This window comes from Ursus americanus, chromosome 21 (assembly GCF_024610735.1).
Source record: "Ursus americanus isolate L20-20 chromosome 21, mUrsAme1.1.p, whole genome shotgun sequence".
In the NCBI taxonomy this organism is placed as follows: domain Eukaryota; kingdom Metazoa; phylum Chordata; class Mammalia; order Carnivora; family Ursidae; genus Ursus; species Ursus americanus.
In genome coordinates this window covers 44,834,551-44,886,385 of record NC_142147.1, presented here as the reverse complement: position 1 = coordinate 44,886,385, position 51,835 = coordinate 44,834,551, and the positions used below count along the sequence as shown (strand labels likewise).

General features: G+C 55.7%; 1 protein-coding gene and 1 pseudogene across 5 annotated transcripts; one reads left to right on the top strand and one right to left on the bottom strand.

Moving 5' to 3' along the window:
* The first annotated feature begins 229 nt into the window (after nucleotides 1-229).
* Nucleotides 230-49,989, top strand: AKT2 (AKT serine/threonine kinase 2). Of its 5 annotated transcripts, none has more exons than XM_045785306.2 (14): nucleotides 230-416; nucleotides 19,086-19,215; nucleotides 27,058-27,186; nucleotides 28,886-28,997; nucleotides 38,409-38,562; nucleotides 39,002-39,133; nucleotides 40,976-41,041; nucleotides 42,077-42,145; nucleotides 42,985-43,107; nucleotides 44,739-44,867; nucleotides 45,029-45,243; nucleotides 45,731-45,818; nucleotides 45,935-46,037; nucleotides 47,383-49,989. In XM_045785306.2, the coding sequence occupies exons 2-14, from the start codon at nucleotides 19,170-19,172 to the stop codon at nucleotides 47,592-47,594; spliced, it is 1,578 nt and encodes a 525-aa protein (XP_045641262.1). In that variant the 5' UTR covers nucleotides 230-416; nucleotides 19,086-19,169; the 3' UTR covers nucleotides 47,595-49,989. The 5 variants fall into 5 exon arrangements, with proteins under 5 accessions (XP_045641262.1, XP_045641293.1, XP_045641271.1 ...); XM_045785337.2 differs by having other exon boundaries at nucleotides 231-416; nucleotides 47,150-47,525; XM_045785315.2 differs by lacking the exon at nucleotides 230-416 and adding an exon at nucleotides 18,272-18,412.
* LOC148108266 (uncharacterized) lies at nucleotides 10,220-12,795 on the bottom strand (annotated as a pseudogene).
* Nucleotides 49,990-51,835: the final 1,846 nt, after the last annotated feature.

The window sequence follows — 51,835 nt, the reverse complement described above, 5'->3', positions numbered from 1 at the left end:
GCAATCCTGTCTCTTCTTTCCGTCCGGCGCCTGCGCATGACACCTTGTTAGCCCACCTCGACCCAAACTTTCCCAAAGTACGCAGGCGTTCGGCTCTGAGTCGGCCTCCTGCCCTGCTTTGCGCTTGCGCTCTAGCGCTCTACGAGTTCATCTCTCGTTCTTTTACGTCAGTTCCTGTTTGTGGTGGGAGAAGGCGGTATTTCCGGCCAGAGGGTGGGAGGGGGCGGTAAGCGGGGGCTGGGGGGAGGGGGCGGGGGGGCCGCGCCGCGCGAGCCGTTGGGCCTGGCTCGGAGAAGGCGTTGCCGCTGCCGCTGCAGTTGCCGCCGCCAGGAAACACAAGGAGCTGGACCAAGCGCAGCGTGGCGATGGGCGGGAATAGAGCCCCGCCGGAGAGGCTGGGCGGCCGCCGGTGACAGGTGAGTGCGCCAGCGCGTGTCCCCGAGCGCCTCCCCCCGCGATGGTCGCGTCCGGACCCCCCGCAGTGCGGCGCTGGGCCGTACCACCAGTGCCCGCCGGGCGGGGACCGCCGTCCTCGAGCCCCCCCCTTCCGGGACTGAGTGGGGGCGGCTGCGCGGGGGCGGTCGTACTACCCCTGAGGGGCCGGGGGCGGGGGCGGGGGCGGCTGGCCGTACCACTGAGGCGGCGCGGGGGGGGGCACACCAAAGTGCGGGGACCGAACCACTGAGAATCTGGGGGCTGAACCAGTGGGATGGGAAGGGAGCGCCTGCCGGGTGTGAGAGAGCTAAGCCATCGTGGTGGGGGGGCGCCTTACCAAGTGTAGGGGGCTGTACCTATTCGGGGCTGTGGGAGCAGTTCCTCTAAAGTGTTTAGGGAGGTGGGGGGCTGCTGCGGAGGGAGCTGTACCAAGTGCGGCCGGGGTAGCGCCTTGTGGGTTATACCACTGAGGTGTTGGGGGGGCATCCTGAGAGCGTGGAGGAGCGCTGTATCAAAGGAGGAGGGTTGTGATGTTTAGAATCTTTGAGGGACGCGCGGGGGTGGGGGGGCAGACCCCAGTGGGTGTTCAGGGGAGTACTTTGGGAGGGTTGTGATGCGGAGTGTTGAGGAAGGGCTTTGCCTCCCGAGTTTGGTGGGTGGGGCTTGGGGGTTTGCACTGAGCCTGAGGAGGGAGGGTCACTATTGAACTTCTTAATGACTTTGGGGGAACTGGATGGTCGCTGGGATTGCTGGCTGTCCCACCACTTTTTCATATCATTAAACCTTATTTTAAGGTGTGTGGGACGCTTTGGCACATTCTTTGTTTCTATGGCAGGAGATGTCTTAGAAGCCTCTGTCTGAAGTTTTCTGAGCTTTCAGCTCCATATTAGGGAGGAGAGGAGGTATTGAACTTAGATTTGAGGAGCTGTGCCCCCTGGATCTGCTTGTTAAGACTTAAGAGGAAGGAGAGTTTGGAGGGACACCTCTCTGCCAAGGCAAGGTGGCTGGGGACGTCTTAATCTTTGAGACTCTGAAGACCCCCTTTCTCTCATTTGGGGGCTGCTTGGGCTCAGCAAGAGGCCTGGGCTAGAGTAGTCAGGTTGCTCCTCCATGGTCTGCCTTTCAACCTTGTCCTCTCTTCCCCTCTCAGAGAAGCACTGGGGAGTTCAGCCCTGGCCAGACCTTGCTTGGCGGTGGGTGCAGAGGAGCCAGGCACCAGTACAGATCATGGCAGTCTCCATCCTGGTCATGAGGCTGTTTGTGACTCCCTGGTTAGCTGTCCAGCCTCCTATCGTGTTTTCGCTCCCCACCAGGCGATAACAGTTGGTCTCACCATTAGGTGACAATGAGGCTGAGTGTTGTTTTCCCAGCTGTTCCTCTCTGCACAGGTCAAGGGGACTTGGGTGGGGTGCCCTAGCCCAGCCTGAACCAGGGAGGAAGGTTTCTCTGAAGAACTTAGGGTAGCCAAATCCCCCACAGATCTAGTTTCTCACTGTGGTCACTCGGTGGGTGCTTGGAGCCACTGCCCCTGCTCCCTAGGCCAGCTCGTGACCTTGGCTTGCCCGGTAGCCTTTGCCCTGGGTCTGGAGTTCCCGGAGGGCTGGCTGCAGTCCCTGATTGACCCAGCTAACGTGGGCTGGTGATGTGGTCACAGGGGGCAGATAGTTGCTTCTGATCCACATCCTTGGCTTTCAAGTTGACTGGCTTCTCTAGTTATGGTTCCTAGAGAACAGTCCTCGAGGTCCTTGAGTCTCTTCGAGACTGTGGGGCTCTAGAATTTTTCTCCACTAGGGGTTTGTTTCTCTGGTCTCCTTCTGCCAGCTTTTAGAGGGTTTGCCTGATGGGGTTAACAGCAGCAATAAAAATCGCAATCATGAGATTGATGGCTGACGTTTTTTGAGTGTGTTCTGTGTTGCCACGCACTTTTCAGAATGCTTCATACAGATTAACTTGCTGAGTACATCCTAGAGCTGTAGGTACTGTTGCACGATCTCCGTGTTAGAAGGGAAACTGAAGCACAGAGAGGCAAGTCATTTCCAGAGCCAGTGAACAGCCGACGTTTATTGGCCGTCCACAGTATGTCAGGCATGTGGCAACCCTTTTACACACGTGAGCTCTTTTAAATCTCAGAAATGCATCTACCTAATAGGTATGGTTATACCCATTTTGTAGACTTCTGTGAGCTAGGTAGGAGTGTGGTACGCATTTTACAGATGAGGAGACTGAAACACCTGCTGTGAAGTGAAAGGATCGGCCTAATGTGTCACACCCAAAAGTAGTAAAACCAATACATGAACACCCCCCCACCCCGGCCTGGTGTGGCCTCAGTGAACCTCTTGTCGACAAGTAACTAGAACCGTGGGTTAGTTGCTCCCAGGAGTGGATATGGTATCTCTCCTTTTTGCAGAATGAGACCTCGGGACTCAGGGGAAGAATTGCTTTGCCCTAGGACTGTCAGACCCTAGGGGGCAGGCTGAGCTGTGCACCTGGGTGGGCTTGCCTCTAGTGTTGTGCGCTCTTTGTTCCCCAGGTCCCAAGCTGTAGTGGGTCTCTGGCACCTCAAAGGCCCTGCCCTGGACCCTGCCAGCTGCACCCTTGGGCATTTCCTTCCCCTCACCCTCTGAGCTCAGGGCTGTCGGCAGCCAGTCTGATAGATCTGGGCTTGCTGGTGTAATTTGGTCCCTTCTCAGAGTTGAGCCATGGTGTCTTTTAACCCAGTGCAGAGTGTGTGCTGGGAGCCCGGAGAAAACAGCAGGGGAGACATGCAGGGGGTGACGGGAGCTGTGTTAGAGGTCCCTGCCCAAGGATGGCGTGGTGGTCCGCATGCAAGTTCTGGAGCTATCGTGTTCTGGCTGTGTGACCTTGGACCTTAGTGTTCACCTGTTGTGCAGTGGGCACTGAACGGCACCCACCTCAGACTGTTGTGAGGACGAAACGAGTACACCCACGAGGAGCTCCTAGGATGGTGGCTGGCACTGTGCAGATGCTCAGTGGGCAGTCCTGAGCACATCCGTCCTTCCCCACACCCTCCCATCAGTCCTCTCAGGTGTCTTAGTGTCCAGCTCCCCAGCTGGCCCAGCCAGAATCCGGGTATCCGGTGTCCTGCTTTCTGACCTCTGTAAAGAGCTGCACCAAAATGATTCAGAGCATGGGGTTCGAATCCAGCTCCAGCACTCCCTGGCTGTGTGCCCTTGAGCAGGTTCCTCAGCCTTTCTGAGCTTTCATTGTCTGAGTCAGGGGATGGTCATTCCCTCTCATACGTTGTCTGAAGGTTAAATGGGTTAATTTGTGGAAAGCATTTATAGCCTCCCTGGTGTAACAGCCTCCAGTAACAGCCTCCAGTAAACGTTTCCTGTTCTCGCTCTTTCAGAGGAGTGCCTGACACGCGGTGAGCCCTCAGGATATATTAGCGATTGTAATTGTATTATCTTGGAGGCCCTTCCAGGGCTACAGAGCCTCCGCAGGTACCACCAGGAGGAGGGCCCGGCTGAAATTAGCATCTCCATTTTCCAGATGAGGAAACAGAGGTTTTGGAGGGTTGGGGCGGGGGTGGGGACATAATCAAATAAAGGGTGGCAAGTGCAGCACTCAGGCCTCCTCATCCTCCCACACAGCTGCTGCCCAGAGCTCCTCTGAGGTCAAAATTCTAGCTCTTTTTCAGATGTCAGGCTCTGCTAAACCCCCCTGTTATATGTGCTTTTATTGAATCTCCACCCCAGCCCCCAGAAGTGGCAGGAAGGACCTTGACCCAGGTGAGAACAGCCCTTTTGAAGGCTTCGAGGCAGAAGGGTGGGCGCAAGCTGGGTGAGGAGCAGAAGTGCTCGTGGGAGTCAGGGGCCCAGCTGTGCAGAGCCACCTGGGCGGGGAGAAGTGTGCATTGGATCCTGAAGGCATTGCAGAGCCAGAGGCTTTCGTTTATCCACCAGCCTTTACTGAGCGTCTGCTGCGTGCCTGGCATGGCTTCAGGTGCTAGGATGCCGCGGTGCACTGGACAGAGGCGCTCCCTCCATGGCACCTGGGGAATAAACAAGGGACAGGTTAAAGGGAGGTGCTGGGCAGTCAGTGAACATCAGGTGTGGCTGGGAGCTTCTGTAGTTGGGCTGTCAGGAAGACCTCTGCTGATCCCTGATCGGATGGACCCGGTGAGGAGAAGGACTGGCCTTGGGGCGCGGTGGGGGAACCACGGTGCCAGAGTTGGAAGCTTGGTGAGGTGCGGGGACCTGCGGCACGGAGGAGGCGTGTGTGGTGGGTCAGGGTGAGTGAGGGCAGGCGGGGCTCAGAGCCTTGCAGAGTGCTCTGAGGAACAGCTCGGTCAGATTTCGAGCTTCAGAAGGTGCCTTTTGCCAGAAGAGGTTCTCAGGCTTCTGCCTGGGGTGGGGGGTAGATTTTTGAGCCGGTCAGGGAGTTTCACATGCCTCCCACTTCCCCCTCGAGTAGAATCACTGCCTTAGAAACAGCGAAGGCGTGATGGTCGCCTCCCTCCTCTGTGGTTTTCACACCGCATTCCCCAGGGCCCAGGGCTGTTCCGTTTAGGGACAGATGGGGGAGGCTCAGCGAGGTAATTTGTGGCCCACCCCTCCCCAACCCAAACAGCTGGGCTAATATCAAATAACAGCGCAGAACAACAGTAAATACCTGATAAAAGCTGTGCTTGGCTGATTTGACCTTCCACGCAGCTTGTGTGCCTGAGGACCGACCACATTCCCGGTTGCTGCTTTAGAACTTGGAAGACCCAGGCCTTATGGGTGTACCTTCTAGTGGAGACAGGTGCCCAGCAAACAAATCTGGGAGAGGATATCAGTGTGTGATCAGTGTTAGGAAGGCAGAATGAATGGGGGTCAGGGGAAAGAGAGTGTGGGGATATTACTGTGTTTTAGCTGGGGTGACCCGGGAGGGCTTCCTGGAGGAGGTGACATGTAGGTCGGGATTGGAGTGCTGTAAAGGAGCCCTGGGAGGACTTGAGTGAAGACCCCTTAGATCGAGGAGGACTCGGCTCTGAATGCAGTTCGCAGAGGCCTGGAGAGCCTTGGTAACTACTGCTGGGTACCCAACCCTACTGGGCTCTGAATGTGGGCAGTGTGGCTCCAGAGTCTTCTGAGACCAGGTAAGCATAGGTGAGGAAGCTTCATACTGAAGGCTTAGTGCAGTAAGCAGAGGCCGGGATGTTGATTTTCCCAGGCTTGCTCTGGGCTATCTTCCCGGAAGGAATGGAGACCCTCAGAGCAAACCTCTTGGGGGTCTCCGGAAATCCTTTGGGATGGGGGGATGGAAAGGAGTGTCTTTTGAAGTTGATCTCCAGGCCTCTGGAGGACCCAGGGGCACCCCTCCCTGGGCCTCTCTTCAACTTTCCAAGAGCTCTCAGTGGAAGGCTCTCAACCACCAGGCCTCTGGGCTGCACGGTGGGGTGGTTCCGTGGCAGGCTCTTCTGGACAACCAGCCAAGCAGCAAGAGGCCCAGCTAGGGGAGACAGCCCTGGGAGCAAGACCAGGAGGGAGGGAACGAGGGAGCGGGGGTGGGAGGGGCAGGGGTGGGGGGTGGGAGCTCGGGCCTGGCCCCCTTGGGGGCAGGACCCACCGCCAACTCAGCACCCGCAGCGCGGCCTGGCTGTACTGGGTGCGTGAAGCAGGGGACGGTAAGCCGGGCTTGGCTAAGGGAAGACTGCATGTAGAGTCCGTGCAGGAAGTTCCTCGAGCCCTGCCGTTCTGCCCAGGAAGCTCGTCCGCAGATGTTGTTTCTAAGGGTGAGGCCAGAAATCCAAGCCTGCCTTGGTTTGCCACCTTGTGGACCCTTTCCGAATGGACCCCAGGGGATGGGGGGGAGGAAGCTGCCACTCCCTTGCCCCCTCCCTGCCTGATTTCAAAGTCTTCATCATCTCGTGGGTCATTGCACTGTGGTTGGGGCTGAGCTGGGTGTGCTCCCAGCTCCTAGCCTCTCCCTTGGTTGCTTTGGAGCCCTGGGGGCCTTATTTCATATCTTCGAGGTACATTTTGCTTGGCTGAAATGGGAACAGTCCTGCCAAGTGGGGAGGATTCAGGGATCCCATGTGTTTGAGAGTGCCTGACACGGGGCCTCCTGTGAAAGTGCTCGGTGGATCCATGCTGCTGCTGCTGGAGATGGTGAGCCTGGGTCAGGTTGGGCATCTGCGAGGGCACAGGGGCTCTGGACGCAGCCAGCCTGGGCTTGTTGCTTGGTGAGCCGCTGTGTGTTTGGAGCCTTGGGAGGAGGTGACAGGCCAATCAGCTGAGGTTCCTGCTGGGGAGGGCTCCCGACAGGAGTATCAATCATACCCATCACTGAGCCCCCGCTCAGCCAGACACGGCTTGGAGCAGCCTGTGCGTGTGAGCTTGGACACAGCGGCCTGTGAGGTGGGTAACAAGCACCACCATGGGTGGTTGGGAAACTGAGGCACAGAAAGCTACGTAGAATGCTCTGTTGTTATTCAGAGCTAACAGGGCGGCCTTTCTGTGCCGGGCCCTGTGGCGCCTTATGTGTCTGCTCTCACCAATCCTCACCGTGACCTGGGAGGTCAGCAAAACTCTTCCTCCCATTTCATAGGTGAGCAAGCAAAGGCCCAAGCAGGTTACTGGATTTGCCCAAAGTCACGGTGTTGGTAACAGACAGGAAATTTGAAGCCAGCTCTATCTGGGGTTGAGTCTGCGTTTTTGAGACTGGCTCTTCTGCCTCCGATCAGTGCCATGGCCACTGTTTCTGAGGTAATTACTGTTGTTGTTTTAAAAGTTTTTAAGTGATCTCTACACCCAGCGTGGGGCATGAACCCACAACGCCGAGATCAAGAGTCGCACACTCCACCGGCTGAGCCAACTGGGCACCCCACAATACTGTTGTCCTAATGATCTTTTTGGCTTTCTCTTCTCCTAGATAGAGCTGGCCCGAAGTAGGCCCCAGTTCCGGAAATGACTGGATTAGCTCCATTCGATCCCTGCTTGGGAGATGGGGTGCAGCAGCCTCTCTCCACCCCCTAAAGCCCACGGAGCCCTGGCCTTGGCCAGCCCCTTCCTTCCCTAGAGGCCAGGGGGCAGGGGTGAGGGTTGGGAGATACTCCTGTATCCCCTACCTCGGGATCTGATTCCTGCATGGCCTCTGGAGCCCGCCCTTGGCTATTTGTGGTCATTTGGGTATTCCATTTTTTCACCGGTTAATTTATTGAGGGCCTACTGTGTGCTGCGTACAGTTTTGGCCGCGTACAGAGAGGCTGTACAGCCTCTCTCCACCCCCTAAAGCCCACGGAGCCCGCCCTTGGCTATTTGTGGTCATTTGTGTATTCCATTTTTTCACCGGTTAATTTATTGAGGGCCTACTGTGTGCCGCGTACAGTTTTGGAGGCAGAGAAGTCCAAGAGTGCTTGGTGCCGCAGAGGAAGGGAACAGAGATCTGGCTGGTCTTGGCAGGAGGGGGACTAGGGGAAGGGTCCTGAGGTGAGTCAGGCCTTGACCTGAAAGCCCAGAGGAACGGGCCAGGGAGGGGTGCAGCATAGGTAAAGGCCCTGAGGTGGCAGTGTGGTGACCCTGAGCACATACGCTGCAGCCAGGGGGGTGGGGTCAGCGCACAGGAGGGTGGCAGGGCCCAGGGCTGGCAGGCAAGTCTGTGCTGCTCAAACTGGTGTCCCTAGACCAAGGGTGGGGTGGCAGGCGGGTAGGGGAGGTGGTGAGTGTTGAGCATGTGTTTTGGGGTAGCGTCTGTGACTTGTCTACTTTTTTTAGCTGTGTGTTTTCATTTAGATGATATTTTCAACAAGTTAATATGGGCATGTCATGAATCATCTGGATGATTCCTTTTAACCAGCTAGTGACAGTATGAACGTAGCTGCCACTTCCATAGCTCTAACTCAGGCTCAGGCTGGCCCTTGACTTTGGTGTTTGCCTTTGTGTGATTGCTGCCTGTTTTCCCAAGTGCTGGCCTCATCCCCAGTTGTGCTTGAAGTACGTCTCATTGGGTCCCCGTGATGATCCTGGATTGCCAAAAAAAAAAAAACCAAAACCAAAAAACCCAAAAAGCAAAACATCTTTTAAAATAATATAAACACACACTCAGGTTGGCGTTAAGATCGCGTTTTATAGGTGAGGACACTGAGGTTCAGGGAAGCGACCTGTACATCCTGGAAGGTAGCAGTCCGGATTTGAGTTGACCAGCGCTCTGGGTGTGGATTTGGGCCTCTGAGCCCTGTTTCAGCTCCCTGGGCTGAGTGGGTCAGGGGTTGGGAGTGATGGTATCACATGGGAGCTTCTCCGCGGCAGGCTGGGATGATCCAGCCCCTCGGGCCTGTGAGCACACCCCGGCCCTCACCTCCCTTCACCCCTCTTCCTGCTTTCAGTCCCCTGGTGCTTCACCAGAGAGGTTCTGTGGAGCTGCACCTCCAATATGCTGGCCCCTAGCCCTGTGTGGCTATTTGAGTTTTAGTTAAACTTAAATACAAGTAAAAATTTAGTTTTTTATCTGCACTATTCTCTGTAGCTACATTTCTATTATTACAGAAAGTTCTGTTGGCTAGATCAGCCGTCCCCTGCACTCACCTGCTGTGTGATCTTGGGCATGTGATTTCATCTCTCTGGGTCTCAGTTTCCTCTTCTGAAGAATGGGAACAGTAATGGCATCTACCTCCCGGGATTGCTGTGAGGATTCATAGGAGTCCAGACCTGGCACATCGTGAACACTTGGTAAACAGTAGCCGTGGGTAGGACCCTACCTGCTTGCTCCTGGGTGCCCCAGGGATAAGATGGGGACTCACACCACCAGACCCTGCCTCAAAACTGCTGGTCAGGGAGCCAGGCAGATGGTGACGTGGAGCAGCGCCTGTGAGGGTGGAAGCAAGCCCTCAGCCAGACTGGAGGGGCCCTGCTTGTGTGTGTGCGCGCGTGCATTTCTGTACATTGGGCAGCCCAGGGCTGCAGGGCATCAGGGATGGTAAGGGCAGGCTGGCCCGGCTGTGAGACGGGGCTCAGTCTCTTGGGAGTGAGGGCGGAAGGAGGTGGAAGAGGATCAGGGCTGGGACAGTTGTGATCCAGCTTTTCCTCTGCCATGTCCCGGCTGCCCAGCGTTGGGTACTTGCTGCATCCTTCCTGTCCTCAGTTTCCCCATCGGTAAAATGTGGATCCTCGTGGTCCCCAAGTGAGCCAGGAGGTGAGAGAGTCAGGCCAATGGGGACAGCCGCAGAAGGTGGCTGTGATAGAAGCTCTGTCTCACGGGGGCCAGGAACTCCGCATCCCACTGTGCCCCAAGCCAGACCGTTCCCCATCTGTCCCTGAAAAATAGCCACAGCCCTTACAGCAGCCTCTGTTCCCCTCCACCCTCCTTACTGGGTCTCGTGCAGGCCACACCTGGCCTTGGCGCTACTCTCCCTGGGCCTCGGGTGCTCTCCCCCTCTCCCCGGTGCCTCATCTCTCGGTGAGAATTTCTGCTCACATTTCGCCATCTCAGTGAGCCCTTCCCTGATCACCCTGGATAAAACCAGAAACTCTCGCCCCTTCCCACATACCTAGTCCTCAGTGAGCTGCTTTTCTCCATAACATTTGTCAGCTTCTGTTCCAGCATGGAATTTGCCTCTTCACTTAGCTTTACTTGAAGGCCTGTCCGCCGTCTCCCCTCCCCCCATAAACTCCCCTAGGGCAGGGAGTTCTGTTTCAGTCACTGCTGTCTCCCTGGTGACCAGAGCAGTGCTGACACAACACGGGTGCCATATTTGTGGAATGAATGAATGCAGGATTTTTTGTTTTGCCTTTATTTGACCCAACTCTGACCTCAAAAGCTATGATTGTGTTTGCTACCCCTACCCTGAGTTCATGGAAGCTCTGGGCCTGGCCCTGTGGTTGGGGACACAGTGGGGGACCAGGACACTCCCATCCCTGCCTTGTGGAGTTCTGCATCCAATGGGGGAGGCACCATTACCCAGATAATTGTCCAAGTGACTGAGCACATTAGAGGTAAGTTCCGTGAGGGGGCAGGAAGGCTGAGCTCTGAGGATCTGTGACTCGTTGTGGGGCAAGGAGCAGTCTGGGTAGGCTTCCCTGAGGAAGTGAGGATTTAGCAGGTGAAGATGGGTGAGTAGTGTTCTGGGTGGGGGACTACTACGTGCAAAGGTCCTGGGGTGTATGTGTGTGTGAGAGAGAGCATGCACGCTCACAAATATCGTTCGAGGGACCAGAAGGGAAAAGTGCGTGTGGGGATGGCGCTGCTGTTCGACGAGCCAGGAGGCTAGGCGGGGGCCACTTGAGGTGGGCCCTTGTCTCCATGAAGGCCTTGGATGTGATCCCCAAACAGGGGAGGGACAGGGTCAGAGCTGTGTTTGGACGGTCTTTGCCTGGCTGCAGCCCATTGTTTGGAGCCCGTGCCCAGGCCGACTCAGATATCTGACGTGATTTCTGTGGGGTGCTGTAGGGCCCTGGGTGGTGGGCTGAGGGGGAAGGTGTGGGGTGGGGGTGGCAAGGAAGAGAAGGAAATCTGCTCTGTGCTTATTCTTGTCCCAGTATCTTTTGCAGCCCGCCTCCGTCTTCAGCCTGCTCCTAGTCCTACCTGCTCCAAGTAGACAGATGGGGCAGCTGAGGGGACTGTGTGCTGTTTAAGAGAAAAAAAGTATCTTTAATGCTGCCTTCCCACCAAGAAGGTGGACTAGGTAAAAATTCACATGTTACAGAAACGTGCGACGTAGGAAGCGAGGGTCCCCCCGCCTCCCCCCAGCAGAGGCAGTAACACCTGATAGGTCCTGAGCGGTGGCCACGCTGGCAGAGTTCAAGGGACTTGATGTGGATTGACTCCTTTAGTCCTCACCGCGGCCTTGGAGTGCGTTCCTATGTCTAATGTGTGGATGGGGAGACCAAGGGGAGGAGCGGGGAAGTGACGTGCCCAGGGCCCCCTAGGAGGCCGGCAGAGCCACGGTGGGAGTGCGGAGGGTCCTGAGGCAGCCTTGACTCCGGCCTGTGATCCCGCCTCTCTCGGCACAGTTCCTTCCCCACGGGCGTCCGCGTGCACCCCCCGCCTAAGGCGCTCTTCCCCAAGGCGCTCTTCCCCGTAAGGTCCATCGGTGATCGGGTGACTGCTTTTCTGAAGAGGATGCTGTGGCTCACGTCTACACTTGGGCCAGGACCAGCACGGCCAGCTCTGGAGCGTCGGCATGTGAGAAACCATCAGAACGGAGGTCCTGTGCTGGGCGCACGTGTGTGTGACAGGAGGGGGGGTCAGGTCGGATGTTCCGTGGAGCCGGAGCGCGCTGAACGCCGATGGCCTGAGCCCGCGGAGGCTGCTTCTGTCTGAGGGCCGCACCGCCCATGGCAGGGGACGGCCCCTCATCCAGGAGTCTGAGCCCCAGCCCGTGGTGGAGGCAGCTCCGGCCTCCCTGCTGCACAGGGGGAAGCTCGGAGCCCACCAAGCTGGGGAGCAGGGACCTGGCTCCTGATGTGCCGGACTCCCCCAGGCCATGTGGCCGCCGGCCCCGCCAGCTCCACGCTTTCTGGTCTGGACACTGGCACCGGTCATTGCGCTTCGTGACTTGGTTTCTTCATTAAAAAGAGATCGTAAAAGTGCCTGGGAGGGTTGAATTCCCACGCGCAGAACACTTGGGTGTGCCTGGCCTGTGGTAAATGAGACACAGCCGTCCGCTCCCTCTTTTTAGTGCTGTCACATTAACCATCGCTACGATGCCAGAGCCCTGGGGCAGACGTTTTGGTCACTTCCAGTCTTTTCATGATTTCAGCAAGTGTACCCTCGGCACAGTGGTTCGCAGCCAGGGGGTGGCTCTGCCCGCAGGGGACATTTGGTAGCCTGTGAGGACTTTTTTTTTTTTTTAAGATTTTATTTATCTTAGAGCAGGGGGGAGGGGCAGAGGGGGAAAGGGACAAGCTAACTCTGCTCTGAGCATGGAGCCCCAGGAGCCCCAAGCGGGGCTCGATCCCATGACCTTGAGATCATGACCTGAGCCGAGATCGAGATTCACTGAGGCACCCAGGAGCCCCTGTGAGGACTTTTTGATAGTCACAGCTCAGGGAAGGCTGTGCAAGTAGACACCAGGGGTGCTGATAAACCTCCTCCTATGGGCACAGCGGCCTCTGCGCCAGGAATTACCTGGACCCAAATCACATTCCTGCTGAGGTGGAGCAACCCCACCTCAGAACCTCTGTGCACCGGCATGATCATTTTCTTCAGGAGAAATTCCAACAGGGGCAGGTTGCCCCTTTTGTAGTATTACTAAAGTGCGCTCACAAAGCGCAGGACCAGTCCCCAGAGCTGCGGATGGCAAACAAGGGTGCTGCTTCCCTCCGAGCACCCCGCGCACACGTTTCCTCCCAGATTCCCGCAAGCAGGTGCTGCCTGTGGAAGGACAAGTTCTTGTTGTCTTTGCATTTATCTCCTGAGCAAGTCCTCCTCAGGGAGCCATAGGGAAGGCGCAGATTAGAGGGCAGGTGGCAGAGGCCCCCGGGGGTTGTAGCCCCGGGAATGAGCCCCACCCTGCTGTCTCCAGCTCCAGGAGCTGCAGAGCCTCGGCCTCCCCTCCTGCCTCCCTTATGCCATCTGTGCCGTCTGGCATAGAAACCAGGTCAGGGAGAGGGGGGCCGGAGGAAAAAAGGACTTGACGAGTGGCAAGGGAAGGAATCTAACTTACTCTGAGCCTGTTCTGGGCACAGGGCTTCACTCTCTGCACATTCATTCCACAAATAGCTTTTCAAGTGCCCACTGTGTACCCAGCATCTTGCACGGCTCAGAGGATCCAGCAGGGCCCAAGACAGGCCATAGCCCATGTTCTTACCATGCTGACATCCTAGTAGGGAGAGGTCGACAGTAAGCTGATGAACAAGTAAATACATAACGTCAGCGATGATAAATGCTTACGGAGAAAAGTAAAGGATAAGGAGAGGTATAGAGAAAAATAAAGGGTAAAGGGAGGTAGGATGGGTGCTCCCTTTTGTCTGCTTGGGAAGGCTTCTTGAAGAACGTGGCATGTGGGCAGAGGCTGAAGAAAGTGGGGTAGAGCCCCTCAGGTACCTGGGAGCAGAGCATTCTGACCAAGGGAGCAGCACGTGCAAGGGCCCTGAGGTAGGGACGTCCTGGTGCGTTGGAGGAGCCACAGGACTAGGCAATGCTGAAATGGACTGTGTTTGGAGAAGTAAAGGGGGAACCATACAGGCCTCATAGGGTCCTGAGGCGGCTATAAGGACTCTGGCTTTTACTCGGGGTAAGATGGGGACACCGGAGGGTTTGAGCACAGGAGGGATGGGCTCCAACTCGGATGGTTACAGGGTCCCAGGCTATAGGAGGGGGGAGGACAGAAGTGCTAGAGCTCGGTGAGCCTTCACAGCACTCCCTCTCCCTCCCCAAGCAACAGGAACCACACAACCCTAATTTTATAGATGAGGAAACAGGTTTGGAAGGACCCTTCCCAGGACCCAGTCCCTTGCCAGAGCTGCCACGAGGGCCTGCCCTCCTGTGAGTTGCCTCTCACGGATCTGACTCTGGCGCGTGAGCTAAAGCTTCTGAAGAAGGTACAGTTTGGAAACCATTGAGTAATAAGTAACACCTGTGAGTCAGATCGATGAGAATACTTCTTTAAATGTCTTAAAGAAGTTTTAAAATAAATTATTGTAGAGCGTTTCAGCTCAAACGGTAGAGTATGTCAGTGATACCCGTGTACTCAGCAGCTCTTGAAACCAATAAAAGCTCGTCAGAGTAGTTGGAGCCTCCTCGGGGACCGCAGTCCAGTCGCCTTCCCCTCCCTGCTCAGAGCTGACCCCCGAGAGCAGTGATCTTCATCCCTGTTCAGTTGCCTTCTGTGCGGAGCTAGACGTCCCCTCCCCTCCCTCCAGCCCCCTCCCCACGCTGTGGGCTGGGAGTGTGCGCCTGCTCCCTGCTGGGGTGCGTAGCCCTTCTCCAGCAGGATCACTGTACAGAGGCAAGCTCTGCAGTCACAGAGGTCAGGGCGTCACCTGCCTGTGGCCACACAGCTGGGAAGCCAGCAGAGCCTGGGGGTGAAATTCGGATCCTCTGGATCTCTGATGCCTCTCCTTCCTCATTGGTGAGCTGGCCTTCTTGAGGGGAAAATCCAGGCACACCAGCCTTGGGGAGGGCGAGCCCTGGAAGCCAGGAGGCCTGATTTTGGCTCCCCCGCATTCTTTGGACTCTCAAACCCAGGTGTTTTTTTGTTTTTATAGTTATTTCTTTTGTCATATGGTACAGAAAAATATATTAAACCCATTTTGTATGGTGCAGTATAACAAACAGCTATAGAGCAGAGCCCTGTGTAACCACAACAGAACACGGTCCTCTCCCAGAAATTCCCCCTTCCGCGCTCCTACCCGCTCTCCCGACTTTTGCAGATTTGTTTCCTTGACGTTCAGCATAGTTTTATAAGTGAGAAAGGCACCCCTAAACATGTAGTGAGGTGTTGCCCGTTCCAAACTCACTGTGAATGGACGCAGTCTTGATGTGTTGTTGTGTGTCTGGTTTCTTCTGTTTATTTCGTGGTAACCTTACGCTGTTTCCCTGTTGTATGTGTCAGTAGTGAGTGGAAGAACGTTCTGCTGTATGAATTTACCTCCGTTTGTTTATCCGTTCTCCTGTGGGTAGACACTCGGTCTGTTTCCAGTTTGGGGGTTACTGTGAGTATTGCTGCTGTGAACATTCTACTATATGTCCCTTGGTAAACAAACACACTCCTGTCTTTCGGGTTGGGTTGTGGAATTGCTGGGTCATGGGGTGTGGGCACATATTGAGTTTAAATTTTTACTGCCAAGCAATTTTCCGTAGTGGTCTAACCATTTTATACTTCCACCGGTATTCATTGATACCTTTGTCAACTCTTGGCATTGTCTGTTCTTAAAATTTCTGCCATTCTGCTGGATGATTTTAATTTGCATAAATCCCTAAATAATGAGATTATGTGTGTTCCTTGTAGTGTGGGTGTCCTCTCTTGTGAAGTGGCCTTGCTCTTTTCGCCTTGCCTTCCAGGGGCCTCACCTCAAGCCTACAGGCTGCAGCTCTGGCCCAGGCTCTCGGCCGACTCAGGCCCAGACACTCAAGGAAGCAGCGAGTGGGGATGGGACCGTCTAGGTCCTCCCTGCCCTGGGGTGTGCTGCCTGCGGGCTGGCGGCCAGGGCAGGCCCCTGCGTGCTGACACCTGGCTTCCAGAGACTGTTCTCTGTCCTCTCGCCTGGGCGGCCTCCGCCAGCAGCTCCCCAGGGAGCAGGCCATCCCCCTGGCTTCCGTGCCTGGTATTTCATCACCTCAGTACTGCGTCACAGACACCTCAGCGGAGGCGCCACCCTCAGTGGGAGGACGGGCTGGATCCAGGCAGGGCGCAGGGGATCTTCCAGTTCCTCCCCCTGCCCTCGCTCAGGCTGCCTCTGGCTTCTTAATTGCCGAAATGGGAATGTAAAAAGTGGCCCCGGGGTGCTAAGCAGTGGCCAGGGCTTCCGCCACTCCTCAGCAGGAAGACCTGAGGTAAATGGCTTCCACGCTCTGAGCTTCTGCCCTCCCCTGGGCCTGGTCACTGCCCCTCTGGTGGGGCGGTTGGGATCATTCAGGAGGGTCTCCATGAGGGCACCGGCACCCTGATTGCTCAAGGCCACCCAGCTGGCAGTGGCTCTCGGACTCTGCGACCCTGACCACTCATGGCCACACCTGGCTGCCTTTGCTTCTCTCTGATCACAGCAGCTGCGTGTTTGAGTGCTCACCCACGTGTTTGAGTGTTCCCCGGGGGCCAGGCCAGGCAGTGGGCCGAGCCTCTGCACGCAGAGGGTGCTTCAGCGCTGATACCCCAAGACATGTGGAATAGCGGAGGTGAAGTTGCCGGGCTGGGGATGGGAGGGGAGAGCTGAGGTTGGACGTCAGGCCCCTGGTCTATTCTTCCACATCCACCCTTCCTTGGGACTTGGGTTCTCCATCCCGGTTCTTTGAAACTTCCAAACTGAGCTGGTACCGGGGAAAGTGCAGTGTCAGCCCCTACATCAGGGGAAGACTTCTCGAACTTCCCACCACCGCCTCGCGTCAGGCCCTGTGTGTTCTTCCTGCCCACCTCTCCTCACTCCTTGGCCACACTGGCCCTTGGCAGTTCTTCATGCTCTACAAGTATTTCCTGACTCAGAGGCTTTGCACTTGCTATTCCCCTGCCTGAAATTCTTTTCCCTACGTGGCAGCATGGCTCCTTCCCTCCTCACATGTACCCCATACCACACGGCTAACATAACACCCCACATTCCCCGCCACCCTTTCCTCTGCTCTACTTTGCTTCTCAGAGCCTCTCTGCCACCTGACACTGTTCCGTGCGCACTCGTGCCTTGTCTGCCTCTTCCACTGGGATGTGAGCTTTGCGATGGCAGGGGCTGTGTCTTCCTGATGCTTCATTCTGGTACCCCTCTGGTTGTCTGGAGCTTAGGATACGCTCAGAGATTGGTGGCGTGAATAGACTCTGGAAATGTTTCCATGGCTCAGTCTGGTCCTGGACTGGGGAGAGCTGGGTTCATTCATTACCTACTCGGCAGATATCCAGATGCTGTGCTGGTCCACTAGACTAGCACTTAATAGGTGTCGGGAGAATTGGCCGAGGAGGTGCACACAGAGCACCCAGGCAGCCTCTGAGGTCAGGAAGGCTTCCTGGAGGAGGCTTTGGTTCAGCTGAGACCTCAAGGAGGAGGGAGAACCCACAGAAGGTACAGGGGATGGAGGCCAGAGGGATGGGCCTGAGAGACAGAAGCCTGGTTGGGGGGGGGCTGGAGACAGAGGTAGTACCGGGTATAATTATTGTCACGGTCATTAAGTTTTATGGAGAGCTTTTTAGGTGACCCTAGGCTTGTGGTGGGAACGACTTTGTTCCGTCTGAGCACGCTGGGGAACCCTGGAAGGGTTTTTAACCTGGAGGGACGGGGCCAGATTTGGATGGAGTCTAAGGGTTGAAAGCAGAGACTCAGAGCCCGGGGAGAAGGCCAGGGCAGTTGGGAGAGGCATCAGGAAGCGGGTGGATGGACAGTCGGGACTGTTGGGCTGAGCAGGGGCAGGAGGCAGCTGGAGTGAAGGTCAGCAGAGGCCGGGTCCTGAAGGGCCTCGAATCCCAAATGAGGGAGCTTGGCTCTTTCCCGAGGCCAGCGGGAAGCCATGGAAGGGTTTTGAGTGGGGGAAGGACAGGGTCAGGTTTGAGCGGTCCAGCTGGTGAATGGGGACAGATCGAAGGGAGCAATAACGGAGCAGGGAATCTAGGGAGGGGGTGGGGGGGGCCCTCGAGGGAGAGGAGAGCGCTGGACCTGAGCCAGTGAGCCAGGCCACCCGGAGGGCAGGAGGCGGGGCGTGGGGCAGGGCAGGTGCAGAGACCGGTCACATCAGAGGTGGACGTGCAGGCCGGTGGGATCTTCAGGCTCTGCGGTCCTGGGTGTTCCTGCGTGGAGCGTGAGCCCCTTGGGACTGGTCTGCCTGCTGCCAGAGGGAGCCCCTGTGCTGCTCCTGGCCCTGCCTTTGCGGCTCAGAGTCCAGAACGTGATTTCTCACCCTGCTGTTTACTTCTCTGTCACTGCCCATCTTGTCTTTCCTTTCGCTTCCTCCCACTTAGCTCCCTTCCCTGCCTGGACCCGGGCAGCCTGCCACTGTCACATGCCAGGCAGTAGTGCGTCCGGCCCACCAGCTCCCCTGGGGCATGAGAGAAAGCTGATGCCCTCGGTGTCCCTAGAGCCAGCTGCCACTTCTCTGGGGGCCGATGTAGCTCCTGACCTGCTGTCCGCAAATAACCCCAGGCCGGGAAAGGCGAAAGGCGCCTTGGGCTCCGTGGCCCCTTTCCAGGCCTGTGGCTCCAGGTAGGGGCCCAGCGGGCGGCTGCCTCCCGCCCTTCTCCCTTCCACCCTGGGAACCTGAGACGATGCAGTGGCCTCGGCGTCTGTCAGTCTGTCGGCTGCTGGTCTCTGAGGACGGAAGTAGAGGTCTCGGGGAAGGGACTGGGGCCTTGATGGAGCCCCCGGGACTGGCTCTTAAGCCCCAGACAAGTGCATACACAGTAGGTTGCTGTCTTGTTCAAGATCCTGAGCGTTGGAGACTTGTCTTCCCTCAGTCATCTGGTGGGGGCAAAGAGGGGACTGAGTCTGAGGGAGTGACATAGGGTGGTTCGGAGCAGGGGCTTGGGGGCACTTGGTTTGCTAAGGGTGGTAGGTTGGAAGGAGGGGAGGGGGCGGAGAAAGTGTGTGTGCGCATGTGTGTGTCTGCGTGTCGGGCTGGGGGGTGGCAGGCAGATGCTGGTGGCTTTGAGCACTCCCTCAGGTGCCCAGGGCTGTCTGATTCATCCCAGGTTACCTCAGTGTGGGGGCCTGGGAGTGACACGGGTGGAGCCACAGCTCCTTCCCTCCAGCCTTGTCTGGGCTGAAGGTGGGTGGAAGGGCTGCCGCTGCTCAGCAAGGCCTGCGCAGGCCAGGGAGCTCTGTTCCCTCAGGAGTAAGGCTCTGAGGGCAGGGTCATGCTCCCCCCACCCCAATCCCCAGTTGGAGTCCCCGAGGACGAGGCCACATCTTCCTCCCCGGACTGGGCCAAGTGGGCAGGGCTCCCTATCCTCACGGACTCCACCCTGTGCGGCGCCAGCAGAACAGCCCGAGGGTCGGAGAGCCTGGCCATCCTGAGGGCAGGGGCTGTGGCTGAATCCCCCTTGTGTTCTGATGAGCTCCTCTCTTGTCTTGCAGACTGTGCTCTGTCCACCGCGCCTCCTGCATGTCCTGCTGCCCTGAGCTGTCCCAAGCTAGGTGACAGCGTGTCACCCTGCCACCATGAACGAGGTGTCTGTCATCAAGGAAGGCTGGCTCCACAAGCGTGGTAAGGGGCAGCATTTGTCCACTGGGTGGCGTATCTCCCCTCCTGCCTTGGCTTTCCTCCTGGCAGCTGGTGCCCAGGGAGGGCTGAGCCCTACCTGCCAGCCCCAGGCCAACAGCAACTTCCAAGCCTGTTTCATGGAATCCTTCAGCAGCAGCCTGGGGAGCTGCAGATTTGCCTGGGCCCGAGTCCCCGGCCTTGCTGGGCATCATCCTGTGTGAGCCCCCAGGCCAATCTCGAGTCTGCCTCTGCATTCATGGTCTCAGTCATAGCCCCATTTTATAGAAGAAGAAACTGAGGCTTGGAGAGGGGAGGTCACTTAACTGAAGTAACACAGTGAGGTAATACCTCAGCATTCATTCTTTCTGTAGTTACTCAGTGTGTGTGCTGTGCCAGGCTGGCTCAGGCTCCCAGACTCCTGGGACGTGTGGTGCCCTCATGGAGTTTACATTCTAGTGGGGGCTGGGGACAGCGAACAGAGAAGCAGACATACGATGTCAGGTGGTGAGGAGTGCTGTTGTGAGCAGTAGGGACTCTGAGGGCGAGCCTCTCTGAGGAGGGGACAGTGATGGACACCTGGGCGGGGGGAGGCCAGGGAGTGAGCCACACGCATAGCTGGGCAAGGCTGTCCCACGGAACAGGACAGCAGGGACGAAGATGGGAGTGTGTCTGGTTGAGTTGACCAGGCTGGCTGGAGTGGAGAGAGCGAGGACGAGCCAGATGTTGCATCCAACCACCCTGGGCCCTGGAGGCCACAGGTAGGACCTTGGCTTTAATTAACCGTGCAGGTGACCTGAGCCCAGGGCACCAGGAGCCAGGGCATGGCCTTGTCTGCTTGTATGGGTGGGCAACTGAGGCCTGGAGAAATGAAGTCATTGACAGTGAAGAGCCTAACAGCCTACCCTGTTAGAGCCCAGGCCTCCTGTCCCCAGAAGCGTTGTGCTCACTGGCTTGGTGGGGGGGCAGCTGTCCAGGCACTGTGGAGTGAAAGAGGCAGACTGTTCTGGCTTCCGTGGACCTTCTCCTAGGGAGGGAGGGAGGGGGCCAAGCCTAATGGGAGCCGCTCTCTGTGTGCGTGCATTCAGTCAGCAGACGCATACGGAGCAGCTACTGTGCTCCAGGCACTGGCGACTCGGCAGTGAACCAGATAGGCGAAGGTTCCCCTTCTCACGTTGATGTCTTACATTTAGTGGGGAAGGTGGGCGGCACCCAAGTGGACCAGTGCGTGCAGCGGTGGTAAGGGCCATGGAGAACAATTGAGCAATGTGAGAAGGGATATGGGAGGAAGCAGGGGGAGCTGTCGTAAACAAGGCGGTCAGGGAGGGTCTCACTGAGAAGGGACATTTGATAAAGACCCGCAGGAGTGCAGGGAACGAGCCCCAGGGCTAACTGGGGCAGGAGAGTGCAGGTGAAGGGGCCAGCCGTGGGTCTGGAGGGAGAGTGGACTGAATGTATTTGAAGAGGCAAGGAGGCTGAGGGGGCCAGCCCCGTGGGAACCAGGAGAAGTGCCCACCCATCTTGCCCTGTCCCAGTCTGCAGACACAGAGCAGTGATGAGGCATGGAGGTGATCCCCAGGGCCAGGCCTCCACGATCAGACTGGGCAAGGGAGACCTGTTTCCCACTGCCCTTTCCGGGCATGGGTGGTATTTGAGGCACCTTGGCGCTACCCGCCCAGGGTGGGCCGTGAGTTTACAGCTGTCGATGGAGCTTTCCGAGCCTTGGCAGATGTCAGAGTTCTAACCCTGGCTCGCCACTTCCTCTTGGTGACTCGGAGCAAGCTCTGTCACCTTTCTGAGTCTTGGTTTCACATCTGTAAAATGGGTTAACAACCTAGGCCTCTGATCTAATCAGTTCTCTGAGGGCAGGGATTTTATCTGGCTGTTTACTGTGGTATCTCCAGGGCCTAGGAAAGTTCTTGGCATGCAGTAGGTGCTCAATAACTGATTGCTGAATGAATGATTGGGATTGTGTGTGGGTGGTATGAGTGTGTTAGGGTGTTGCCAGGGTCTCAGTCCCTGAGTGTCCCCAGGCCCGTGGCTCACTGGGCTGGGCTGTGAGGAGCCCTGGAGGCAGCCAGAGAGCTGTTGCTGGGGCGGGAGCTTGGGTCTGGTCTAGGGCTGCCGACGGCATTAAATGGGTCTCAGCCCCTCTTAGGCCTTCAGTGCCTCCATTCATGCTGCAGGGGCCCAGATGAGCTGCTGGGATGGCCTCGCTGGGACGCACCCACCTTGGGTTTGCACCGTACACACAAGGATGCACGGTGCTCCTGGGCCTCCCATTGCCCGCCATTCTTTTTTTTTTTTTTTTTTTTTTTTTTTAAGTAAGCTCTAGGCCCAACTTGGGGCTTGAACTCACGACCCCAAGATCCAGAATCGTATGCTCTTCTGACAGAGCCAGCCAGGTGTGCCCCCCCCCCCAACCCATGGCCCACCATTCTGAGCAGAGGTGGGCAAGGGCAGGTGGGTACCTGTGCCATCTCACCCCACCGCTGGTGGTTAAAGTAATAGAGCCCCAGTTTGCCATGTGCCCGTCCGGTGCCAGGCACAGGGCTCTGCTCTAGGCAAGCCCAGTTTTGTGGCGTTTCCATAGCTGCCCTGGGAGGCCGGCGCCATCTTGTAGGCAAGGAAGCTGAGGCTTGGCAGGAAGACTGATTTACCCAGGATTCGGCAAAGACTTACCCTCTGCCTCCTGAACCAGCATTCTCAAGGTCTGGCCTACAGGCTACCTTTTGCTGAGCAGGGTCTGCTTTTGGAGTCCCTCATGCCCTGCGCCAGTCCCCTTTCTGACACAGCCTCTGCACACCTTCTGCCGGTCCCCAGCAGGCCAGCCCCCGTCTGCCAGTTGTGAGGCAGGCAGTGTAGTGGTCAAGAGCGTGGACTCTGGACGGATTAAACCTGACTTCCAATCCCAGCTCTCCCAGTTAACAGGCAAGTAATGGAGCCTCTGGGCTTCAGTTTTCTTGTTGGTAAAATGGGATTGTTGTGAAGATGTTTTCCCTTTCCTTCTAGGTTTCTCCCCCCCCCCTTTATTACCAATACAGAAAATACCGCAGGTGAGTGCCTGGATCATAAACTCACTCTAGAACCAATGTCCAGATCAAGATATAGAACAAGACAGTCCCCAGAAGCCCTCTGCCCTTCCCAGACAGGAACGCTTTCCTAACTTCCAGTAGCCTTAGTGTGTGTTTTTCTGGTTTTTTTGTTTGTTTGTTTGTTTGTTTGTGTGTTTTGCTCTTTAAAGTGGAGATAAAATTGGGATGCCTGGGTGGCTCAGTTGGTTAAGCGTCTGCTTTCAGCTCAAGTCATGATCCCAGGGTCCTGGGATCAAGTCCTAAATCAGGCTCCTTGCTCAGCGGGGGTCTGCTTCTCCCTCTCCCTCTGCCCCCCACCCCAGCTCGTGCTCACTGTATCTCAAATAAATAAAATCTTTTTAAAAAATTAAAATGGAGGTAAAATTTGCATAACACAAAGTTTACCATTTCAAAGTGTAGAGTTCAGTAGCGTTTAGTACACTCAACGATGTGGTGTCACCACCCCTCTGTCTAGTTCGAAAACATTTTCATCTCCCTGAAAGAAAACCTCGTACGTATTAAGCTGTCACTCCCCATTCCCCCCTCTTCCTAGCCCCTGGCAGCCTCCGATTTGTTTTGATTTGTTTTCTGTCTCTAAGGATTTAGTTATTACGGACATCTCATACAAATGAATCATACAATAGGTGGCGTTTTGTGTCCGGCTCCCTTTCACTTACCACAGTGTCTTTGAGTTCATCCATATCGTAGCTGGGATCAGTACTTCTTTCCTTCTTATGGCCAAACAACATTCCGTTGTATGAAAATACCACATTTTGTTTATCCATACATCGGTTGATGAACATTTGGGCTATTTCTACCTTTTGGCTACTGTGAATAGAGCTGCTACGAACATTGGTGTACAAGCATTTGAGTACTTGTTTTCAGTTCTTTTGGGTCCATACCTAGGAGTGGAATTGCTGGGTCACATGTTCTGTGTTTATAATCTGTATCTCTACAGGTTATATAAATTGGGTCGTATATTCTGTAATTACAATCTGATGCACTCTGATTAGGTAATATATGTATTTACGTTTATGTGTATCAGGGTTGTATATTCTGCATTTATGACCTATAGTGTATTTTGTATTTAAGTTTTTGAGGAAGCACCAGCCTTTTCCACAGAGCCGTAGCATTTCACATTCCCACCAGCAGTGCACAAGGGTTTCGTTTTCTCCCACATCCTCACCAGCACTTGTTTTGTCTCTTTTCTTTTCTTTCTCTTTTATTATTTTTTAAAAAATATTTTTAGAAGGGGGAGGGGCAAAGGGAGAGAGAGAATCCTAAATAGGCTCCATGCCCAGCACAGAGCCCGACACAGGGCTCCATCCCTCAACATGAGATCATGACATGAGCTGAAATCAAGAGTCAGATGCGGGGCACCTGGGTGGCTCAGTTAGTTAAGCGTCTGCCGTCAGCTCAGGTCATGATCTCAGGGTCCTGGGATCGAGCCCCGAGTTGGGCTCCCTGCTCAGTGCGGAGCCTGCTTCTCCCTCTCCCTCTGCCTGCCGCTCCCCCTGCTTTTGTGAGCACTCTCTCTCTGTCAAATAAAAAAATAAAATCTTAGGGGCGCCTGGGTGGTGCATTCGTTAAGCGTCTGCCTTCGGCTCCGGGCGTGATCCCAGTGTTCCAGGATCGAGTCTCACATCAGGCTCCTCCGCTGGGAGCCTGCTTCTTCCTCTCCCTCTCCCCTGCTGTGTTCCCTCTCTCGCTGGCTGTCTCTCTGTCACATAAATAAATAAAAATCTTTAAAAAAAATAAAATAAAATCTTAAAAAAAGAAAAGCGTCAGACACTTAACTGAGCCACTCGGATGCCCGTTTTCTTTTCTTTCTCTTAAATTACAGTCCTAGTGGCTGTGAGGCGGTAGCTCATCATGGTTTTGACTTACGTTTTCCTAATGACTGATGATGTTGAGCATCTTTTCATGTGTATAGTGGCCATTTTTATATCTTTAGAGAAATGCCCATGCAATCCCTTTGCCCATTTTTTAATTGGGCTATTTATCTTTTTGTTGTTGAGTTGTAAGAACTCTTTATATATTCTGGAAACTAGACCCTAATTAGTGCTATGATTTGCAGATATTTTGCCTGTTCTGTTGGTTGTCTTTTTATCTTCCTGATAATGTCCTTTGCACAAAAGTTTTATTTTTAATGATCTACTTTATTTTCTTTCTTTTGTTGCTTGTAATTTTGGTGTCATATCAAAGAATCGATTGCCAAATCCAGGGTCATGAAGACTTACCCCATGTATTCTTCTAAGAGTTTACCATTTTAGCTCTTATATTTAAGTAGATCCATGTTGAGTTAATTTTTATATATGGTGTATGGTGCGAGGCTGAAGTCCATCTCTATTCTTTTGCCTGTGGTTGTCCTGTTGTTCCACCAGTTGTTGAAGAAACTATTCTTTCCCCACAGAATGCTCTTAGCACCCTTGTTGAAAACTGATTGACCATATGTGTGCGTTTATTTTTTGACTCCCAGTTCTATTCCATTGGTCTATCTGTCTATGCTCAGACCACACTGATTTGATTATGGTATCTTTATAGTTTTGAAATCAAAACTTTTAAGTTTTGAAATCGGGAAGTATGAAGATTGACTTTTCTATTTCTGCAAAAAAGGTTGTTGGAATTTTGATAGGTACCATCCCATGTTGAATATGTAGATCACTTTGGGCAGTGTCGCCATCTTAACATATGTGAAGCCTTCCAATCCATGAACATAGGATATCTCTGCATTTGTTTGGGACTTTAATTTCTTTCAGCAGTGTCTTGTAGTTTTTAGTGTGTACATCTTTTGCCTCCTTGTGCTTTTGCAAATGGGATTTTTAAAAAAGTCCCTTTATGGATTGTGTATTGCTAACGTATAGAAACAACAGCTGGTTTTTGTGTGTCAATCTTGCCGGATTTATTAGCTCTTGTCATTACTTTGTGGATTCCTTGTGATAGTTTTACTTATTCCTTTTCAAGTTCAGTGCCTTTTATCTCTTTCTTTTTCTTTTTCTCTGGCTAGAACTTCTAGTGCAGTGTTTAACAGCAGTGGTGAAAGCAGTAGACATCTTGGTTTTTTCCTTGATGTTAATGAGAAAGTTTCAGTCTTTCATCACTGAATGATGTTAACTGTGAATTTTTCATAGATGCCTTTATCATGTGGGGGGAATTCTCTTCTATTCCTAGCTTGCCGAGTTTTTTTTTTATCATGAAAGGGTATTGGGTTTTGTCAAGTATTTTTCTGCCATAGTCAAAATGATCATGTGGTTTTTTCCCCCTTTGTTCTATTAATGTGTATTACGTTGATTGATTTTCATATATTGAACCACCTTTGCATTCCTGGTATAACCCCACTTGGTCACGTCCTATAATCCTTCCTTTGTGCTGTTGGATTTGGGATTTTGTTGGTTTTTGAACTTTATATATATTGAGTCATTTAGAACCGACATGAAAGAATTGAATAAGTTAAGTCCTGAAAGATACTTGGGGCAGTACCTGACACGGAATACTACTAGAGTGTTACCTGATCATCGTCATCAGTTAATGGATATCCGCATGAGAGGAGACAAAGACTCAGAGAAGTGAAGTGACTTATTGGAGGCCACACAGCACACCCAGCTCAGAGCCCATCCTGCAGTCCTGCTTCCCGTGTGCCATGTGGGTCGGGGGCCTGGCCCAGTCTTGTTTACTTGCTTGCACAGTGGGCTGATGATGACAAGCATTTATTGAGCACCTGTGGTATGTTGGGCCCTAAGCTGGATGTCTTATGGTTACCATCTCATGTTTTTTAAGAGCTAGCACTAGAATTCACACGTCATACAATTCGGGAATTTAAAGTATGCAGTTCGGTGGCTTTCGGTGTGGTCAGAGTTGTAGACCCCTCACCACCATCAGTTTTAGAGCATTTCCACTCCCCTGGAAAGAACCCTGCCCTCCCCCTTGGCCATTCCCCTCCGACCTCCCCCCAGACTTCCCCCTCCCAGTCCCAGGCAGCCACAAATCTGCTTTTCACCTGTAGATTTGCCTACTCTGGACATTTTATACAAATGGAATAGTTTGTGGTCACAAGCTTTTTTCACTTAGCATAAGTTATGGTTCGTCCACGTTGTATGTAGCGTATAGTTGTAACTTCTTCATAGGACCGAGAGTCTCTTGTGTGGCTGTGCCACGTTCTGTCTCTCCATTCATTAGCTGATAGACTTTTGAGTTTCCACTTTTTACAGTTACGAATAAGGCCCTCTGAGGAGTGGGTCCTTGCCGCGTGGGCGTGTGAACACAGGGTGCTTGGATATTCTTGGTTCGAACAAATGGAAGCAATCAAGGGGCACTCAGAGGGCGCAGCAGCCGTTATACCCTGCCTGGCACAGTGTTTTGACATTTGATCCACCTGCACGGCTGTCCTGGTGAATACCAGCCCATGGGATTTGGCCTTACAGGGCCACAGGGCATGTGTGTTTGGAAGCCCGGGCCTCCCCTGGGAGCGGGCCACGCGCTGGCAGGGATGGCCGGGATGGCTTGCTGCTGGCCACACGCGGAGGCAGCTGGTGCCCTAGGGCACTGCAGCAGGCGCCTTCCTGCCAGGCCTGACCTCTGGATCACTGGGGCCCTGCCCAGCGCCCGGCCTGGCCCGGCCTGCGTCAGCGGGGGCTGCCTGGAGCTTTTCTCTAGCAGAGGTGGTCTCCTCCCGGCCCTCTCATGAACCCTCCTCCCACCCAGGTGCCCTTTGTGGGGTGCTGTCGCACAGGGCTGCCTGCCCTGACCTCTCTCCCTCCTCTCTGCCTCGACTCAGGTGAATACATCAAGACCTGGAGGCCCCGGTACTTCCTGTTGAAGAGTGACGGCTCCTTCATTGGATACAAGGAGCGGCCTGACGCCCCTGACCAGACCCTGCCCCCCCTGAACAACTTCTCTGTCGCAGGTGCGTCTTGGGGCACGCCAGGCCAGAGGTCAGGTGCTCAGGGAACCAACCACTGGCAGGTCCAGGGGGCCCATGGGGGTTGGCCTTTCTTGGGTGCGGGCCTGTCCAGGTCCGGCTTGCCATCCAATCCATTTCCCACCTGCCCCACCTTTGTGTCAGCTTGGCCCGGGGTGGGAGGGCTGAACGGGTGGCCTGTGGGGAGCAGGAAGAAGGGAGAAGCCAGGCGTTCCCCCAGGCCCTCGCCCCAGGCAGCACCGTCTCTGCAGTTGTAAATCTGCCAGCTGGACCCGTGGTGCTGGTGGGTGTCAGGCACCTGCCATCCTTCCTGCGCTCTGGTGACGGCCCACTTCTCTGTCCCTCTAACCTAGAGACAGACAGCATGGTCTCCTGCTCAGCTGATCGCAGGGCTAACTTCACATCCTCCGTCCCATCCATGGTACCCCAAGTGGTGCCTTCTAGCCTTACGCTGGCCAGTGAAAGCTTGGCAGGCCCAAATCCCTTGCCTGGGCCTTGTAGAACCACAGTCCTGCCCCCGACCCCCTGCTTCCTTCCTTCCCTGCTCCCTGGATCGGTCACCACGTCCTCATTGTCCCACCTCCAGAGAACATTTCAGAGGCACCCCCTTCTCCTCTGCCACTCCTCAGCCCAGACGATCACCCTCTCCCACCCAGCTCCCTGTGCCAGCTTCTCCCCCTGGCAGCATCTGAGGCCACACCCACCCACACCAGTCCCCTCTCTGTCCTGCTTAATGCCTTGTCCTTGTCACTTTCCCTGGGTTCTGGTGACCCCGATGTGGCAGTGCCCCATGCTGGCTTCTCACTTGAACTGTCAGGCTATCCCGAGCAGCTTCTTGTGCATTTCTCCCTGGATGTCCTCTAGTCCACTTACCCACCATGTCCCAAACTGGCTCTCAACTCTCCCCTCCCCCAGCCGCCTCTTCTCCGTCTCTATCTCAGGGAGGGTCCTGTTGCCTCCTAGTGCTCAGGCCAGAGGCCTGGCCTCGTCCTAGTGGCCTCCACCTCTTCTATGGCCTGTCTCCCTGCCCTTTGCTCCCCTCCCCACGGCCCCACTCTGGCATAGCCCCGGCCTCCTCCCCCGGCTCCTGGCCTCCCTTCTCTCTCACCACCTCCATGGCAGACAGAGGGATCTGTTTAGATATCTTCATGTCCTTTCCCTATTGAAAGCCTTTTGTGGCTCCCTCTTGTCCTCAAGACAAAGCCCAAGTTCCTCACCATGCACCCCAAGCCCTGCAGTCCAGCTCCTGTCCGCCTCCAGCCTGTCCTTCTCTTCTCCCCTTCTTACATCTAGAGCAGAACCTGCCATTCCCTCACCATGCTGGACCCTCTCGCACTTCTGGGCTTCTGTACGTGATGCGCCCTTCTGTGTGGTTTGACTACATTCTGATCTCGTTGAGGGCTCAGTGCAGAGATGCCCCTTCTGGGATACCCCCTGAGCTCTGGGCTGGGTTGGCTGCCTCCTGGGCCTCCCCCGGAGACACTGAGCTGTCATTGTCTGGTGGTCTGTCCCCCTCCCCGACACACAGTGGACCTTGAGCCCCAGAGAGACAAGGCCAGGGCGGACTCCGTCACTAACGTATCTCTACACCATGTGGCACGCAGGCAGTGGCTCGGAATGTGGGCTGCAGGCCAGCAGGGCTGTCCCCCACTCTCCCGGCTCTGTCCCCTCTCTCTGTCTGCAGAATGCCAGCTGATGAAGACCGAGAGACCACGGCCCAACACCTTTGTCATACGCTGCCTGCAGTGGACCACGGTCATCGAGAGGACCTTCCACGTAGACTCTCCAGATGAGAGGTGAGTGTGGGCCTCTGTGTGGCCGCCCTTTGAGAGTGGCCCGGCCTCATGTGAGGAGGGGGGCCACAGATGGGCAGCGTCCCTTGGGCCCTGCCTAGGACTTGCCTGTCTTAGCCCTTCTGAGAGCTGGAAAGAGCAGGGATTCTTAGTCTGCAGACATTCTTCTGTGTTCCCAGACTGGAGGGTGCATCGGAATCGTGGGTGGAGCTTAACAGCACGGAGCTTTGGGCCCCGTCAGGGCCTCCCACTGCCTGCAGACCCGCGGAGGGTCGGGGAGCTGCACTTGTAATGAGCATTGCCGCTGATTTTGAAGTGATGGCTCAGACATTCAGTGTTAAAGAGATCCATTTAACCGTCAGAAGAGTGATACAGATTTACCTAGTTCAAAAATCAGTGTCAGGAGGTGTCTGTCACTTCTGCCCCATACACCCCTGCCCCCACACTCGCCGCTCGTCTTCTGTGTCCTTGGAGAGCTTCACGGGTGGACGAGCTCATTCAGATAGACTTTTGCACCCTGCTCCCGTGGTTGGTTCTTTTGACACAAAAGGTAGCATCGTACACAGACTTCTGAACTCTCTTTTCTTCCTCAGTGTGTCTCGGGGACTCTTTCTTTCTTTCTTTCTTTCTTTCTTTCTTTCTTTCTTTCTTTCTTCTTTCTTTCTTTCTTTTTTTTTTCATTAATAATTTTTATTTTGTTATATTAGTCACCGTACAGTACATCCCCAGTTTTCGATGCAATGTTCCATGACTCATTATTTGCGTATAACACCCAGTGCACCATGCAATATGTGCCCTCCTTAATACCCATCACCGGCCTATCCCAGTCCCCCACCCCTCTCCCCTCTGAAGCCCTCAGTTTGTTTCCCAGAGTCCACAGTCTCTCATGGTTCATTCCTTGGGGACTTTTTCTGCTTCAGTCTACAGAGAGCCGCCGTACTTTTTGTTTTAGACAGCCGCACACCTGTGTCCCCAGGTTTACTGAGTGGTTCCTGACAAATGGTGATCGGCGTTGTTTCCAGGCTTTGGCTCATTACAGGCGGTACCACGGTGAAGTTCCCTGTGCTTACCTCGTTCGACGTATGTGCGGGGGGACCTATAAGAGGAGCTCTTAGATGTGGGATTTCTGGGTCACAGGGAATCTGCATTTGTGATTTCTAAGATGTCTAAGAGCGTCCTCGCAGCCTTCTGTTTTCTAATGGTTGGATTTTTACCAGTCTGGTCAGTGGGAAGTGGCACCTTAAGGTGGTTTTCACTGACCCTTTTGTCTGTATGGGTGATTTCGAGTATCCTCTCCTACGTGCAAGGGCCACATGAGTTTCCTGTTCGGAACCGTCTGTTCATAACCTTTGCTTACTTGTCTGTTGGGTAGTCGGTCTTCCTCTCATTTCTGAAAGCTCTGTATGTCCTAGGAAGCTCAGACCTTTGTAACGAGTATCACACATCTTTTTCCCCACTTTGTCCCCTTGGTCCTCACTTTGAGAAATACTCCTTTGGCTTGCCTGGGGGGTGAGGATTCCACTGACCCTGTGGGGAACCCAGGAAAACGGTGCTGTCCCCGAGAGTCTTGGCCATGAAAGAAGTGTTCAGTACTTGTGGTGTCTGAGAGGATGGCCGGTAGTCATAGGTGCCTGTTGAGCTTTTGAAATGTGAAATGTGGCTAGTGCAACTGAGAGCTGGAATTTTCATTTTTATTTAATCAATTTAAGCTTAAGTAGCCACATACGGCTGGCTGGTGGCTCCCCTCTTGGACAGTGCGGATCGAGGGTATACACAAAACAGTTTCATAAAGATGTGTTTCCACAGTCTGTGGTATAATTGTCATTGTTTGGCTTCCCAAAGTTAGAAATATGCCTGTCCCCCCACGGGCAGCAGAGCTCCCAACCATCTCAGGCCAGCCGTGACTCTGCTGAAAGCTGGCGACAGAAACCGTGGACTGCCAGTAAAAGCAGATGAAGACCAATAGGTACATAGGGCCTGGGTGTTGGAAGATGTTGGGTAGGAAGGTGAAGGTGACTCTGGGAAAAGGGACCAGCGTATGCAAAGGCCCGGAGGTGAGACAGGGTGTCCTTTCAGGGACCATAGAGGGTTCTGCGTCACCAAAGAATCAAGGGCCAGGGGCCTTGGAAGAGGGCCGGTGGAGGCCTTGCCGGTGAGCTCAACCAGGTCGTGGACTCCAGATGGAGATCCCTCCAGGGCTTGGCAGGTCGTGAATCAACTGGGGTTTGTCGCAAGGTTGCTCCGAGATTCAGGGGATGGTAAACAGGAAGCCCTTGATTCAGCAATACCGGGTGTGCAGTCTTCAAGCCTGGAAAAGGAGCAGTGGGGGGCTGGCAAAGCGTTTTAGTAGACAAGAGCCCCGCTCTGTTTTCCATTTTTGGTGAGATCCTGTGCTCTTCAGCATGGGGGAGAATCTCTTTACCAGGACCGTGGGGCTGGACGAGCCCTGCCTTGCTCCTTTTCCTAGCACCTGTGGCTGCTGGAGAGAAATCTGGGGTTGCTCTGAGGCCAGACCCCAGATTCCTGGCCTTCACCCTGGGGGAAGTGTGAGCTGGTAAGAGGGAGGACGCTCACTTGTGGCTGTCCTCACTGGCCTGCACCACCCATGTGGGCCCGAGCCTGCGCAGAGGTGGGCGCGGGGTGGGGGTGTTGTCTAGAGGCCGCAGCAGCCTGCTGCCTGTGCTCCTGGGAGCCTCTCCTGCCTTCCCCCCCAGACTCCCCCTTGCCACCCCCACCCCCTTGTTTGAGATGTACGGGAAAGTGGAGAGAAAAGTCTAGGAAACGAACATCCAGGTACCCTGCACCTAGACTCAGCCCTCCAGCATCTGCTGCGTTTGCCTCATCTGGCTTTGTTTTGTGCTGAATTGTGCACTTCTGACCACACTTCATGACACTTTGCTCCTTCATACGTCAGCGGGCGTTTGCTAAGAATAAGGACTTTCTCCTACAGAGTCATGATGCCGTTACCACAGCTGAGGTCACTGTTCATCGTAGATATTTACCAGCCTCCTCTCCATGTCCGTGTCTACTCTAGCTTCCCCAGTTGTCCTCAAAATGTTTTTCAGTCACCTCATTCAGCCCTGTCTTTTCCTCCCACACGACATTGGTTTTCTTTTTTTCCCCCTGACAAGCTGGGCTAGCTGTCTTGTAGAATGTCTCACACTCGGGATGTGTTATCTTATTTTGGCACTGTTCGCTTTGTTCCTTTGTGTCTATATTTCCTATAAACCAGAAATTAGGGCCTGAGCAGTGTTGGCAAACCACGGCCCAGCCTCCTGTTTTTGCAAAGAAAGTTTTATTGAAACAGGCCAAGCCCATTGATATACAAATTATCTGTGGCTGCTTTTGCCCTGCGGTGGTGGCCGAGTTGAGCAGCTGTAACAGACCGCGTGGCCTACAGAGCCTGGAACATTTAGTCTTCAGCCCTTTCCGGGACAGGTTTGCGGACATCTGGTCTTAGTAGGTACAGTTAACAGTACATCACATTATTATGACCTTTTAACGTAAATCTGATTGTGTCATTTCTCTCCTTAGAACTCTTGAGTGGCTTTACTTCCACTGGGAGTAACTCCAGAGTTTATGCTATATTCTTTTTTTTTTTTTTTTTAAGATCTTTTTTACTGGAGGGGGAAGGGGAGAGAACATGCCCATGGGGGAGGAGCAGAAGGAGAGGGACAAGCAGACTCCACGCTGAACATGGAACCCGATGCAGGGCTCAATCTCACGACCCTGAGCTGAGATCATGACCTGAACTGAAATCAAGAGTCAGATGCTCGGGACACCTGGGTGGCTCAGTTGTTAAGCATCTGCCTTCGGCTTAGGTCATGATGCCAGGGTCCTGGGATTGAGCCCCGTGTCGGGCCCCCTGCTCAGCGGGAAGCCTGCTTCTCCCTTTCCCAGTCTCCCTGCTTGTGTTCCCTCTCTCACTGCCTCTCTCTCTGTCAAATAAATAAAATAAAATCTTAAAAAAAAAAGAGTTGGATGCTCAACCGACTGAGCCACCCTTTTTTTTTTTTTTTTTTTGTCAAGTAGGCTCCACACCCAGCATGGAGCCCAGTGCAAGGCTCAAACTCAGAACCCTGAGATCAAGACCTGAGCGGAGATCAAGAGTCGGCCGCTTAACGGACTGAGCCACTCAGGAGCCCGAATTTATGCCATATTCTACAAAGTGATCTGGTCTCCTCTCCAGAATCATTTTCTTTTTTTTTTTTTTTAAGATTTTATTTATTCATTCGACAGAGAGAGAGACAGCCAGCGAGAGAGGGAACACAAGCAGGGGGAGTGGGAGAGGAAGAAGCAGGCTCACAGCGGAAGAGCCCGATGTGGGGCTCGATCCCACAACGCCGGGATCACGCCCTGAGCTGAAGGCAGACGCTTAACCGCTGCGCCACCCAGGCGCCCCCAGAATCATTTTCTATTGCTAGTTTCCTCACTGTAGCCACACTGGTCACTTTGTGATTCCTTAAACTTTCCAGACACACCTCCTGCCTCAGGTGGCAGCGGCAGCCCTGGCCCTGGCCCTGTGCTGTGTCACTCACACAGTGGAGCTCCGGTCCTTGGCCAAGGTGGGGAACAGAGGAGGAAGCGGCTGGCCCAGGCTGCCTGCATGGAATCGCACTTGCTGGTGCCTTGCCTCCCCTCCATCCCCTCGGCCACCTGGCACCCTGTGCCTGGAGGACTGCCATAGTCTCCTGATGCTTCCTCTCCCTACCTCCGGTCCGCACCCCACCACAGCTGCAGACTGAAAACAGAAATCAGGTCCTGTCACCCCCTGCACAGACCCTTTAGTGGCTTCTCAGGCCATGAAGGATGAAGTTGTCCATCCCTAACCCAGTGCCACATGGAGCCCGGTGTGTCCTGGGCCTTCCTCCCTCCTGCCCTCGTCTCCTCCTTTGCTCTCTGTTGCCCCAGCCATGCCGGCACCTCTGGGCCTTCTGCAGACACCCCGGGCTTCCCAGCTGCACCCTCAGCGCCAGAACACAGGCCTGGCACCCCGAAGGCGCTCGGGAAGTGTTTGCCGGTTGGCTGAGCGAATTCTCACAGCAGCCCTTTGAGGGTCTTGTTCTGTGCCAGGCAGTGCCCTAAGCACTTTGTGTCTCCTGTTCATTTCGCCCTTACACACACGGCCCTCGTCCTGGCGCTCTGTGTCAGCCAACTGAGGCATAGGAAAGTCAGATGGCCCGGCATCACCACCAGGAAGGGACAGACCTCGGATTCACGCCAGGCCATTGGCTCCAGAGTCTGCTTTTCAGCCCGTGTGTCGTGCCCTGGTGCGTGGGAGGCAGACCGAGGCCTGAGAAGTGCAGTCCCTTGGGTCCCCACAACCAGTTTGCAGTGGACTTGAGCTCTGGGCCCAGCTGCCTGCTCCTGAGCTGGTCTGCGCTGGGCCTAGTGCTGCGTGGGGGAGCGTGGCTCCTCCCAGTAGGCCTCCTGCGGTCCCAGAGCCCACAGGAGGGTTGAGAAGGTCCCTGAAAGTGCTCAGTTGACGGGACAAGTGCTTTGAGGGCAGTAGGGACTCTCGGGTTTGTGTCCTGCAGCTTCTGCTGGCTGGCTGTGTAATTGGGCATGTGCTGGCATCGCTGTGCCTCAGTCTCCTTGTTCATAGAATGAGGTGAGTCGCAGTCCGTACTTGGGAGGCTTGTGGGCAGACCGAGCTTCCGGCCGCAGTGCGTTCTGCAAGCCGTTGGTGTTCCTGTTGCTCCCTGGTGGGGGAGGCCCTCTCAGAACGGTGGCCAGGGTCTGAACTCCCAGCGGGCGGCTTTCCTTCACCCCATGCCCGGGCTGCATGCACTGTGTACCTTATTCCCCGAGCCTTCTTGCGGGAGGGCCCTGCTTGATCCGTCAGGGCCTCATCTGGGAGGGAAGCTGTTACTCTCATCAGGGAATGGTGGCGTGGTGCCACAAGGAACGCAATGATCCGATGTGAGTCTCAGCTTTGTCACCTCCTGTGTGTGTGTGCCCCCCACGAGTGACTCTACCGCTGTGTGCCTCAGTTTCCACATTAGAAATGCCCCCCCCCCCAGTGTTCTTGATGAGTGTGGAAGGAGTTGGTGTCTGTGGAGCCTTTATTTTTCTCATCATGTCTCTGGGAGAAGGAGGTTGTTCCCCTGGGGGCTCTCCTCTGAGGCGTGGAAGGCTCAGCAGCCCCAGCTATGGGTGGGAGCTCCCCTCTGCCCCAGACACCATGTTGCAAACCCTTAAGGAGTACCCTGGACAGAGGCCCTTGCTTTTTCTCTGGAATTCTGTGCTGCAACCTTGCAATCTTGGTCCACTTGGAACAGGATCGGGGGCTTGTCTGGCGGTGGGAGAGCCCCAGTTACCCCTGAGCAGCCTTCTGCATGTCAGCGGCTTCCCTTGACAAGGGGCCAAGGGGCCTAGGGGCCTGGGCAGCGTGAGCCAGGGTGGATGGCATAGGTCCAGGCCTCACCCAGCGTCTTGAACACCTTCCTGGAGTCAAACGCTTCCCGTATACCATGGTCTGTACGCAGCGGCTCGCCTGTGCCTCAGCGTCTGCCAAGGAGGGGTGAGCCTGCCCTGGAGGCAGAATTGCTGCTTGAGTCCCAGCCCACGCAGCTCTGGAGCCCATGCTCCTCATCACCAGCTCTGGGGCCCAGAGATGCCCTTTGGAGCTGCTTCCAGTGCTCCCGTGGTGTGGCCGAGCGCATATTTACTTATCTAGGCTTCTGTGGATGGATTGTCTGTGTTCTCCTCCGTTACAACCAGAGATGACAGCACCTCCTGCGTCTTAGTCTTTACCTTTTTCATGTGACAGTCCTTCGAGATCTCTATATGTGAGATATATACATATTTTGTTCTTTTTAATGTCTCTTAGGAGATTGGTGGGTGGTTTTTTGTTTTTCTTTTCTAAGTAGGCTCCATGCCCAGCGTGGAGCCCAGTGCAGGGCTTGAACTCAACCGTGAGATCAAGACCTGAGCTGAAGAGTCAGATGCTTAACCAACCGAGCTACCCAGGTGCCCCCGTGTTTTGTTTTGTTTTTTTCTTCAATCCATGGTTTTAGACCTGAAGTCAGCATTTAAAAATTTCTAAGAGGACAGTTATGATCTGGTAAAGCCTATCATGGGATGTGCCCACCCCACCGCCATTTTTTGAAAAATAGAGATATGAATGTGGGGATAGGGATTTATACTGTAACTTGTCCCAAAGAGGTCATGGGTTAAAACAAGTTGAGAAATGGCAGCCTGAGGCGTTGGCTCGGAGAGGGTAGAGGCCAGTGCTGCCCTGCCTGCGCATGCGCCGGGCCTTGCTGTCATCTGTCTGGATGCGCACTGGGCCTCGTGTGCACCGAGTCTGGGGCCACTTGAACTTCAGCCTCCTTGCTCACTTGTTCCCCAGGTGCCTACTGAGTGCCCGCTCAGGTGCTGCGTTGTAGCGTGGACAGACAGACGAAATCCCTGCCCCTGTGGGTTAGGGGGCCCCCAGACTTGGCCCCGGGGAGGGCCAGTGTGCCAGCACTTGATGTCGGTGCTGGCGGTATTCACGCATCTGCCTCAGAAAGCACGATCTCCTGTGAGCGAGGCCACTTTGAGACCTGGAGCTCCCAGGCGTGAGCTGGGGCCTCCTGGGGTGGTGACTGCTTAGTTCCGCAAGCCGTAGAGCTGAGCAAGAATGGCCCTGCCCTTCGGCTCTGGAAGGTTGCGGGCCCTCTGTACTTCCTGCTACCAGGCTCGGAGCACCCGCTGTGTTCTTCTTGGATTGTGTTTTTTCAATCTGTGCCTCAGTTTCCACATCTGTAATGCAAAAGGAGGGGTGAATGCTCTGGGAGTGTTTGTGATGGGGGGACAGTGGAATTAGACTCCTCCTTACTGCTGACTCCCAGTTCCCCTCCCTTGGGGCAACCAGGGCCCCGTGTCATGCACGCCCTTCCAGAGGGGTCCATGCTGGGGTGAGCACACGTGCCTGTGCGACATTCCTCTTGCTTCTAACTCCAGGAGCGTGACACTCTGCCCCTTCTGCGCCTTCTTATTTCCCTTAAGGTGTCTCAGGCCATCCTAAGCCCGCATCTAGATCTTCCTCCTTCCTCTGAGCTGCAGGGTGTTCCTTGCATAGACATGCATTCCCTACCCCTTCCAGTGCCCGGGGAGTTCGACACTGTTGCCACCCTTCAGGAAATCCAAGATGCCATCCCCTGGAGGCACACCAGTATTTTCCATACCAAGCAAAAGCAAGGCCCAGTTCAGTCGAAAAAGACCACTGACTGTAAGGTGCCCCCGGATTCCAGCAGTGTCAAATTATGGGGAGATGTGCGCGTGGGCCTACAGCATAGCTGTAATGCCCTCGGGACGTGAGGCACTGGAGCTGAGTGCAGCCCCCCAGGCCCCGGCTCCTCAGGCCACTTGCTCCCTGCGTGACCTTGGCCAGGGGCCTCAATGCCTCGGGAATGCGAGCACAGTTTCACCTGCTGCCTGGGGCTGGGGGTGATTCTGGAAGAAGCAGGGCTGACTGGCCGGTCTCACGGAGGCTTACCTAAATTGTTGTGATTTGGGAGGTTGCCTGCTTGGGCTCTTTGAATTTTCTCATTCTTCGTGTGCATTTTATTTTGCTCACTGTTCATGGGACTGTTTTATAGACCTAAGCAGAAGGGGGTTCAACATACACTGGGTTGAGCCACCTAAAATTGTGTAGTGAGTCAAACACGGGAGGGGTCTGGAAAATCGAGTATCGTTCAGCCTCCTGCTTTCTTTTTTGTGGTCTCTGGTTATTTTTACTTATTTCTCCTAGATCTATTTTCCCTTTCTAGAGACAGAACAGTTTGCAAGTATCAAAAGAAAGCTATTTCTGAGCAAGTTCTAAATCGTGAGTGACAGAAATAGTTTATTCTTAAACCCAGCTCCTTTTGGCTGGGACCTGCTTCCCTGTCTGCCACGTCTGCGTCACGTCTCTGCCCCACTAGGAACCTCTGTCCCTGGGCCCTCCTGGCAGACAGCTCCCTCCGGGCGATCTTGCCGCATGAGACTTCAGCTTCCTCCTGCTGATGAATCCTTCCTTTTCCTCTTGGTTTGCTTTTGCAAAACACTGCGCTTGGCATTTGTTCTGGAGGAATCCTTAGGAGCCCTGTGGCTCGGGGTGGTGGCTCATTTTCAAGGGGCTGTGATGAAAGGCGTCTCCTCTCTTTGGTCATTTAATTGCTGCTCTCTTCGAGCGGCCCTCAGGCCAGGCCACTCCTGGGACATAGATACAGTCTCTATCCTTATTCCGCTCTTGACTTCTCTTACCCACTGCATCCAAAGGCTCTGTAAGATGTCATTCCTGCCCCATCAGCTCCCCCCAGCTCAGACAGATCTTACCAGAATGCTCAAAGGTGTTGGGTCGTTTGCTCCCATTGGAGGGGGAGGGGCTCCGTCCTTCCTGCTCAGGCTCCGGGACCCAAGGCTCTTGTGACCTGTCCTTCACAGGGAGGAGTGGATGCGGGCCATTCAGATGGTTGCCAACAGCCTCAAGCAGCGGGGCCCAGGTGAGGACCCCATGGACTATAAGTGTGGCTCCCCCAGCGACCCTTCTGCAGCCGAGGAGATGGAAGTGGCAGTTAGCAAGGCTCGGGCCAAGGTGGTAAGTGCTATGGGGCAGGCGGCCAGTCTGGAAACAGCCCTTTCCCCACTGGCGCTGGCCCTGCCGCCCGTGGTTCCCCTACAGAGCACGCAGGGGCGTGGTGGGACCCTTCGTGACTGCCCTGTGGGATGGGTGATGTATGGCTCTGGGTACCCCAGGGCTGCTCTTTGCCCCTGGAGCGAGGGGCAGCCACATCCTCAGAGATCGTGAAGACCTGTCTACCCCCACAGCCGAGCCTCCCGGAGCCCTCTGCCTGGGAGAGCCCTGGTCTGAAGGCCACTTCAGAGCAAACAGTTGCTGCCCGGAGCCTCCCTTCCTGCTCATGCCTGAGCATTTTGGCAACAGTGTCCTTCGATCTTTCCTTTCTCTTTGTTAAACTGTCCTCCCGTGGGCCACATGCCAAGCACTGACTGCCCCACTCTCTCCCCCTCCTGGGCAGACCATGAATGACTTCGACTATCTCAAACTTCTGGGCAAGGGCACCTTTGGCAAAGTGATTCTGGTGCGGGAGAAAGCCAGCGGCCGCTACTACGCCATGAAGATCCTGCGGAAGGAAGTTATCATCGCCAAGGTGGGTGCCCCTGGGGCTGCCGCTGGCTGGCCTCTGTGGTCAGGACCACACTCGCCTGGGCCTTTAGGGAGCCTGAGGCCCACCCCACCCCACCCCACCCTCTGGGCGCCCAGGGACTAGGGTGGAGAGTCTGACTGGGCCTCACCCAGCAGGTGCTGTCACGGCCTGAAAGCAGGTCTCTTGTGGCAGAATGGGCCTGTGGGGAGGCCCTGAGGTTGGGGGCTTGGCTTAGGACCTCTCCATAAGAGGCTGGGCCAGAATGGTATCTGTTCCTTTTTTCCCCCCTTTAAAGTTTTTGAAAGGGAAAATTCCAGACAGTGTTCAAAAGAGAAATAAATACTGTGGACTCCCATGTAACCAACATCCAGCTTCAACAGTTGTCAACATTTGGCCCATCTTGTTTCATTAGCTCTCCCCTCCCCTTTGTTTGTTCTGTAGTATCTTAAGGCACGTTCTAGGTATCGTATAATTTTACCCATGTATACTTTTTTTTTAAAGATTTTATTTATTTGAGAGAGAGAGTGAACGAGCAAGAGAGAACACACAAGCAGGGGCAGAGGGAGAGGGAGAAGCAGACTCCCTGCTGAGCAGGGAGCCTGACTCGGGGCTCGATCCCAGGACCCTGGGATCATGACCTGAGCCGAAGGCAGACGCTTAACAACTGAGCCACCCAGGCTCCCCTACACCCATATATACTTAGATATGGATCTTTAGCAGGTGAAGATTTTAAAGACTGTGACTGTGATCTCATCCAGCAAAACTAAGAGTCCCCTCTCTGACTGGTCCGAGGCAGGCTTCCTTGGCCTCAGCACTGTCGGCCTTTGCGGCCAGATCATTCTCTGACGGGGCTGTCCTGTGTACTGTAGGATGAGTTGCTGCACCCTGGCCTTCACCCCTAAAGCCAGTAGCACCAAGTTGTGACAGTCGAAAAGTCGTCAGACATTCTCATCAGGTGTCCCCTGGGGACAGACTCAGCCCCACAAGAGCCGGTGTCCGTACTGCGGGCAGCGCAGGGTTTTTAGCAGTTCTCCAGGGGGCTGCTGTGTCCTCAGATACCAGACTTGACCTGCAGGGCCTGCGAAGCCCGTGCTGGGCCCACCCCCAAGTTTCTGACTCAGTGCGTCTGGGATGGGCCTGAGAATTTGCATTTCTCCAAGTTCCTAGGCGACATGATGCCGCCATTGTGGGGACCACACACTGGGAACCGCTGCTCCCCAGCATAGAGTTCTGATCAGATCCACCTCCTTTTCTCAGCAACAGCACGTAGAGTGGTGATTCCCACTGCCTGTGGGGTCACCTCAGGGATCTTAACAATGGCTGCTGCTTCTCCCTCCTTAGAGATGCTAAACTTGGCTTGTGCGTTCTGCAGGTGACAGCTCGAGCCCTCTGTCATAAAGTCCCCATCGACTTCTCACCTCATGGCTTTGAGAGTGAGCCACTCATTGGCCTTCTTTGGGGCCATTCTTTTTTTTTTTTTTAAGGTTTATTTATTTGAGAGAAAAAGCACGATTGGGGGGAGGGGCAGAGGGGGAGAATCTTCAAGCAGCCTCCCCGCTGAGCACAGAGCCCCACACAGGGCTCGATCTCACAGCCATGAGATCATGATCTGAGCTGAAACCAAGAGTCAGACACTTAACCCACTGAGCCACCCAGGGCGCCCTTGGGGCCATTATTTCATTCCGGCTTGCAGATGGTACCATTCCACTCCTGCCATTCTCTGTATTGGGTGGGAACAGAAGTGCATTTCCCCCGAAGCATTGCTCCCCCAACCCTTAGGTGGGGGTGGGGGCAGGGGCAGGCATGGTGTTGCCCACCAGCCCCTCACCCAGCCTCTGTCTGCAGGATGAAGTCGCCCACACGGTCACCGAGAGCCGGGTCCTCCAGAACACCAGGCACCCATTCCTCACCGTGAGTGGTCCTTCCCTCTCAGGCAGGGCCTGGCCTCCCTGTGTGCCATGAGAGGCCTGCTTCAGATGGAGCTCAGGAAAAGAGCCCAACCCTGCCACCACGAAGCAAGGACTTAGTGTCGGCCAGGTGGCCAGGGCCAGACCAAATGGCCTGAACCAAAGCCTGGGGGTGGCAGCTTCTTCACAGATGGTGGCTTCATGGCGCTGCTTTGGCTGACTGATGATACCATATTACAAGACGCCTCCAGGAGAGCATGGCTACTCTTTATGAGTTAGAGGCGTTTAGTCCAGTCGGTCAAAGTGGGAACATTTTTTTGTTCCTGTTTTTAAATGTAATCTTAGGAGGAGATGTATTTTGTGCTGCCTTTCAGCTTTGTCTGAGGAGACACCTCTTTGGGCTACAGTCTTCATCGAGGCCAGCAGCCATCAGTTAAATGGACCAAGTGGAGGATGGCTTCTGGCATGGGTCATTTCTTTAGCTCAGCTGCTGTCCAGGTGTCGTATTAATTCATGGCACTTGTTCAAATGAGATTCTACGAGGTACTTTGATATAGAAGATAGAGAGTAGCAGACTTGTCATGAGCAGAGGGGTCACTCAGGGGTACTCCGAGGAACTTTCTGTAGGGCTTCTTAGTGCATAGTGTGAGAACTGCTGTTTATTGGCAGATGACTTGCTCATCCTGACTTTGGGGTTGCTCCCAAGCCACTGCCAACTCCCAGCCAGCAAACGTGTGTGTGCGCGCGTGTGCGTGCAACACACCTGACTGTGAAGAGGGCTAAAACAGCTCTGGTTGCTCCAAACTGAATGTCTTCCTGGCTGCACCTCTCAGAAGCTTAGCTGAAGGCTGAAGACCACATCCTTCAGCCCAGTAACCCTTTCCCTGCTCTCAGGGCCACAAGCTCATTCATGTACCCCAAAAGACAAAGCTGAAGTTTGAGCCGTGGCTGCCAGGGTTGGGGGGGTGTGTGCCTGCAGAATCAGCAGAGTGCCGGCCTTCTTCCCACCTCCCACCATGGCCGCCTTCCTGCCCCACAGGCACTGAAGTATGCCTTCCAGACCCACGACCGCCTGTGCTTCGTGATGGAGTATGCCAACGGTGGTGAGGTGAGCAGCAGCCCCCAGCCAGGGCTCCCACGTCTCCTTCCCAAGCGTCAGGGGAGCGGAGGGGAACCGTGGGTGAGACGAAGAGGGTGGAAGGGAGGGGACTTTGCTGGATGTCACCTCGTCCCCCTCCCACCCCTTGAGGCAGGCATCATCAACTCCATTTTGCAGGCAAGGAAACTGAGGCTCAGAGAGGTTAAGTGGCTTGCCCAAGTTCACCCAGCTAGTGAGTTGGGGGTAGGATACACGCGCAGGTGCTGAGAGGGGTGGAGGGCTGCGGGGTGGGTGGCCAGCACGCGACGGAGGGCATCTGTCAGGCTGCGAGGAAAATGTACGGGGAGGGGGCGGGCAGGCCGGTCCGTGCTCTGCTTTCCCCATGCTCTTCTGCTGGGAGGAGTCTGCCACTCGTCATCTCTGGGCTGCTCCAGCTCAGGCGGTCACCTGCCCCTCATCCCTCACAGCCTTCTCTCTGCACACAGGTGTCAGGCACTGGCTCCTGATTGTTGGCTTCATCTGTCCCATTGGTCTCACGGCTTATTGTCACTTGCTTGTGACGTGTTCCTGCGTGTTCTTGCTGTCACTCCCCCGTCCCCTCACACTCCCTCCTTACTCTCCCCTTGATGCCTCCTGACTGTCCTTCGCTCCTCATGCCTCGCTCAGTGTTTTCTTCGCGAGAGTTCTTCCCTGCTCACCGTCTCTCACTTGGTTCTTCCTGCTGTCACTTGCAGGTTCATGGAGTGTCACCGTGTCCCTGGGCTAGGTGTTGGGGGCCAGTGGGCAGGGTCCTGTGTTTCGCTCCTCTGGGCCAGTGTCTGACCTCCTGCCCCTCCCTCCCCTCGCAGCTGTTTTTCCACCTGTCCCGGGAGCGTGTCTTCACGGAGGAGCGGGCTCGCTTCTACGGTGCAGAGATAGTCTCTGCCCTCGAGTATTTGCACTCGCGGGACGTGGTGTACCGCGACATCAAGGTGAGCGTGCGCTTGCCTCCTGGCCCGTGGCACCTGCACAGCTCACACCAGGGAGGCGGGACCTAGGCCCTCAACCCCAGACTTCCCCCTCCCGGGAGGGTCTACCCTGTGGGTGTTCCCGAGTCCCCTTTGCCGTGGGACGCCAGCCCTCCTGCCGAGGCTGCGGGTGGCGGTGGTGAACGCACACCTCTGTGCCGGGAGTGCAGGGCTGGTGTTGGCGGGCATATCGGTCCAAGCACCATAGGCACTGGTTTCGCACAGTACCCCCCACAGCTGACTGTCCGTGTGCCCGCGAGCCAGCCATTGCACCCTAGGTTCATGCACAGCCGGAGTGGGCCCCTATGTCCCCCGCAGAGCCTAGGCACACACGCTGCCAGCACACCGTTCACACTAGCCCCAGGCTGGCAGCAACCCCAGGGCCCGCTGTCCGGGGAACGGCCACAGTGCGCCGCGGTGGTGCCCCGCAGCCAGGCTCTGCGCAACCGTTACTGAGGCAGCTCTGCTGCCGTGCACATGCGCCTCAGGCTGCCCTGGAGGGAAGCCAGCACGGGCCACACACGTCTGTGGTGTTTGTAGGGGCATCCTTAGGTGGGGAAATTGTAAAGAAGAGCGGAGGAGTAGAGTTTTTCCTCAGTTGTGCGGGGATGGTTAATAAGAGGGAAGGGGTGCTTGGGGGAGGTTCTAGGGGTCTGGGAATGGTCTCTTGACCTGGTGGGGCTTCCACAAAGGCCCATTAAATTGCCCATTTTGTTTTGTTTTGTTTTAAAGATTTTATTTATTTATTTGACAGAGAGACAGCCAGTGAGAGAGGGACCACAAGCAGGGGGAGTGGGAGAGGAAGAAGCAGGCTCCCAGCGGAGAAGCCCGATGTGGGACTCGATCCCGGAACGCCGGGATCACGCCCTGAGCCGAAGGCAGACGCTTAACGACTGCGCCACCCAGGCGCCCCTAAATTGCCCATTTGTGTTAAGTTTGTTAAAAGTTGAGGAAGAAGGGCGCCTGGCTGGTGCAGTGGGCAGAGCGTGCAACTCCTGATCTCGAGGTCGTGAGTTCAAGCCACACGTTGGGCCTAGAGTTTACTTTAAAATAAAAAACAGGGGCGCCTGGGTGGCACAGCGGTTAAGCGTCTGCCTTCGGCTCAGGGCGTGATCCCGGCATTATGGGATTGAGCCCCACATCAGGCTCCTCCGCTATGAGCCTGCTTCTTCCTCTCCCACTCCCCCTGCTTTGTGTTCCCTCTCTTGCTGGCTGTCTCTTTCTCTGTCGAATAAATAAATAAAATCTTTAAAAAAAATAAATAAAAAATAAAATGAAAAACAGTGGAGGAACAAAGCTAGTGTTGCTCACGTGTCAGATTGTCACTGTCCCTACCCCAGCTTTTTTCCAGCTGCCTTGGGGGCTGACCAGGGGCTAGGGAGGTGTGGGGTCTGGCTTCGCTTTGAGCCTCAAGGGCTTAACCTTATGCTGGGGGTGTGCCCCATGCTCAGCCTGGAGCCCCTGGCATGACAGCTATCACCCCAGGCCAGGGCCCTCCCAGAGAATGGCTGGGGCATGTGGGGTTCAGGGGTGGGGGGGCGGCTGGCGGAAAGCTTTGGGAGGATATGACCCTGATACATTGACTTTTTCTATAGCTGGAAAACCTCATGCTGGACAAAGATGGCCACATCAAGATCACTGACTTCGGCCTGTGCAAAGAGGGCATCAGTGACGGGGCCACCATGAAAACCTTCTGTGGGACACCCGAGTACCTGGCACCCGAGGTGCCTGGGCGTGTGAGGCCAGGGGAGGGGGGGCCCTCAGATCTGTGTGGTTTCCCTAGCTCAGACCCTCGGATGGCCCTCCACAGCCACAGGCCGTGCCGCATCCCCCCCTTGGGTCCCCGGGGTGTGGGTCCGGCTCCTCACTGCCCCTCCGTGCTCAGGTGCTGGAGGACAACGACTACGGCCGCGCGGTGGACTGGTGGGGGCTGGGCGTGGTCATGTACGAGATGATGTGCGGCCGCCTACCTTTCTACAACCAGGACCACGAGCGCCTCTTCGAGCTCATCCTCATGGAGGAGATCCGCTTCCCGCGCACGCTCAGCCCCGAGGCCAAGTCCCTGCTTGCTGGGCTGCTTAAGAAGGACCCCAAGCAGAGGTGAGGGCTGGAGTCTGCCCTGCCCAGCCCAGTGCCACCTGCCGCCACTGTCCCCTCGGCCCGGAGGGGGGCTGAGTGCACAGGCGCACGCCTGAGTACCGTGCCTACGTACTGTCCCTACGGCGCCTCCAGCCATCCCTGCCGATGGCGCCTAGTGGGTACTCCCTCGGGATCAGGCTTGTCCTTAGCGCTCTGCCCGCACCGCCTTGGTCTTTGGGGATGCTGAGAGACAGGGCAGCCCCGAGCCTGGCTGAGGGTGGCCAAGCGCACCCTCCCAGCTCCTGTTCTGGACTCAGAGCCCACGTTACCAGCTCCCTGGCTCTGACCCTGGGCCTCTGAGCCCCCTCCCTGAGCCAGGTTTCCTCCTCTGCAAAGCGGTCTGTGGCCAGGACAGAATCACTAAAGGTTGTTCAGGGCCTGCACTGAGAGCCTCTCTCCGGGAACCCGCTGGCCCCAGAGGCGGGTGCTCATGACCGTCTCTGCCCAGGCTCGGCGGGGGGCCCAGCGATGCCAGGGAGGTCATGGAGCACAGGTTCTTCCTCAGCGTCAACTGGCAGGACGTGGTACAGAAGAAGGTGAGCCCCGCCACCCGCCTGCCCCTGCCAGAGCCCCGCAGCCCCACCGCTCGAGAGTGACCTTGGCCAGGTCTCCTCTTCCCAGGGTCCTGAGTCTGGGCTCCTTTCCTCCGCAGCTTCTGCCCCCCTTCAAACCTCAGGTCACCTCCGAGGTTGACACAAGGTACTTTGACGATGAGTTTACTGCCCAGTCCATCACAATCACGCCCCCGGACCGCTGTGAGTGTCTGGCCCTCTCCATGGGCCTGGCTGGGTGTGGAGGGGTGGGGTCTGCCCTTGACCTAGTTCCGGGGAGGAAGCTCGCAGGCCCCTCCCGGTGTCTGGGCAGTTTGTCTGCAGTTTGCTTGCGGGGCTCTTTGCCATTGGGCTGTGCACCTTTGGACCCAGTGAGGGTCACTGGGAGCCATCGGCCACAGCACATTCCAGAGGTCAGGGGAGAGAGGTCTGGGCAGGAGATGCATGGGAAGCTTTCAGTGCCAGGATGGCACATTGGATTCTTTCCAAATCGCCCAGGTCTTTGGGGCCGGATGGGTGCATTGATTCTGCACCTATTTGAGTTCTTGCTGTCACTCAGCCATTGCTGGGCTGTGCTGGGGACACAGCAGTGACTGAGACGGCCCTGGCCCTGCCTCGAGGGAGCTTTGGGCCAGGTGGTGTGACAGCCCAGAGTGGTCAGGTCTAGGGTGTAGGAGCCCAGGGACTGGGGAGACCCAGAGGAAATGCCTGACTTGGCCTCCGAGTCAGGGCGGGTGGCTTCCTGGAGGAGGAGACGTGGCAGCTGAGCAGGAGGAATGGCATGCGGGAATGGAGCCCAGGAGTGGGAGTGTTGCAGAGGCCGGAGTAGTTGGGAGAGGAAGGGAGTCCGGAGCCTGAGCAAGAGGATCTTGGGGGCCACTGGGAAGAACAGAGACTTGCTGCATGGGGAGCCGGGAAAGGTTTGGTGCAGGAGGGGCAGGGTTGCATCTGGGCTTCGCGAGAGTCCCTCTGGCTGGAGGCTGGATGGGGGGGAGCTGCAGTGGCAGCCAGGGCAGGGGACAGGGAGAGGTCTGGGCTAGACCAGAGTGTGGTGCTGGAGGGGAGAGCGGAGTTGGCTGAGGGAGGAGCCTGTGGGACCTGTGGGCCCAGGCTCTGGTCGGGGGTGGGCCTCTGTTAGGGGGAGTCTCTGGGTCTTCCCTGTCCTGTTCTCATGGATGGCTACCAGTTGGGGGTTCGTGCGACCTGCATTCCTTCCTAAGGCTGGGCCCCCTTGCCCACTCCCGGTAGTGCACTCAGGGTGCTGGGCCCTCCACAGGCCCGTTCTCCCCAATCCACCTCCACCCGCCCCCCCACAGATGACAGCCTGGGCTCCCTCGAACTGGACCAGCGGACCCACTTCCCCCAGTTCTCCTACTCGGCCAGCATCCGCGAGTGAGCAGTGCCGCCCACCGCCGCTGACGCCGCCGCCGCAGGATGCACGCTCGGCTGCCATCACCGCCCCGGGGGCTTGTCTCTTTGTTTTTAGACTTTTTATTTTGCCTTTTCTTGTTTGCATCCCCATCCCTCACCTGCTCACCCCCATTTCCAGTTTTTTCTTCAGCCCTCCGCCAAACTCACCTCAGCGGTCTCAGCGGCCCTGCCTCCAGGATCCTGTCCTCACCTTTGTGCCCAGACCAGAATTTGGGAGACTCTCCACTGCCCGCCCCAGGACCAGGCCTTCGGGCGGTTGGAGAGATTCCGGTTTTTAATCAACACAAGCCCCTGCGAGGGGCGTCGCGTGGAGCTGCGGGTCCTGCCTGAATTTCTGGCTGGGCACCTGCAGGCAGCCTGCCCCTGCGCCACTGCCTCGGTCAGAGGCTGCCTTCTCGGGGGACACCTCGTGGGACGCGACGCCCAGCGGACAGTGTCCTGGTGCTGTTGGGCTCAGAGAAGCCTGGCGCGGGCAGTCCAGCCCCTCCCCGCACAGGGGCAGAAAAGCAATAATATCCAGGGACAGGCGGGGGGCCTTTGGAAGCTGCAGGGTTGGGGGTTCGGGGAACCCTCGTGTAGATGGGACCTGATCTGCCCTGTGGGGAAGGAGGAGGGGCCCAGGGATGGGCACTGCCTCCTGGCCCTGCCTTCCGCAGCCTCCCAAGCTGCTCCCCTGACCCTGTGGGTGAGGCAGGAGGAACATTTGGGGACGAGCCTCCCCGCCACCCAGTCCTGTGCCTTACCAGGGCTTCCTTCCGGCTGGCCTTAACTCCTGCTGGGCCCTGGGCCCTGGGCCCGGCCCCAGCCCTTGCCAAGGATGGGAGCTGGGCTCACCCCCTTCTTTCCGCCTCGGGTGGAGGGGTGCCAGTTCCACTGTTACACATCTCGCACCAAGACAGTATTGGGCCCCGTGGACTTGGGGTCGAAGAGGGGGTGGGAGTGGGGGTCTCTGGTACGTACTGGGGGGGGGACAGCCTCTGAGCAGGGGAGGCTCCAGGGCCCCTCCCTCCCCCTCCCTGGGCCCCAAGTTCTGCAGCCTTAAGGTGAACGTGTGTCAGTGCTGTGGGCACGTGTGTGCGTGCCTCAGACTGTGTGTGTCTGTGGTCGGCCCTGTGCATCTGGGACGTGGATGCAAAAGGGGGTGTGTGTGCGTGCGTGTTGGGTATGTGTGTGTGAGGGCGAGCGTGTCCCGGCCTTGAGTGCGTGGCATGTGTGGGCTTGGGCCCTGGCCCTGGCCCGAGCATTTCATCCTGTAGGGGAGGGGTGCTGGCCTGGTAGGGGAGCCGCACTTGGGGTCCATTTGCTGCCCAGCCTCCCTCCCCCTCCTTCCCTCCCCCCAACATCTCTGGGTGTGTGGAGTTTCGTTGTGGCTTTGGTCTCCCTGCCCCACCTCCTGTACTAGGTAGTTCAGAGACACATCCTGTGGTGGGGTGAGGGTTGGTTTGGGTGGGTGGGGGGTCTTTTTCCTTTCTGTGTGTGTATGTCATTTATCTGACAAATCTCTGTCCTCCCCACTGGCCTTCCCCATTCCTCCCGTTTGTACGGTACAAGCAATAAAGACACTCATTTCAGACCGGGGCCTGCCGCCCTGGGCCGTTCTTGCCTGCGGAGCCTGGCCCCGCTGATCCACTCCCAGGACCTGTCCGCTGTGGTGGGACCCGGGCATCTGGAGCCGTGCTCGCCGTCTGGCCAGCTGGGTTGGGCAGGTGGGGCTCCGTGTGGGCGCCCCTGTGGGTGCAAACTGCTGAGGGGCTTGGGAAGCTTCCTGGGGAGTACGGGTGTGGTGGGCGGAGGCCGTTCCCAGTCTTCAGAAGCTGCCCAGGTGCGAAGAGGGTGGACAGGGGTGGGATAGTGGGGCAGGTGGCTCTGAACGAGAAGGGTGCCCCAGGTGTCCCTGAGCCCTGGAAGCAAGCGCGAGGGTGTGGCTTCATCGTGTGGGGCCCTTGGGCCTTAGAGCGCGGCATTGCCTGCACGTCTTCTCCCCACTGAGGCTAAACCGGGGAGACTTGAGGCCCCCAAATTCCAGCGCAGTCCTTGGTGTATGAACGGGAATCGTGGCTGTCAGCTGGGGGCACCTCTGGTTACAGCCCTCACGCTCTGCGATCCTCTGACAGCCGCCCCCTTTAGCCTGGGCAGGGTTCCCGTGCTTGACTCACTCTTCCCACCCCTGGGGACCAGGGTGGCCCCGGCACCAGTGAATTGAATGACAGACTTTGCCAGAAGGCCTTAGGGCTTCTTCACATGCATGAAGTCTCGGAGATCTTGCGTGAGGGTAGCAGAAAAGTCAGATTCGGTGTATAGGAATCTGCGTTTGCTGCAGCCAAGACCCAAGGAGTGCGTGGCTTTTTCTCACTTAATATGGACTTTATTATTTATTTCATTACGAAAGTATGTCCTGGCGGTCATAAGACAAGCCGCAGAGAAACTTCTAGAGAAAAGTCTCCTAGTTTTCCCTCCAGTCGAGGCCCCGGAGGCGGCCGGGGCCAGTTCATTTTCGCGTCACCCCTCTGCTGTCGTGTGGGGGGCACCCCGAGCCTACCTCAGTCCGCTGGGTCACCTCGCAGCCCCGGGTCCCTGGTGCGGGGCCCGCAGGCTGATGAACCGCTTCCCTCGGGCGCACGTAGCCCCCTGGATGTGGTGGTGCTTCCTTCTGTAGAACCTTTCCCAAAGGGACTTTCAGGTGGGAGCGTTTTAATAATAAAATTTTACCAATTGGAAACCTTCAGTTCTGAGTAGATTAATCTGTCTTTTGTCATGTGCATGTGGGGACTTTGACGTGTTGTGTAAGAATAACGTGAGCAACACCGACGTCTGAGGAAGAAAGTAAAGTGAGACAGAGCCGCACCCTAGGTCCTGCGCGCTCGTCCTGGCGCTCGCTCGTCTCGTCTCAGATGCACGTGGCACCAGGAAAAGGCTCTTTCCCTCTGGTTTGGTTCAGTTTGGTTTTTGCGTGGCTCGCCTCCCAGTTAATAATGGCAAGTGGCTGGGCTCTACCTGCCGCATCTCTCCAGTGCCCCTCCCCGCGTGTGGACGTTATTAATGGGGCATGTTGGTCACTGGTGAAAATGAGAGCCTCTAAGGCCTCTTTCTGGATCCGGGCACCTCCTCACCGACGCGGTGCGGCGGTGCCTCGACTGATCCGCCGCCCCCAGTTTCAAGAATTGACTCGCCAGGTTTTTGCTGCTTCCAACGGTGCTGGAATAACCCTTAACGACCCAGCCTTCCCGCACTTCTGTGGCCTACGTTCCAGGGTGGGTGGAATTTAATAATGTGTCTGATAGCTTTCCAGATTTGGGGATTCACAGATCGGATTTTTACCTTTGTTTTTAAGATAAATGCAGGTGCGGGCTTGGAGAAGAAAACTTCCAAAAAACAGTACTAAACATGATTCTAGGCCTGGAGCACCTTGTAGTCCCCCGAAGGGATGACCCGCTGGAAAGCAGGCAAAGCAGAGCCTCCCTGATGGGGGAGGGGGCGGTATGTGAAGGGACTCGGGGGCTGTGGAAAGTGCTCCCGCTGGGCTGAGAGTACTTTGAGCAGCTGCAAAGAAATAGCATAGTATGGGCTCATCCAAAGTTCAGGGTCAGCGAGTTCGCACGGAGATAAACGGTAAATGGCAGGAGCAGACGTATCTGAACGGACTTGCAGGTAGTTTCTGTAGATGCTGTGCCTCCAAGGAGGGGGAACATCTCCCCCATTCCTTACCTGCGGGCCGCAAAGTGACTTCCTTCCAAAGAGGATGGTGTAGAAAGGGGGGGAGCAATTTCTCCGTGAAAAAACCCGACACACGTGATGTCAGCCAGGAGATCAAGGTTAACGTTAACCGTGTAACTGCTGCTGGCAGGAAGTGCCCTTGATAGGCCATGAGGGTGGCATCCCAGTTGGTCCATGGTTGTGACAAGTGCACGACACTAGGACGTTGACGGGGGACAGGAGGGGTGGGGTGCAGGGGAACTCTTTCCTCTCTTTGCAGTTTCCCATAAACCTACCGTAAAATTGGACTTTAAAGAAAGTACAAAGCATTCTCCTCGACCCTTCACGCAGGTTCCTGGGACATCAGCTTGCTCCCTCCTTCTCCCTCCACATTTACACATCTGCCCTGAAGCGAGAACATTCTCTTGTACGACCACAGTTCAATTATCCAGGTCAGGAAGTGAATGCTCAACCCTCTTCTCTCAGATCTTTATCACATTTGATGAATGGTCACACTCCTTGTACACAAAACAATCATCTGGCTAATGACTCCTGTCGCATTCAGGTGTCAGGTTTGAAACTTACAAGGCAGTTAAACCTCATAGAATGTCCCTCAGTTATGGTTTGTGGCCTGATGTTTCCTCACGGTTAGAGTCAAGCTACCCTTGACAGGAAATTTGAGAAATGCTGTGCCCTTCTCCCTGCATCCTCTCAAAGAGGCACATGAGATTCTGTCCCACGACAGGTGAGGGCTTTTGATCCCTTGCTTAAGATGGTGTCTGTCAGGTGTTTCCACTGTAAAGTTACTACTTTCCCTTTGTAGTTAGTATCTTGTGTGGAGATACTCTGAAAATGTAGATATCTACATTTTGATCAAG

Coding starts and splice junctions, on each gene's coding strand:
- AKT2 (XM_045785306.2), top strand. CDS start 19,170: ATGAACGAGGTGTCTGTCATCAAGGAAGGCTGGCTCCACAAGCGTG. Junction 39,134..40,975: donor AGGAAGTTATCATCGCCAAG/GTGGGTGCCCCT, acceptor CTCTGTCTGCAG/GATGAAGTCGCCCACACGGT. Junction 43,108..44,738: donor TGGTGTACCGCGACATCAAG/GTGAGCGTGCGC, acceptor CTTTTTCTATAG/CTGGAAAACCTCATGCTGGA.